The sequence below is a fragment of the Poeciliopsis prolifica genome, unplaced genomic scaffold, assembly GCF_027474105.1.
Source record: "Poeciliopsis prolifica strain line A6 unplaced genomic scaffold, Auburn_PproV2 SCAFFOLD113, whole genome shotgun sequence".
Classification (NCBI taxonomy): Eukaryota; Metazoa; Chordata; class Actinopteri; order Cyprinodontiformes; family Poeciliidae; genus Poeciliopsis; species Poeciliopsis prolifica.
Window position 1 is genome coordinate 709,751 of NW_026562488.1, and position 72,089 is coordinate 781,839.

General features: G+C 37.8%; 2 protein-coding genes, 1 long non-coding RNA gene and 1 pseudogene across 5 annotated transcripts; 2 read left to right on the plus strand and 2 right to left on the minus strand.

The window, feature by feature from the left end:
- The first annotated feature begins 4,266 nt into the window (after positions 1 to 4,266).
- On the plus strand, positions 4,267 to 11,248 carry LOC129354610 (ras guanyl-releasing protein 3-like). 3 transcript variants are annotated; one of them, XM_055024060.1, is made up of 5 exons: positions 4,267 to 4,296; positions 9,013 to 9,160; positions 9,911 to 9,947; positions 10,136 to 10,285; positions 11,057 to 11,248. In XM_055024060.1, the coding sequence occupies exons 2-5, from the start codon at positions 9,038 to 9,040 to the stop codon at positions 11,080 to 11,082; spliced, it is 336 nt and encodes a 111-aa protein (XP_054880035.1). In that variant the 5' UTR covers positions 4,267 to 4,296; positions 9,013 to 9,037; the 3' UTR covers positions 11,083 to 11,248. The 3 variants fall into 3 exon arrangements, with proteins under 3 accessions (XP_054880035.1, XP_054880033.1, XP_054880032.1); XM_055024058.1 differs by lacking the exon at positions 4,267 to 4,296 and adding an exon at positions 8,078 to 8,376; XM_055024057.1 differs by lacking the exon at positions 4,267 to 4,296 and having other exon boundaries at positions 8,848 to 9,160.
- Positions 11,249 to 13,441: 2,193 nt separating this feature from the next.
- LOC129354600 (B-cadherin-like) lies at positions 13,442 to 28,841 on the plus strand (annotated as a pseudogene).
- Positions 28,842 to 29,638: 797 nt separating this feature from the next.
- On the minus strand, positions 29,639 to 56,111 carry LOC129354612 (cadherin-1-like). Its single transcript, XM_055024062.1, is given in 31 exon segments — positions 29,639 to 30,010; positions 30,420 to 30,550; positions 30,907 to 31,128; positions 31,429 to 31,561; positions 31,707 to 31,798; positions 32,332 to 32,474; positions 32,756 to 32,808; positions 32,811 to 32,863; positions 32,866 to 32,998; positions 33,149 to 33,334; positions 34,163 to 34,291; positions 35,550 to 35,722; positions 37,366 to 37,513; positions 37,745 to 37,900; positions 38,031 to 38,165; positions 38,389 to 38,506; positions 45,632 to 45,843; positions 45,928 to 46,077; positions 46,288 to 46,418; positions 46,830 to 47,048; positions 47,348 to 47,480; positions 48,848 to 48,939; positions 49,189 to 49,331; positions 49,481 to 49,725; positions 49,910 to 50,095; positions 50,336 to 50,464; positions 51,652 to 51,824; positions 53,732 to 53,879; positions 54,135 to 54,290; positions 54,435 to 54,569; positions 55,920 to 56,111. Coding segments are annotated over 31 exon segments (4,440 nt in total). The 5' UTR covers positions 56,028 to 56,111; the 3' UTR covers positions 29,639 to 29,935.
- On the minus strand, positions 39,240 to 40,753 carry LOC129354603 (uncharacterized). The gene is made up of 3 exons (XR_008605170.1): positions 40,655 to 40,753; positions 39,743 to 39,851; positions 39,240 to 39,283 (listed from the first exon to the last, which is right to left on the minus strand). It is a non-coding gene; the product is annotated as an uncharacterized LOC129354603 (long non-coding RNA).
- Positions 56,112 to 72,089: the final 15,978 nt, after the last annotated feature.

The following is a 72,089-nucleotide window of genomic DNA, read 5'->3' on the forward strand; positions in this document are numbered from 1 at the left end:
GCTGGAGAGGATTGCTCAGAGGAAAATCTTTCCTCTGCACAATGGATGGACGATTATGATATGAAGATGCCTATCTTTTCAGGCCTTCTCCACCTGCGACGCAAACTTCTCCGGCTGGACAAGTTTGCGTCGCTTCAACCAAAGATGAAGCGAAAGAAATCAGTGTGGAAGAGACTCCTCAGTTAGGAGTCTCTGATCTAAACAAAGAAAAGCTGGAAGCAGACATCTTCAAGAAAAGAGGACGTAAAAGACATCGGCGTGGAAGAGACTCCTCAGCCAGGAGTCTCTGATCTAAACAAAGAAAAGCTGGAAGAGCCGACGTCTGCAACAAAAGAGGACGTAAAAGACATTGATGTGGAAGATGTAAACAAAGAGAAGCCTAAAGAGCAGAAAGCTTCTCCTCCATCAAAAAGAGCCGTAGAAGATTGGACTCCAAAAGATTCTTTTAGTTTTCTTCCAAAACAAACTTCCCCGCTGGGGAAGCTTTGAAGATTAGGAGGTTTTCACCTCTACCTCCCCCACCACCTGTGGAAATTTGGGATGATAAGAAGGCAGTGAAGAGAAGTAAGAAGGCATGTTGTCGATTATCTTGACTGCCTGATTTTAAGTATGTAGCATCTTGTTTTTTCACTTTTCATTTTGATGAAAAGTCAAAAAACTTGCGAAACAGAGGTCTTGGGTTTGAATCCTGGCCTGGGTTCAAACCCAAGACCTCTTGATCTCCATGAGCATGAGTGGGTTCTCTCCGGGTTCTCCGGCTTCCTCCCACAGTATAAAAAGATTTTTTAGATAAAAAGTGCGTACATTGGGTTGTGCCTTTGTGATTTCTGGGCTGTTCTCATTCTGTCTAGTTTCTAGTTGAAGTGTCACTTTGTGTCTGATGAATAAAACTTCAATCCAGCTGAGTTTACCAGTTAGTAAATGATTGCAAACACACTGTGAAAGAGACTCCTCAGCTAGGAGTCTCTGATGTAAACAAAGAGAAGACTGAAGAGCAGAAAGATTCTTCTCCATCAAAAAGAGCCCTAGAAGACTGGACTCTAAAGGATTCTTCTGATGTTGTTAAGGAACAAACTTCCCCGGCTGGGGAAACTTTGAAAATCAGGAGGTTTTCACCACTACCACCCCCACCATCTGTGGAAGTTTGGGGTGAGAAGAAGAAAGTGAAGTTTTTTTTATGAAAAAACGCTAAATAAACGTGCCTACAGCACAACATTTCGACGATTTTCCGTCTTCCTCAGGCGTTTTGGCACAAAATCCAGTTGCTGCTACTGGTTCTCACTGCTGAAAAGGAATGAGGGGGGAGAGGGCTCACTCCCATTTATAACCTCTCCCCTGCGAGGCTCCTCCCCCTACGTTGCTCTTCGTCTGTTTTTCTTTCTTTTCTTTTTCAGTATCACATCCACTCCTTCTTTCAATTATTTAATGTAATTGTTTTTAATTTTTCAAATAAAGAAATGAAAATAGAAAAAGATAAAAAATATTTTCTTTTCATAAAAAATACTGTTTTTAATGTTTTCGGTTTGTCGTTTAATTAACCGTTACCGTTTACGTATAATTTTTCGCTGTGTTTATATTGTTGTATATATGCATATACTGTGCTTTGTTTCAGAAAACGGAATGACTGAAACATCAGAGTAGCTTAAAGTAGAAGAAAGTATTTCCTGCATATTCGTTTTTAGAAAATCAGACGGCAGTTATTCTTTCCCCAACTGACCACGAAAACTTAACGTATTCCAGCTCCTTTAATTGAAACTTATTGTATTGTTTAAAATTGTATTATGACTGTAGAATAAAATCAAATGCACCATTTCAACCAAAGATTGGAATGCACTTCTCAACCAGATGTACTCTGTGCAATAATTTTATAATTATCTTTCATTAAAAAAAAAAAACGAAACTAGTCGGAGGAACACCACAGACATTGCGATGAATGAGCCAAGATGATTAAACACATTCAACATCCCTGATTTCAGATCAAAATGGTCCCGACGTTCCACCGACTGGACCCGATCAGTCGTAACACACCACACACTACAGGATGATCGGTTACGATTGTCGGAAGCAAAAAATCGTGTAGTGTGAACTGGGCATGAAGTGAAGCAGTTGCAAACGGTTAATAGTTTGAATGATGCACAACTGATCTGACTGTTTCTATAGCAACGATCAGAAGCAAGACATTGCCCAGAACAACAGTAGGTATGACCTCATCAATGACATAAGAACCTCTGAGGCTATAAAAACTTGCATCTCAAAACCTCAGCTTTCAGTTGCAGTTCTGTTTAGCCATGTCTTTGGATCTGAATGCGATTGGAGCCACATTTTTTCCCCCGTATCTTTCAGGCTTGGTTATTTGGCCACCACAGCCATCAGGAAAACAGTGAACCACTTCCTGCTGCACATCAAATTTGAAATATCATCTAAGGATGAGGACCTGGAAGAATTTCATTCTTTCCTTTTCAACCTTCTCTGGCTGGAGAGGATAGCTCAGAGGAAAGTATTTTCTCTGAACAATGGATTGGCGAATATGATGATATCGATGAATATCTTTTCAGCGCTTCCCCACCTGTGACTTAAACTTCTCCGGCTGGAGAAGCTTTGAAGATCAGGAGGATTTCACCACTACCTTACCCACCCGTAGAAGTTTGGGGTGAAAAGAAGTGGTGCTTTGAATACATATGTCCTCCTGAGTGACACCTGGATCACAAAAATGTGACATTAGTTCTTTCAGGATCTGGCCACGGTGAAGAACAAGGATTTTCTTAATCCCTTCTCTCTGAACAATTGGCTCGTTCAAAGAATCAACTTGTGAAGAAGAAAGCTGTGGAGACAGAGGAAGGGTGTGATCAAGACTGACACTATCTGTGTCAGAAATGTGTCCTGTGAAAAGTACCACTGTCTTCTAACATGTTCCCATTGATTCCTGCATCTAGCTCTTGGACATTGGACAAATCACCCACGTCACCAGTAGAGTAAACTAGGTGAACATTATCACTGCTGCTGTTTGTCAGGACACTGCTGGTTCCAACATGGATGGCATCAATGCTGTCTGGTGCTTTGGATTGAGTCAGTGGTGTGCAAACTTGAGAGTGAGTAGAAAACCTTAAAGTGTCTTGGTCATTTCCACTGGGGTTGTCTGGTTCTGAGTCGCTGCCAGTGTCCTTCTTTTTTGTAGGTAAAGGTAGTTTTGTCTGCTCATAAAGTTCTCCAACTATAACATGTTCATCAAGTAAATGTTCCTGGAAATCTGTCATGTCAACCTCAAAATCTGTAATTCTTCCATGTGAATTTCTTTGAGACGGGAAAACAAACCCACTGCCTTTTCAATGAAGTCATTTTTTCTACAGACCTTTGACACATCAATTTTTCTTGATCCACCACCTTTCTTTGTCCGAACTTGAAAAAGCTTCCCATCTCGAGAATTCATCCATCCTATCTCAACTTTTCGAACTGTTTTTTTTTTTAGCATTTCTGATGCTAACATTTTCTGAGATCTGCTTTTGATCGTTGCCTTTGTTCCTTGAAATCTTGGCTCTCAATCGGTCAAAAAGTTTTGATTTCCGGCCAGCAGGATCATTTTCCCTTCGTCTGCAACATCCGAGAAGTGCCAGTCGGTCACCATAAGATGGGAGATACTCCTTAAGCTGCTCATCTGTCATGAGCAGAAGGACACTGGAGTCAATCTAGAAAACAAAAGTTAAAACAGTTGTTTGACCTATAAAAATGGGGGGGAAACCCAGTAAAAACAGCCACATGATAAAACTGATCTGTCTTCACCATGTCTCTATAATAGTGTTGTATAATAACTTCTAAATGTACTGATTTCCTGAGCAATCTAGCTACCTTATCCTTTTGCAGTCGTTGTCTGACTTCCTCTGAAACATCCTGTGACTTTAAGAAGTCATATCTCATCCATCCTGTGACAATTACACACAATAACTAATGAATTATGTCTAATAAAACATAACATTGCAAAAAATGTATTATGAACATGAGAATAGGGTTGAATGATATTACTGAAAAACATTTCACAATACAAGCATATTTTTATTTTTATTTTATATCAATTATTTTTTATAGATATCTGATATCTGGTGATGTGACCTTTCCCATTTTATCCACCGCTTTTACAACATAATGTTTTTTTATAAACATCTACGAGGCACAGTGGTGAAACATTAAAGTTACTCAACAGCTTGTTGCTAGTTCACCAGTGAGTTAAATGATGCCATCAACCTAGATGAGCCAGCCTGAAGAGGTTGAGAAGCCTTGACTGTGCCTACATCCTCCAGAATGGTATGTGGTTCTGGATCAGAGTTCAGAGAATATTCTATTGAATATTCTGTCAGACTTACTATTTATTGATATCGATCACGTGTGTATCGTGATACATATAACTGATTTATTGTCCAACTCTACAAGACAGATAGAAACTGTATTTCAGACTCAAGCTCCTGCTAAAATAAATACAATAAACAACAAAACAGCTGTACAGATCTGCAAAAATAAACCAATACATAAAGAAACTACATAAAAGTAATAAAGAAAAATCTACCAGTGTCTCCACAACTAAATGGTAAAGTGTAGAGCTTAGGTCTGAAAGTTCTGATTACATTTTTCCCCTAAAATATTTCAGTGGTTGAACAATTCTTAAAATGAAATTTCCATCTTTATAAAAGAGTCAAGTGCATGAACATCATCAGAATGATTTTAGTTTTGATCTCAATTACTTTCATTTAAACAGATAATATAATAAATTGGATTTTCACAAGAGTTGCAACTTACCTCTGTTTAGGTTTAGGTTCAGGTGAAAGGAACCTCCTCTGTCTCTTGTAGGTATCCTGAAAGTTGAGTAAAGTTGAGGAGTTAAAATTTTCAACAAGGCCTTCCTGTTTTGGGGGATTTTTTAAGTTTCTTGTTTTTCAATTTTTCTCATTTTGAATTGCTTTTGTAAATATTGTCAATGTAAAGCTGTAGATCTCCAGCATTAGCATAAGTGTACATGAAAATGCTACGAAAACAGTTTGAAAACTGATGCATATTGTACTTTCATATTTTACTCTTGTCTGTGTATCGACAAAAACAATTTAACGGGAAAGATAGTGAATCACATTATGCATATGTAACGGGTAATAGATACAGATGAAATTCTTGTTAAAATATGTTTTGTAATTACTATGTGATGAATGGTTTTTGGCGCCCCCTACTGGTTGCCTATAAATAGAAAGCTAAACCGTAAATTAGACGCAGTCTGTTCAGCGCTCTACTGTGTATGCGGAGAGCTGGTGAACCAGTAGTGGAGCTCACTGTGCTAATTTGTGTTGACCATTTATTACAGAAAATTCAACCAACTGGCCTCCTTTGTGTGTATGACGGGACGGGCATAAGGGGAAGCTGTTACACATAACAAAACGTACATACAACAAGCTGTGGAGCTTGTTTTAACCTACTAGCTATTGCTTGTATTAATGCCACAAAATAATTATACATATTAACTTATTGAATTTTTGGAGTACAAACTTCTTATCGCATTCTGACATAAAAACAATCTAATTAACGGACTACTTTAAAAAAAACTCTGTTAAATATGCTATAACAAGGTTAGCACGCTTTGACGGTTAACCTGCAGCTAGCTCATGTTGCTAAAACAACGAACTATGTACATAACACCACACGATCAAAAAGCATTCAAAACGAAGGAATCTAAACAAAATCAAAAAAGGTGAGCCTACCTTTTACTGACTCTTAAACGCAGTAGCAAAGGTTGGACCTTGGATTTAAGGTCATATTTAACTGGGAGTTGGAGCACGCTGTTATTCTAAGTAGAATTGTATCCAACTGCTCCGGTATCTCATAATTATGACTTTGAATCTCATAATTATGAATTTGAATCTCATAATTATGACTCTGAATCTCATAATTATGACTTTGAATCTCATAATTATGGCTTTGAATTTATGACTTTGAATCTCATAATTCTGACTTTGAATCTCATAATTATGAATTTGATTCTCATAATTATGACTGAATTTCATAATTATGACTTTGAAACTCATAATTATGACTTTGAATGTCATAATTCCTGTTGGTCTTTTTTTTCATGGCGGACATGGGCTTCCACATAAATTACTTTTTTTTTTACCCATATCTTTTTTTTGCTTCCTCCATTTTCAGCTGAATCCTGTTTTTTTTTTTTTTTATCTTCCTGCATAAAATTTTACAGTAAGCAGCTGGTTGTGTATTTCATTTAACTGACTGTAACATTAAAATCCAAATAGAGCTAAACTACATTGCATAGCCTCTATGAAAATGATTCGTACAAATGAGTGTTGGCATTAATTCTCATTCGTCTGCAGTTCACCGACTATCAGAGCTACGTTTTCAGAAATTATGACTATGACCACGATGGCTATATATCACAAGAAGACTTTGAGAGTATTGCAGCTAATTTCCCATTTCTGGACTCATTTTGTGTTTTGGATAAAGATCAGTGAGTGTGAAAAATAACTGACACATCTGTCTGCTGTCATAGCAAATCAATTTAACTAATTTATGAACCATTTGGTAGATTGTGGAAAACGTGTGGCGATTGGTCTATGCTTTACTTACAGTCTGCAGTAATGCTCAAGGAAGATGGAAGGTTTGCTTTTTAAAAATGAATTGATGATTGGGATTTCATCCCCTCAGTTTGCATTTCCTCATCACCAAACTCAAAGTAATGTTGATTTTGGGGGATTAAACAATTTGTCTGAGACATTCTTCTTTCAGGAAATGGCAAATTTGATGTGTGTTTGCAATCATTTACTAACTGGTAAACTCAGCTGGATTGAAGTTTTATTCATCAGACACAAAGTGACACTTCAACTAGAAACTAGACAGAATGAGAACAGCCCAGAAATCACAAAGGCGCAACCCAATGTACGCACTTTTTAAAAAAATCTTTTTATACTGTGGGAGGAAGCCGGAGTACCCGGAGAGAACCCACTCATGCTCATGGAGATCAAGAGGTCTTGGGTTTGAACCCAGGCCAGGATTCAAACCCAAGACCTCTGTTTCGCAAGTTTTTTCACTTTTCATGAAAATGAAAAGTGAAAAAACAAGATGCTACATCCTTAAAATCAGGCAGTCAAGATAGTCGACAACATGCCTTCTTACTTCTCTTCACTGCCTTCTTATCATCCCAAATTTCCACAGGTGGTGGGGGAGGTAGAGGTGAAAACCTCCTAATCTTCAAAGCTTCCCCAGCCGGGGAAGTTTGTTTTGGAAGAAAACTAAAAGAATCTTTTGGAGTCCAATCTTCTACGGCTCTTTTTGATGGAGGAGAAGCTTTCTGCTCTTTAGGCTTCTCTTTGTTTACATCTTCCACATCGATGTCTTTTACGTCCTCTTTTCTTGAAGATGTCGGCTCTTCCGTCTTTTCCTTGTTTAGTTCAGAGACTCCTAGCTGAGGAGTCTCTTCCACGCCGATGTCTTTTACGTCCTCCTTTGTTGAAGATGTCGGCTCTTCTGGCTTTTCTTTGTTTAGATCAGAGACTCCTGGCTGAGGAGTCTCTTCCACGCCGATGTCTTTTACGTCCTCCTTTGTTGAAGATGTCGGCTCTTCTGGCTTTTCTTTGTTTAGATCAGAGACTCCTGGCTGAGGAGTCTCTTCCACATCGATGTCTTTTACGTCCTCTTCGCAAACTTCTCCAGCCGGAGAAGTTTGCGTCACAGGTGGGGAAGGGCTAAAAAGATATTTATCAAAATCATCATCATATTCCCCAATCCACAGTTCAGTCAAAGGACTTTCAACTGGGCGATCCTTTCCAGCCGGAGTAGGAGTGAAGAGATAGGCGTTGAACTCATCAGGCCACTCTTCCTGGAAGGGAAGTATGTTTGCTAAGCTCTCTTCTCCAGCCGGAGAAGGATTGAAGAGGAAAGAATCAAAATCGTCCAGGTCCTCATCCCTGGGCGAAATCTCAAATTTGATGTGCGGCAGGAAATGATTTACTGTTTTCCTGATGGCTGTGGTGGCCAAATAACCAAGCCCGAAAGATACGGGGAAAAAAAATGTGGCTCCAATCGCATTCAGATCCAAAGACATGGCTAAACAGAATTGCAACTGAAAGCTGAGGTTTTGAGATGCAAGTTTTTATAGCCTCAGAGGTTCTTAGATCTATGACATAGAACTATGTCATAGATCTAAGTCATTGATGAGGTCATAGCTACAATGAGCTCACTGTAGTTCTGGACAATGTCTTGCTTCTGATCGTTGCTATAGCAACAGTCAGATCAGTTCTGCATGATTGAAACTATTAACCCTTTGCAACTGCTTGACTTCATCATTGGAGGCGCCATGACGGACGTCGGCAGTGAAGGATGGGAGAACTGAACAGAGTGACTTCAGTTATTTATCCAAGTTGTTTTTACCAGTTTCTTGGTGGCTTCTTCTTGTTGGAGTGGAGATAACTTGTCTGTGAACCTAACAAACCTGATTGGGGATCATAGACGGTGATATTTACAAAAGTTGGAAATTGCTAGCTTCCAAACCGACCCATACTTCCTCCATCCTGATGTGTTCATCAAATTATTGATTTGGCCTGAATTCACACCAATTTATTTATATCACTATGTCATAAATAGAGTTTCCCCTTACACTGGAGCAACATTAAAAACAATCAAAAAATCACCAGAGAGGAGCATTTGAAAGGTCATAAGGTTATTTTATGCAATTGCTTGGCTGCTAGATTGTGGGATGTGTTGCCTCTATTTTTATGCTGCTTAGATTGTATTGATTCCTGCATTTTCTTTCAGTGTGAAACAAAAATCATACAACTCTGCATTGATCTAAAGAAGCAAAAAGAAGCAAGCGGAAAAAAAGACTCCCTGTCCCCAAAACAATGAATATTTCTCAATTTAAAAGCCAAACACATTTGCATCACTGCCATAAACTTTGTCCATGACTAAAAGATTTCCAGCTGAGCTGATGCTCCTGTTTCCTCCTCCTCATCTTCCTCTGCATGTCTTCCTCAGAGACGGATTGATCAGCAAGGATGAGATGGTGGCGTATTTCCTCCGGGCCAACCCTCTGCTCCAGTGTAAGATGGGACCAGGATTCATTCACAACTTTCAGGAGATGACCTATCTGAAGCCAACCTTCTGTGAACATTGTGCTGGATTTGTATGTATTTCAACACAAGTAAATTATGTTTATTGATTCCAAACATGCTGAATGTGTTCAAACATAATGTCATCTTTTACTTTGGAATGACTAAATTACAGAAAACCGGGTTAAAAATGAACAGCTTGTAAAAATGTAAAAAAGGTGGAGCAGGTGATGACAGGTAGGTTCTCTTCTAAGTTCAGATTCTAGCTGTGTTTGTTCACACATGTTGCTTGAAGGGAAGTGTGAACCACCAGAAGGCAGAAGCAGGACCTCTGGCGTCCAGCAGGTGGCAGAGTGAATTACATGCACACAATAATCACTGCAGTTCTGCTCATCAGTGATTCTGTAAAAAGGGCAAAAACTGTGGAGATGAAAGCTGATCATCTTATTAACCGGGTCTGAGGATGGATGGATGGAATCTGTCACATTATGACAAAAGTTTGACATATTTGTGAGTTCTCTGGATCCTACATTAGAGAGTTTTTCATTTTCTCCATAAATGACCAAGAGAAATGTTAAAGTCAAATAAGAAATGTAGCTGCAGATTGGAATTTGGGAGCACTACACTTTGTGTAAGAAATTAGATGTTCTTCTGGGCCCCCTGGTGGCCTGTTGGTCCTAAGCAGCTTGCCAGTCCACTTGTGTTTTCTGACACCTGTTCTGGACTCCCAGAGGTTGGCATGAAGCCCAGTAGACTGCTGTGATTGTGTCTGTTTTCTCTCCATTATGTAACATTTCCATCTTTTTCTCCTTCCGTGTGTGCAGCTCTGGGGAATCATCAAGCAGGGATACAAGTGCAAAGGTGCGTCTGCTGCTTTATTCTAAGAGTGACTGTCATGGATATGAATTCACTTTTTTACATTTCCTCTCTTTTTGACACCAAATTTATTAGCAGTAGCTATAATTATTATTCTCTATATATTATTTTTTATTGATGCTGCTTGAATACTGCAGGGATGATTTGAGCCAGGAAATGTGTTTGCCTTGCAGACTGTGGTGTTAACTGTCATAAACAATGTCGGGAACTGCTGGTTCTGGCCTGCAGGAAGCTGATTGGCTCAGGCTCTGTAAGCAGCGGCTCTCCAGCCAGGCTGACCCACAGCTCTCTGCCCAACAGCCCAACGCTGCCCACCTGTAAAGGTTGTTTTCAGATACTGTTACTCATAAGCAATATTCTGGTGTTATCAAGATTGGACTGAATGTTGTCATGAGTTCACCTTTTCATAAGAGTAAATAAATGTAAGTCTGTAGTGGTGTAGTCCATTGTCCTTCATTTTGCCAGATCGGCCGATATTTACATATGAAGCCAATATTATCTACCGATCTGATCAATGAAGGTCTAAAAATCAGCCACTGTCCTCTTTTGCTCTGCCATGAGAGGTTTGACTGTCAGCCCCGCCCACCAGGTCACGTCTGCATGTAATCTATCAGAAAGTAATCTTTATTTATGTATATATAAATATTAATGCACTATAACATGAGTTCTCCTGGAGGCTGAGATCTGGGCTATATTTTTTGTTTTTCTGTGGTGATGGCAGTTTTTAGGTTGTTTTCAGGAAAATGCATTTTGACTTTTCACACTCAAAATTGACAGAAATAGACATTTTAGATGTAACGTAATATGATGTGGTAATATCTGAATTACCCTTTTTGAACTGAATTACTGAAATAATTCAAATATTGAGCTACACTTAATATTTTCTTCTATTGCTATTTTATAGTATTGCTATTGAAGCGTCAAACGTCCTTATTAACAGTTAGATCATTCTGAAAGCATGGCAAAGTATGTCATTGAACCAATGAGCGCCTTTGACTGTCTTGTGGCAGATAAGGGTGCAGACGAACTGTTTAGTGGAAAATATGGATGGCAGTAAGAGAAATAACGTTTTGTTCACCTTTGGTTTTCTTAAGGACAGCTGACTTGGCCACAACAATGAAGGCCGGGAGCACAGGACCTCCAGGACCACCAGGACCACAGGGAGCAGGAGGTTCTTCTCACTGGGGAAGACCTTGGGATGCTTCAAGTCCCCATTCAGTGACTTGAAGTTATCTCACCCTTTCTAGACCCCGGGTAGGCATGTGGCTGCTACCAGGAGAAGCTCAGTGGATCGTGAACGCCTGACGTGAATCAAATCTTGAGACTACGGAAAGCTCTGAAGGCTCCAGAAAAGACGACACACCTGAGGATTTACAAGTGAAATGGAAGCTAGAGAAGCGTGCTTCGGACACAACTCAGTGGATCAGTCTTTAATTAAAACTCAAAAGGTTTGAACAGAGAACACCCTAAATGAAAGGTCAAAGTTTCCTCTTGAAGAGGTTGATATCTCTGAGCACATATGTACATAACGTCTTTATAACGTGGTGCAAATAAAGGGAAATTATTACTCTTATCAATAGCAATGTTGTTCTGCGGATGGTTTTGAAGCTTGGTTCATTCCAGGACGACTCAGTTCACTCAGATTCGGAGTTAAGGTAACAAACAGTCCAGTCCTACTTCCTCTGGATCAATAAAAATCCAACTAGTTGTAAAGGGTTCAACGAAACTTGTGTTTTATTCTATCCAGGTAAAAACCAGTTTCTTTCAGGGGGTCTGGGCTCCCAGCTGCTGAAAACCTTTGTTTCCTGGAGGCGTGGGCCGGGTTGGAGTTTTCAAATGTTCCCAATCACTAACGTTTGTCCCTGACGTTCACCATGCAACGGTTCAGTGTTATGAAGCTTACCTGCATTGTAAACAACCGGCCTGCGCAACTTCCCTGGTGTAAAGACAGCATACTTTAGTATACTTAAGTATATTTTAAATATGCCATATTTTTCCTGAACTACAATTTTAGTGTGTTATCAAAGGGTATGCTGATTAAGATCATACTAAAAATGTCAAATAAATACATTTTTATAAACATGCTTTGAGTACTCTTTTTAAAAATGTATTTTTAAAAATACACAATAATTTTCTCAAATAGGTTATATGGATATTTTTACAAATACATTTCAATATTATTTGTAAGTACTTTGTAAATAGTGTCTAGTAATTAGGCTCTATTATGTAATATTTCAAACTCTAGGTGTCTTAATAATATTTTACTATTTTGTTAAAAGACAAAAACAAATGAACCTATCCTTTTAGTGGAACTTACTGTAACGTTTAACAAAGTAATAAATATTCTGTTCATGCCTCAAAACATGAAAAGATGACAGTTTAGTGATGGTTCTGCACCAAAAACATTGTTTGTCTTTAACACTGAATCTGGAAGGTATGTTCAGAGTTACATCTCTGAATATGATCTTTTTTCTCAGTTCTTGAACAAAAACACGGAAGCTGCCTTTACACAATCCATTTTCAGAGGTAAATCCTCCTGTTATTCTACTGTGAGCCGGCAGCAGATTTACTGATGATACTTTGTAAAAGGTAAACCTCAGTGGTGCTTTTCTCTTAAAAATGAACTATTGTTGCTTTTCTATTATACAAAGCCAGAAAATTCTTGGATTGGAAGCATTTTCTTCACATAGAAATTTAATTACAAAGATTACATGTGTCCAATTGACTTTTCTGTGAATTGGACACATGAGGCACCATGACAGGAAATGGCCCGAAGACAGAAGTGAAAGACATGCAGCAAGTGGTCCAACACTGGGAATCAATCCCAGTACCACCAGGTTGAGGGTTGTACTCTTTCCACTGACTGAGCCACCCAGAGCCCCTGAACTTCCTGCTTTGCCAGGTTGCCACATGTGAGAGCTTTCAGGTTATTTGTTGGATTAGATTATCTGATGATATGAATCATCATTCTGAGAGTAGATTGCAAAGTGAAAATAAAACTGTGGCCGGAAAATATTCAAATAAGTGTTTCTGCATAGCTCTCTTTTGGTTTTGGTTGGTGTGTGTGTATGAAAATTATTTCCCATCACTTTGAAAACAGATTTGACAGACAAAATAAAACTGGCTCAAAAATCTATTTTAACGTTTGAAGCAGACATGGAAACCAGAGCTATAAGCAAAAGCTGAGCTACTTTAACTTAACAATTTTTACCACATGATGTTTTACCACTTCCTCTTTATTAGGTGCTTTAAAGGATGTGTGTGTGTGTGTGTGCGTGCGTGCGTGTGTGTGTGTGTGTGTGTAGGTAGGCGTGAACTTGCGGGAATGTGTGTACTTACCTGTGGGTAGGTGTATGATAGTTGTTTTCTTACTAACGCATTAAATACCTACAAATACCTGACACTTCAGGTTTGCTCTGTTTCCGTGGCCATAAAAAGAATCCGGAACAAGTTCACCTGTAATATGATAGACACTGAAACCACCCAGAGCAGCTCATCCATACACTGACACTTCTTCAGAAAACGTACCAGAGAGAGGCTCCACATATCACGTTTACAGATAAGATCTACACATTTATTTATTGATTTATTTTTGTTTTCTTCCCTCCTTTTTATTTCTGAAGTTTTGACCGACGGTTTTTCACACAAATGGGAACCAAGTGGCTCATTATATGGAGCGTTGCGATCACTTTATTTCAGGTAAGACTTCCTCTTCTCATCTCATCCTAAGTAATATCCGTTGTTTATTAAACAAATTTTTGTTTAATAAAATGTAAATCTTTTTCAGCCATTTTTTTTCTCTCTTTTACTCGTTAGAACGGTTGGATTTTTTTCAAGTATGCTTTAATATTTTCTTTCTTTATGTCCTTCTTGCAATAGTAAATTATGTTGTAAAAAACATCTATTTGTTGTAATTTCATTTAAAATAACGTATTACAAATTCATCACACATGGTTTGCTGTGAACTAGCAGCTTCAAAGGAAGTTCATGGTAAGATGATTTTCAATAGAAGTTCAGTAAACTCACTGCGTTGTTGGATAATATATCCGTTGATAAAATCTTTTCAACTGTATGATAGAAGGGTTATACAACGCTTCTAAAATGAAAGGAACTTGTTTATTTCAAATGAACTCAGTTATCAGATAAGGGAGTCATTTCCTTTTGACTCATTTAAAGGTCTGACATTAGTACTTGTCCTTTTACGTTTTAATAAATGTTCTGAACAAAACATTTCTTCCTGCCAAAACAGCAGTTTCTATATTTTCTTCTTTTACTGTTTAAATATTTTCTAAAGACAATTTCAAAACTGTTTTTGATTTAACATTATTCCATTCACTGCCAAATATGTTCAGGTTTCAATGAATGAGGTTCCACAGCAACAAACAGCTTGACAGTGTTTCCTTCTTCTCGTTCAGGTCTCAGCAGTCGGTTCTGCAGAGGAGTCATCATGTGTACCTGGTTTTGAGTCCAAGTTGTTGATCTTGAATGTGACCAAAAAGCACCTGAGACACGGCACAATACTGGGCAAAGGTGAGAACGTCTCATCAAGTCACTCTTTCACGCTCACATTCTCAAAATGGTGTCAAAGTTGATTTCCTATGAACTTTTCTCTGGATTAGCCTGAATTATAAGCAGGCAATCATTAGGAAATCCGTCAATCTCACGTTCTCAGGTGTTACTTTGCACTGCTGAGGCTTTAATGCTTCCTCCGTCAGGGTGAAGCATGTCCCCAAACCTGATTTTCAGGTTTTTCCTTTAAAGATGTCAGCTGCGGTAGCCCCAAGCAACAAGCATCTGAGAATGTGTCATGAAATGGTGGTGAGGCTGACGCCATGAGACCCAGGATAGGTGGAAATGGTGGTTTAATGGTGACAAGTCCAAAAACACAAACCGCAGTAGGTCCACAGCCAGGCAGCACGGTTGAGCGGAAGCCAGGGCTCAGTACCGGTAGCACTAGTGGACAGAACAACACATGCCAAAAGGAGACGAGGATCTGAAGAGAAACAAAGGACACAGGGGATTAAATACACAGAGAGTAATCAAGGGGAAGACAGGACAACGAGGAGACGAGGACGCAGAAATCTCTAAATATAAACACAGAGAAACACGGAACATGACAGAATCTCCATTTAAACTGTACATGTGTACTAACAACCACTAGACAACTATTTCTTGAATTATCACTTAGCCAATTATTTTTTTGCTTACACTTTTTCTCCAAAATGAACAGACATGCACTCTACTGTACTTGGTGTGGTAGAGTTTGTTTATGATGGAAAGCATTTCGCAATCTCTTTATTGAAATGGTCATGCGTTGAAATGATAAAGCAGACAGACTGCTGTTGTCTTTCTGGTTGGTGTAGAAGAAGTGAGAGCTTCTTCCAGAGCTCCTTTAGCTGGAAATCCTTTCATCATTCCTGTTCCGGCACATTGTTGTCTCAGACTCTTCTGTACGTTTCCACGCGCATGATCCTTATTTCAGATGTTGAGTTTCTGTGGTGTGTACTGGTTGAACAAGTTTTAAAAAGAGAGCATGAAGTGAATCATTGGAAGTCAAAATTGGAAATCAAAAGAAGAAGGAGCTCATTTTAATTTAGTGAATTGCTGGAAGGTTTTCAGAAACCTGATTATGTGACAAATACCAGCATTAACTCAACATCGATGTGTATTTGAATCCCTTTATCAATTAATACTATGATCATTTATTTTTATTTTAATTCTGATATAATCATTTCCAGTTCCCAGTAGCAGTTTCTAATGTACATACTTAACATTTTGTTATTTTGTTGATTTCCAGTTGGCTTCACTGACTGCACAGGTCGCACCAGATTCCCTTTCAGCTCTGATGACAACCGTTTCCTGGTCCGGCCAGATGGGATTTTAATGGTGAGTAGAAACGGGCCGAACCCAGACAATATATAATCATCTAGAAGCCTTCAAATAACTGGATTATAATCTGTGTTAATTGAGCACTCCTGGTGTATTTCAATTAAAAAAATAACTTGTACAATATAAAACTTACAATATGTTTAATTGCCAGGATAATTTTGTGTCCAGGCAACGTTAATTATTATTAGTGTGTCATTCTTAGCTTTCTACTATTTGAATATATTCAGCATTTTGTTATAAAATATAACTTTTACTCATTAGTTGTGGAAACCATGTCATTAGTTTGACCATTCTCAAAAATATTCAAACTCTAAGCATAACTTTGATTTCATAACATAGTTTCTCAAATGACACAGGGATGTCCCTAAAGAGAAAATATGTTCCAGATATGTTTTTGTTATTGCAACAATCAAATATTTTAGAAAAAGCATGTTAAAGCTGCAGTATGTAAGCCTGTATTTTGTGACAGCTTGGTATCACTTCTCTGTTTTTCTCCGCCTGCTCCCAGTGCTCCCAGTGCTATCCAGAAGCAACCAATCAGAGCCAGGAGGCAGAGTTTAGTGCTGTCAATCACAGTCACTCATAGTGCTGCTCTGACCTCCATTCGCATCCCTCGCTCTTCCCTTTGCCCTCTGCAACACTGCAGCTGTCAGAGACTGACTGTAGTGAATATTCATGCTAGTTGGACATTGATGATGGTGGATAAAAGGTTTTCCGCCGCTCATTTAAGCACATTTAGTAGCTTAGATGAGGTTTTTTTCTGACAGTGCAAAGGCCTGCCGCTCACTCTGATTGGTTGTTTTTGGATGGATGGATGGATGGATGGATGGATGGATGGATGGATGGATGGATGGATGGATGGATGGATGGATGGATGGATGGATGGATGGATGGATGGATGGATGGATGGATGGATGGATGGATGGATGGATGGATGGATGGATGGATGGATGGATGGATGGATGGATATTTCCATAAACATTACAGGATGCAGCTTTAATCAAGATTATACTCACATCTATCTCTGTGTTAAGTATGAAGAATTTTGATCCTACCTCCATCATTCCATCTCAAGAGTCCCAAGAGTCTTTAGTTGGTCTAATCAGTCCCATACCTTTGCCTCAGTAGACCGGCGGTGTGCCCTGGTTCCTTTAGTAACACTGAGGGGTTAATATAAGGTGTAAAAACAGTGTTTCATTTTGAAATATTTTGAATTGTTTCCATAGAGTTAGTTTGGGAACCCAGACTGGTAGAAAAGTTGTCCTAATCAAGAGTCCCATGAACTCGTCTCGGCTGGGTTCCTGGACACTGAGTTAATGACTGTGGTTCTTGGCCTGATCCAGGTGAAGAGACGGGTCGTTCTTCAGGAGGGGAACCAAAGCTTCTCTGTCCACTCCCTGAATGCACGAGGTCAGAATCTGAGTCTTCCTGTCATGGTTTTGTACCGACGGATTCACCACAGGAACGACGAGTCACTCGATCACAATGAAATGAGTTCCACCGGTCACATAAAGGTAGGCGTGGAGATTCCTAATGTGGTTCAGTTCCCTCAGGTTAAAGTGAAACAATTCATGTTCATAGTTCCCAGCTCAAAGCTTGAACATAACCTAGTGGTTCTTCATCCATCGCTTTATCTCAGTAAGTCTGAACGCATCAATTGTCATTACGGAGCGTTTTCACCTAAAAAATAATTGTTAGGACAATTTGTTTTAATAGAAGTTTCATATAACTTAGAAGTTGATGTAAAAATAATGTGTTTTTTAGCTACATAAATTATCTTGCTCAGCAGAAAATGAATATATCACCAACTGCACCTTTCGCTAGACAATGTCAAATATTTATACGTTTTAATTATTGTCATCAAATGTTATCCAACACATCGTTTTGAAGGAAAAAAACTGAAATATTTCGGGCCAACACTTAGAAGTTAAAGCTCAGTTTCACACAAATACAAAGATGCTAGAACTGGACTAGCCCTGTTGAACTGGACCGTTCATGTTGCTATCAAGCTGTTTCTATTAGCATTACATTACCAAGACACATGAAAACAAACCTTTATCTATTCTAATATTCTTCCTCTTTCTCTTCTCGCTCTCTGAAGGATAAATCCTTTTTTGACATTGTTTTGCTGACTTATCTCCCACGGGAGCTTTGGAGGTTTGGGTGCACATTGCACTGAGCTCATGTCACCGGTAAATCGTGACCTACCGCGACCTCCAGAAGGTTATATTGCAAGACAATTTATTTTTTTCATTTTTCTTGTTGTCCATATAAAAGTGACTTCTACATACATTATCAAATATATAGAGAGAATTTTTGGCTGTGCTTCAAAATGGCTGTTCACAGCCAATCCCCACCAACCTGACAGAGTGTGAACAGTTTCAAAGGAAGAATGGAGTAAATTTGCTGCCTCCAGATGTTAAAGTCTGATTGAAAGTGATCCACACAGGCCCCCCAAGACATATTCTGCTCAAGGCCTCATGCAGCCTTGGACCGGCCCTACATGAGTTAAATCCGCTGCACTGCAACGGGAGATTTCATTAAATACTGCTAATGTGACTTTAGTAGCTCTTCCATTTTGTGTCTGTTGAGTTTTTAACTACAGTCACAGAAAATGTTTTGGTTGGTCGAGTTTATGGGACGGATTTCTCTTTTTGTGACAATGTTAAAATATGGAAATTTCATGCAGGGATACTAAGTCCACTAAGTCTGCTGAGTTTTTGTTTAAACTGAACCATAATAAAAACAGAGATTACAATAGACTGACACAGCGCTTCACTGCTAAATAGAAGTGAATACTTTTTGTGGGACTGTACTTGTACAAACCTCACACTACCAAGGAGCTGTGTTGTGTTGAACAAATGCTTTTTAAAGCAGAGATGTTTTTTGTGAAACACTGCCACTTTGTGGCTATATTTAACATTTTCTCCTTCCATGCTTTTTTTTTTTTGTACTGTCTTCAAGTCCCACATTTCTTTTCATGACTGGTTCATTTGAACTTCTGGCCCAGAGAAGATTTATATTAAGAGCTTCATAAGAAACTTTATTGTGTTAAATTTGAAATCGGGATGCATTTGTATTTCTGGAAGCCATTTAGTTTTAGTAGTTTACTGATTAAATTGTATTTGTTTCCACAGGTTCCCATTCTGTATTTCCCAGAATCGAATCCAGGACTGAAGAGGATAAAGAGAGCCTGGTCTATCCCTCCCATTAGTTTTGCTGAGAATAGCAGAGGACCATATCCCTATTCTCTTGCTCAGGTGGGAGAAATTAAAATGCATAGAGGTGTAGTTTTATTTATTTTATTTTATTTATTTGTGTATGAGTGAATGATATGGAAAAATGGCATTCAGTGTAATTTTCTTTCCTCTTTCAGTTATACCTTGTATTTTAAGATATATTCCTCTATTTTTGTGTGTGTTTTGTTTAATGGTATTTGAATATAACCTTGGTCTCTGTTGTCCAGATTCGCTCTGATGAAGATAAAGTGAAGAAGATCATTTACAGCATCACTGGTCCTGGAGCTGATCAGCCTCCTGTTGGTCTTTTCACCATGGATAGAGACACTGGTCATCTGTATGTCACACAAGGACTGGACAGAGAGAAACAGGACAAGTACAGGGTCAGTGTTTTGTGTTAGATCTTTAATCCTGACACTTTTCTATTTGCTGTTTGTTAAAGAGGCTAGTTAAGGTAAGGTCATTTTATTTCTACAGCTCATTTTCAGCAATAAGACAGTTCAAAGTTCTTTACATGAGTTAGAAAGAAATACAAACAAAAGAATAGAAAGACCACAAAGAAAAACAAAATAGTATAAATTAGATGGTGGTTTTCCATGTTTGGTAAGATCAGTGAGGCATAAAACTAAATGTTGGTTCTCTGTGTTTTATTCTGTAAAGTACATGGTACTAAATGTTGATCTAAGGCAGTGGTTCCCAAAGAGTTTTTGTCCCCCCCTATGGATTACAGTGAATTCATAGGGATTTACTGGGCACACACATCCTTCAACCAGACATAAACCTTTACACATATTTTGTTTCAAACTCCTCTAAAGTTTATTTCACACTTCGAAGTAACAAAACAACAAACCATCTTTACGGTGAAACACTTTTATGTAAGTTTTTGGGGTTTTTTCCATTCAGCCATGCCCCTCCCTGCAATGGTACTGCATGGGAACCACTGATCTAAGGTAATGAGTTAGGGGTTTCTTTAAGTTTGTTCTAATTCCCAGTTTGCTCTGGTTTGATTTCTGTTCTGGGTTGAGTGAAATATATAAACTAATAAGAATAAATAATTCCTCATTTATAAACCAGTAGAGGGTTCTCTGGATTCTTGTTAAGACTGATTAAGACTCATTTTCTGAAATAATTCTCAAGTCTACAAAAATACTCAAATTGTTTGCCATCTGTGATTAAATATATTGGAAAAAAGTTTATAAAATGGAAAAATGAAATATACCTTATGCACCATAAAACTAAAGTGGTCATATTGTGTTCATATGTTGAAATGATCATTTTTTACAGCTTCAAGCTCTTGCCAAGACACAGGCTGGTACAAATGCAGAGGCTCCTACGGATATTGTAATCAATGTAATTGACCAGAATGACCAAAAACCTGTTTTCAATCAATCTACCTATAATGGAGAAGTTCCAGAGACCGCGAAAAAAGGTAAAGTTCCAGGATTCAGATAATGAGCATGCAAAAAGAAAATGTTCTACTTTATGGAAACAAAATTGTTAGTTTGCTTTGAACTTTTGGCAGAATCCTTTGAACAATTTTTAAACTATGTATAATTGGTGTATGTAAAGGGAGCTATTATGAAAAAAAAACTTTTGCACAATTTTGTACTTCTACTTCGGTCTTAACCAGAGATTGAGCTAGATTTTTTCACTGATCGTTGTTTCGAAGGACAGCAGAAAAAAGTCTAGCTGTCCGTTTAGCTGACAGACTGTCCATCTGTGAATGTCACAGCAGTGACAAATGCACCAACTTGACGCGCAGCTGTGGAGGCAACACACAGCTGCACACAGCAGCAATCCCACTGTGTGCACAGGACAGTGACGTTTCATTTTTTCTGTGACGCTTTCAGCAGTGCCAGATGAAATTACACAATTGCCAATGGACACAGTTTCAGACTCTTTTTCTGTTGAAGTGTCAAGTACATGATTAGCATCTTCTCCATTGCAGTATTGGTGGTTTCATCTGCTGCTTTTGTCGTTTTAATGGGGATAAGATTTCATATTCTTTGGTTTTCTTGGAAGCCTGTTCACAGTGGGTCATCACGATAACTCTCGAATCGGAAATCAAAGTGTCTGCTTTTAAAAGTCATTACGACGCTGGTTAAGCACAACACACATATGAAGACCTTCGTTCTCAACTCAGTTGTCGCAGGTTCAATTCCTGGCCTGTGACCTTTGTCGAATGTCTTCCCCACTATCAAGGCCACAAGAGCCTTTAAAAAAATAATTACAGTACTACATGTTTTAAAATCAAGTTGGTGTTTCTTAGTAGATCTTGCCGAAGTCTTAATAGCTGCTGCTCTCACTGTTGTTCATCGTTTTCTCTTGATTAGGTTTTGAGGTGATTAAGGTTTTGGCCACAGATGCTGATCAGCCAAATACTGACAACTCTGATATCAGGTACCGTATAATGAGTCAGACTCCAGAGGAGCCCAGTCCCAACATGTTTAACATCAACCCAATAACTGGACTCATCATCCTCAACCAAGCTGGACTGGACCGAGAGGTGATAACAGTTTTGGCCCATTTGACTAAAATCAGAATTAGGCTTCAGTTGGCGTGTATTTTTCTAATGAAACGCACGGATTTGGAAAAATGATGTAGAGTTTCAAAAGCAGAAGTTATTGTCAAATTGCTGTTTCAGTCAAATCTCTTTGATGTTTGAAACTTCAAATTAAGATTAATGTGGTGTATTTACCCCCATGATTTACCTGAGTTGGTACAGTCCTTGTATTCTGAGACATGCAACTTCTCTCTATGGTTATCACAGATATAACACAACAATAAAGATAAATGGATATAGACTGAGTCTCCTCTGTTTATTAAGACAATACTATTAATTTCTCATAGTTCTAATGATACCGTTTTGATTGATTTAAAGAAATAAAAGTGCAGTGAGAGCTGCTGTGCTCTCCTCCCACCTCAGAAACATTTTCAGGTTGTCGATCTAACAGCAGCAGAGCAGAGAGGAAACCCACTCTGTTCCATTTGCACCTTGCAATAAAATCACTCAAACACAAAGCTGCCAGTAATCCTGCTCTGAATTACAGTAACAAATAAATTTATACATATGCTATTGACATTTAATCATATGCATGCTTGAGTAATATAGAGAAAAAATAGTAAGTAAATGGGCAAAATGCTTGAGTAAAATGGTGATTTCTATTGGTTTAACTAAATCATGCTCTAACTGGATCATTTCACAATTCAGTCTTGTCAGGCATTTAAAAACAGATCATTCAATAATTCCCAAGAATAAAAAATCCCAAGAAACAAAAAGTTACAATATTATTCTTAAATATTGTGACTTATCATGATGATATTTATCTTATAATTAACTGAGGTTGACATGAAAAGACAAGTCTTTTTTTTTTAAGTATGTCAACAGCAGTCTTTATAAGTTAGTTCTTCATTTGAATTATTAATTATTAGTTGGGCAATAGTATTGTCCATCATTTCCACACCTCTCCTGCAGTGTCCTGTATCAGATTCTATGTTCTCTGCTTTAAGCAGAGACGTTTCTCAGAATGAGTTGTTTGTTGGAACCTAAATACTTTCTATGCTAAGTTTTTCTTAAAAGCTCTGCAAGTGATAAGAGGATTGAAATAGTGTTGAGTATTTTAGGAAGCTAATTTTCTACACTTCAGTGACAACTAAAAGTATCTTGTTTAATAAAGTCAACATTTCATTTCATTCAACAGAAAAATTCTCTGTACACACTGGATGTTCAGGTAGCTGACATGAAAGGAGAAGGTTTGACTGGATTTACCAAAGTGTTTATCAAAGTGATGGACAGCAACGATCACGCTCCAGTCTTTACGGAGGCCTCTGTGAGTAAAACTGCTTTTACTAAAACCTTTTGTTTATTTGTTAACGGATGGCTTTGAATGAAAGTCTCTGCTTATAAATTAGTGGCACTTAAAATGTTAACTTTTTGTAAATAAAGCAAACTACCTTACAGATTTAAATCTTTTCATATTTTTAAAATATTTTCTGTTTTGTCCAAAAAAACATCTTATTTTTGAAGTAGAACAGCCCAGCATGTTCAATATTTTTCAAAAATTAACAGCGAAGTTGAATCCTTTTCATGTGGATGTTCTAGCCTTGACCAGGTCAATAATTAATTGATGTTCATGCATTATTAAATTTTGGAGTAATAAGAATTCAAATGGACGCTCTTCACATTTGTGATGCAAAATGGTACATATTTGTCAAAAAAAAAAAAAAAACATACTTTTTCTCAAGGTAAAAAAACAAAATATGCAGTATTTTTAACATCACCAAATCATTCCATATATTTACTGATGGCCTCCCCTGTAGGCTAATCTTGCAGGATTAGCTGCAATACGTCTGTAAAGAGAGATGAATATTGTCAAAGGCCTGCAGATTCTGGCAAGAGAGAAATCCTGGAGTGAAAATATGAGGAGAAAAATGTTTTATCTCCATGGAGATTTCCCATCATCCATTGCTTCTTCCTCCTCTCAGCTGCAAAGTCCTCCATTGCCAGGCTGCAAATCCTGCCCTCAGATGAATTTTGACTTCTGCTCATATTTACTTCACACTTCATCCTCATTATCCTCAGACTTGTATTCTGGTAAAATCGTCTCCTTTGCATCATTTCCATCTCACCAGGACTATTTGTTTGGTGTTCAATATCTTTATTGCTGTGCATTTTGGAAAGTTATAGAACCATTTTCCCTTCTGAAAGTTGATCAAGTAAATGAGCGAGGTCAAGTTAATATTAGGGAGGTCATCACGCACAAAACAAGTTTTTCTTGTATTTTGAAGACCGAATCTTGGATTAGTTTGGTTTTCATTGAAAATGTCCACTGAAAATATGTGGTTATAATAGCAGTCAATGGGATCAAAATGGGACAGGAGGTTTTAAATGTACACAAAGTGCTTATCTTATGTTCTGCATACCTTATAATCAAAGGGACAATTATTTTTTAAAAGAAAATTTAAAAAGTCTTGACCAAGTTTCATAGAATTAACTTTTAATCTGACCGAGATGCTGAGAATTAAAAGAAAAAGCAGTATAGCAGAATGTCTCATTTTAGTCAAGAATCTGCAAGGGTTAAAGGGTTAAAGGGTTAAAGGATGTGTTGTGTAGATAACTATGTATATATGCAAATGTGTAAAACAATTTGGAATTCGTTGTGGTGAGCAACCTTAAAAATGTTTGTCTCCTCTCAGTACATGGCCACAGTTGAAGAGAATAAAGTAGACGCTCTAGTTGTTAAGATGTTGGTGACGGACGGTGATGAGCCTCAAAGCCCAGCCTGGAATGCAAAGTTCAAGATCATTGATGGAAATAAAGAAAATCTGTTTACTGTGGAAACAGGAACAAACAAACAAGAAGGAATCATCACTACTGCTAAGGTAAGAGGAACAGGAACATTGTTGGACCAAATGTAGTTTTTCAAAGTATTTTGTTTTTAAGCAAAATTCAGTGACCCTGAAGTTCAGCCTGAGCTGTTCATGCCTGAGTTAATACTGAACCTTTCTTCCTCTAAACCATGTGGTTTTAGGGTCTGGACTTTGAGAGAGTCAGTAAGCACACTCTGCTGGTCACCGTGGTGAATGAGGAACCTTTCGCTGTTTCATTGATCACTTCCACTGCTACAGTGGTGGTGACTGTGGAGGATGTCAATGAACCTCCCATCTTTGCTCCAAAAGAGGAACGGGTTTCTAAACCTGAGGATCTTGCTGTGAACAGCACTGTGGTGCGGTACACAGCTTCTGATCCAGACATTGGACGCAAACAGAAAGTCACGTAAGGAACCTGAAAATCCTCCACCATGAAGAGTCACAGCATGCATATTTTACATTTATGTTGTAGATAAGTAATTTCTTTTCTTGATCACACAGCTTGCAAAGTCCTGCTTTGTGTTATTTACATTCATTTTTGTGCTTGATGTTCAGGTATAAAATACTCAAAGACCCAGCTGGCTGGCTTCACGTTGAGAAGGAGACTGGTGTGATAAAAGTGAGAAAAGACATGGACAGAGAATCTCTATTTGTCAAAGAGGAGAAATACACAGTCCTGATTGGTGCATATGATGATGGTAGGTGTGAGGATTCATTGATTTGTACAGCAGCAGCTACATTTTGGAATCAAATGTGAAGTCAATCCTAATTGAATAGCTTCATTTAGATGGTCGTCTGTGAGCTGAAATCAAATGTACAACCTCAGAAGTTAAGGGTCCTCCACGTCTGTAGTCTTAGGAAGCCTTTTCCTTTGCTTTGTGGGACTTCTCTCTGGAAGAATCACAAGTATTGCAGTTTTAGATTTCCTAACCTTGTCACAAGAGTCTCAGTAGATTGTCGAAGCCATCTGTGTGATTGCTCACGATTTCCTGACCCACGTCCGTCATCTCACCAGATCAGAACCCAGCTACCGGAACCGGAACTTTGATTATCAAGCTTGAAGATGTGAACGATAACGCCCCCAGCATTGTTGAGCGTGAATTTGAGGTATGTCAGCAGGGTTAGGGGGTTTCGTTGGCTGCATATTTTCCAGGCAGATAAAATCAAGTGGAAATCTTTGTTTATTCTTAAAGTACTTAAAATGACTTTTATTTTATGTTTCTTCTAATCTCTACTGAATTTTCAAACTAAAACAATGATCAACACCAGCGTCATGTACTCATGTGATTGACAACAAGTAGTTACTCAGAACCAATGCCACTTTTGTTCTGGGTGTTTCCTCTTGAGTTGGGTTTGAACAAACCAGATACCAGGTGTTGGTAACAGACCAACAAGAAAAGAAATACAAAGAAGAAAAGAGAAATTAGGTGGCAGGACGAGGTCAAAATAAAGATATTTGAAGATAAACATGGCAGATACTAAAATAAATTTAATTTCGTTATTTATTTCCTCATTTTTTTACTTATTATTTTGTATGCCACGCAGTAGTTTTGTTTGTGTTTTTCAATGTTTGTTGTGATGTACAGTATAAGTACAAACTTATTAACTACTCTGCAGTGGTTCTTAGAATCTTTAAGTACCTGAACTGAAGCAGTAGTACTTTGTACTCGGCCTGGAAAAAAGCCTGCTGTCGGCTCATGCCTGCTTACATATGTGCTGTAGCACATTCATATTCACCAGGGTTTCAAATCCATTTCCCCCCCTCCCCAGATGTGTAACAAGAAACCAATTCCTCATGTACTGAATGTAATGGATAAAGATGGAACAAAGTTTACTTTTCCATATGCTGTCAGCCTGCGGGAGGCTTCAAAGGCTAACTGGACCGTTGAGATGAACGCGTCTGGTATGTTTACCCTTTTTATATTAATTACTAATTATACTGATTACAAAGTTGTTCCTGAGAACAGAAAATGATCTCAACAAATTGAAAAACGTACCTCTTTCATAAATCGTCTCTTCAGTGCTAAGATGTCGATCGATCTGCTCTGTGACCCACTGAAGGTTTGTGAGGGCAGAGTCTCCGGCTCTGGTCCTCCAGGCTCACCACCCTGCAGGTTTTAGGTGTTTCCTTGCTTCAGCCAGGGCGATCTCAATTCATAGGTCTTTGCTGAACTGCAATTGGCTGAATCGGGCGGAGGAAAGCGATGAGTCGTCTCCAACATTCGGGGCCTTGAGGGCCGGAGTTGGGAAACACTCAGGGGACGCAGAAGTTTTGAAGGACCTGCTTTAGTCCGTTCATAAATAACACAAAGTGTCAAATAAATGACAGCTGGATGAAAAATACGGTTGACTTGGAGCAGGATAATGAGTCACAGCAGATCAGGAGGATCCGGATCAATCCACTTAACATCCTGTTTTTAGATATGCTAAAACATGATCCATCAGTTTTTAATTGAAGTTTTTGTTTGGGTTTTTTTTTTTTTTCAGCTAAAACCGATGGGTCCCTTCTAACTCACTGTTTCTGCTTTTCCGCTGTTCTTTAGATTATATCTGTTTTCTGTTTGTTTGTTTTTTTTGCTTACAGGCACAGGCATTATCGTGAGATTAAAGCCTAAGATTGCAGAAGGAACCTACAAAGTGGCCATGAGTGTTTCAGACAACCAGGGTCTGTCACAGGTCAGCACGGTCACAGCTAAAGTGTGCGACTGCACTGGAACACCAATCTGCAAGAGAGGAGAAGCAAAAGTTGCCAGCTCCAGTTCTTGGGTCATTGCTGGAGTTCTTTTATTGGTGCTGCTGGGAACTGGTGAGTTTTAAATGTTTACTTGCAGACGGATAGAGAAATTTTAACCATGAAACACAAAATAACAACTCAGAAAAAACCGACCAGATTCAGTGATGCTGAACAAAAAGCAAGCAAGCAGGATCTGAAAATTATAATCACAAGTACTGGATAAAACAGATAGTATTTATATTTGATGTTAAATTACAGACCCGTTCAATAAATTTCAATATTGATGAAAAGTCAGTTCATTTCAGTAACACCATCACCAAGAGAGACACATTGAACAGAGGCTGATGTTTTCGCACATCGTCACAATATTTAAAATGAACATATTACAAGAAACCAATAACACATCGTTTACTGTTTGTGCTCCTGTTTTTAGTGATTGCCTTGATGATGTATTTAAAGATGAAAGGAAGAAATGAAGAGGAGTAAAAGATGAAAGAAGTGAAGATGATGACAGGGATGAGCTTATTTTTTCTAATGAAGAGGGAGGTGGAGAGAGCATTCAGCAGGTGAACAGTGACACGTCTATTCAACTGACACATGACATGTTACATTTGTTTAAAATCCACAATAAATTGTGCTTACAACATAGTAATAACTGAAAACCTTTCGTCTTGCCATATTTCTTAACAATTCAAGTGGATGATTGCGGATTGGAAAATAAGCCAATACGTGTCTAACAGTGATCCTCCCTCTCTCTGTCAGGATTATAATCAGAGCATTCTCCACTTTGCTCTGACCAACAAGTCTGACATGTCCAAGACCATCATGGCTCCTCCTCTTGAAAGCAGCCCCAGTACCGACCTCGGCCCACCAACCCAGATGAGATCAGGACTTTATCGACCATGTGAGTGAGAAATAAGAGCAAATGTTTCCCTTTGTGTTGCATCTAGTTTCAAACCCAGATTTCTTAACTTTTGCCTTTCATAATTCAGAACCTGAAGGTGGCGGATACAGACCTCACTGCTCCCCCCTACGACTGCCTGCTGGTGTTCGATCTGGAAGGAGACGGTTCTGAGGCAGAAAAACTCTCGTCTCTGTACTCCTCCAGCGACGGAGACCAGGACTACGATTCCCTCAGAGAGTACGGCCCTCGCTTCAAGAAACTGGCCGACATGTACGGAGGAGGAGATGATGATGACATGATGTAAATGAACCCACACTGTGAGAAAAATGCCTGCATGCATGCAGTCCAACTGTGACAATGTGTGAAATACATAATCTGTGTGACAATATGTGAAATCAGTCGTATTTTTCCTCTTTTAGCTGTTCTTCATTCGGATCTTCAGGTTAAACCCTCACATTAGTTTTAGTTCTTCATTTATGATTCTGTTCTTTGTTAGACATGCAAACTTGAAAGCTCAGTTTTGTGGAGAATGTAACCAATATAGTAAGTACTATGTATCTTTTTTTATCATTATTTATTTGTTATTAATCTTTCCATCAGTGTTTATTTTTTCAATACATTAGATCCATGCGACGTTCTTCAGCCATTGTGTCATTAGCAAGAGTTGATGAGATTGTTTTTGTTTGTTTTGCACAAAAAAAGATGTCTGCAATATTTGAAGATAAGACAAATGCTTTTTAATATTAAATCTTTATGTCTTTATTCACTGGCTCTGTGATGGTCTTTATGTTTATTAGAGTGATTTTGCTCTTTTTAATGCATAGTGACTATAATAAATGTAGTACATTTCTATAGTTATGCATGCAGTCATTTTCAATACGTTACACTTTTGAAAGTCCATTTATTTTAGTAACAAATAAGTGAGAGATTTATTCCAAAGTGACTGCTTTCAAACCCGCATTTCATTAATGATGATTTTCTGCTTACAACTGATGCAAAGACGACAATTTAGTTCAGAATATTGGAAATATCAATGAAAATGTCATTTAATGAAACACCTGCTTAAAGCTCCTGCTTAAAACTTAATACAGTGCCTTGGAAAATTAACACAAGGTGTTTCAACAAACAGAAAAAACAAATCAGGCAAAATTAAACAGAAAGCAAACTAAAAAATATATATATATGGTTTATACAGGAAGCCACTGGGTCAGCTGATCTCAAAGGAAGGAACCTTTTAAATAGAGAAGTGAAAAATCTTTACTGGCATTAAAGCAATAAACCTTTTGTTACAGAGGCTTAGCATGTTTTTGAATGTTTTACTGATTTATCTAAAGAGCTCCAGGTTTTCAGGGCTGAATTGTCTCCTTACCATCACCCTAATCTTATGCTCTCTCCACAGAAGCTCTTAGAGATTCCCTCATAGATTTACAGATGAGCCTCTCCAAAAATGTTAATATTACGTCCGGGCAGTATAGAAACATGATGGCAAATTTTGAGGTGTACCTTAAAGCTTGTGCACATGTTGCTGTCCAGTGTTTGCTCAGTGGCACCAGCAACGCAGAAAACAAAACATAAACAAACATAACAAAGGTTAAAAGTTTTCAGAAAAGCTTTAAAAAGCTTGCAGAAAGCCAAGTCCCCAAATAGTGAGGGCAGAGGAATCAAAAACATCTTTGACCTCTCAACAATAGGTCATTACAAAGATCGAAATCAAACTAAAACAAAATATCCCAACAACCACAAAATGTCACTACAGACACGTTTAAAACGCACGGAGCAATTGTATTCAAATGTACCAAACGTGTACAATTTGTTTTCATCCTGTTCTCCATTATTGTCAGGCAGTTCCTGAAAGTGGTTCCCCTTCAGTCAGATATTCGTATTCCGGGTCTTGCGAGTCGGAATCGCCTCCCTTACAGTCCAACACCAGCAGGATGTTTCAAATGGGAAGCAAAGAAGGACAAAGTTAGTTTAACATGGAACAGGTTATCTATAATAGAACTGATGCACATTATTTTTGTTTAGTTTTCACAACGATTAATGCTGGTTGTCTTCAAAAAAGTTTGTGAAAGGAGAGCAATAGCATTGCTGGGTTTTACTTCACATACAGGATGATTGCAGCTGAAGAACTAAACAAGATCAAGAAAAAATATTTACATTATTTTGTTTTTTTCCATCCATTGGCTTATGTCGTTTATGTCGTTTAGAAGAGTCTCCTGGGCACATGGACCTTTTCCCACTAACAGTTCAGACTTACACTTTGTTCACGACTCATATTGTCTAAAAGATGTTTTTGCTGAAAGCCTGCATCAGATGTTCACCTGCATGTCCTCTCTGTCGTTCCTCTCCTCATCCTCACACATGTTGTCTGCCATGCTGAGATCTCTGAGTTCAACAGGTTCCTCCTCTGTTCTCCTTCGTCTCACAAACAGGAACGATGGCAGCCCCACCACTAAACGAAGAGCAGACCGTTTTAACCACCAAATTATTAAATCCCAACAAAATTCCACGAAGTTGGAAGTATCTTGGGTTATCGTTCACGAATGAGGGAAGAAGAGAGCGGGAGGTCGACAGGCAGATTGGGTTGTGACCAAAAGGACAAAGTTGCGGATACAAGCGGCCGAAATGGGTTTTCTCCGCAAGGTGTCTGGACTCAGCTCGGTCACCAGGAGGGACTCAGAGAAGAGCTGCTCCTTTAAATCAAGAGGAGCCAGTTGAGGCTCGGGCATCTGGTCAGGACGCCTCCCTGGACATTTACAGCAACCACAGTCACAATGGTATAGCAACACAATCAAATTTCAAACTCACTGATCAGCAGCACCATGATGGCCTTCAGTATTCCCAGGATGACTGGAGCGTCGGAGCCACCAACACCTTTCTCCCGACAGCTCACGTCTTTTCCAGCACAGTCACACACTCTGGCTGTGACTGTGCTGACCTGAGACAGACCCTGGTTGTCTGCAATGCTCATGGCTACAGTGTAAACTCCAATCTCCAGCTCACGGTTTGAAGTCAGGATAATTCCTGTTCCTGCAAAATAAGAGAATGGCAGACATCAATTTATGAGGAATTCCACCAGTTTTAAATATTGGGGGGTTTATTCACATCAGGAAAATGCTTAGATCATTCCTAACAGTTGAGTCTATGCTCATGGTCAGTTTCTATTTGTCAATTCCTTCCTCTTAGTTTTGATTTGTCATTGGCAACAGTTTCATTCATTGGCAACTTGATGTGCTCAAAGAATGAGCATGTTCATTGACGTGTTCATTCAAGAATGTGAATGAATTAGGGTTAGAGTCAGTGCTCAAAGAAAGAGTAGATTATACATACTGGTGCTGATCATTCTGGCCGTCCAGTTAGCCTTCGCAGAGCCAACTAGGCTGACGTTGAATGGAGAAGTAAAGTATGGTCCATCTCTGTCTGTCACAGTCAGCAGCTGAGGAACTGGTGTCTTGCTACACACCTGTGGAAATCGACTAGATTTGAAACGTCCCCTTCAATACTGATTTATTTTTTATTTCCAAAGTTAACAATTTTGCATCAAGTATATTAAATTCTATTCTAAAGTTTAATATGTAGGACTATTAAAAAAAAAAAAAAAGACGCACTGTGAATTTGCGTTCCTCAGTGGTTGGTGGGTTGTCATTGACATCCTCAAGATGAATAACCAGAGTTCCAGTTGCTGTCGGCTTGATCTGATCTGGTGAGATGACAGACATACAGCAGTAGCAGGAGCCGCTCTGGGTTCGGCCAAACTGACTAAACGTCTTAACTTTTCAAGAGCAGAGCAAATCAGCTGTCAGAATAAGTTTAAAGACCTCCAGGAAGTACAACTAAAAGGCAAGTATAATGTAAAGATAAACTTTTTTGAGCTTCAGCTCATGTTATAATGTGATTCCCTTCTCCAAACATACATGCAGGGTTGCTTTGATACTTTCATGTATGTTTGAGGAATCATTTAATCTCCCATGGCAACTACTTATGGGTGCCTAAACACTGGCTCATGCAAAACACAGACTTCTTCCACTGAGCCCCTCCAGACTAGCAGTAGCAGCAATTAGCAGACAACTGGTGCTGCGGTTCATCAACTGAGCTCATCACACAAACTACTTCCCAGTCCAATGCTCTGAAGAACAGTTGTAAATGGCATAATGGAAATGGAAACCTACATTTTTGTTTTATATCCACGTCTAAGTTTCTCTCCTACATTTACAGAACAAGACTCACACCTACCATCATCATATGCACCAATCAGGGCTGTGTATTTGTCCTCCTTGACAAGTGGAGATTCTCTGTCCATTTGGTTTCTCACTTTTATCACACCAGTCTCCTTCGCAACGTCAAGCCAGCCAGCTGGGTCATAGAGTATTTTATACCTGTAACAATAAAGACAACCATAAAAACACGTTCAAACATCAATTCCAGCTTTTTGATGTGGGACAGTGTGATGTATGTTGGGACAGGAGACAAATATCCTCATATTTTAGATTTACAAACTTCTAATTTGCAGTTTTGTGTGTTAAACAACTTCCATGAAGTAATAAATCTGCCCATCTAGTTTCTTAAACAGACAGATTTGGAATATAACTTCTACAATATAACTTGGTTAAAATAGCTGTGTAAAAATGTGAAATTTCATTTTGTTTAAGTTCCTTACGTGACTTTCTGTTTGCGTCCAATGTCTGGATCAGAAGCTGTGTACCGCACCACACAGTGCTGTTCACAGCAAGATCCTCAGGTTTAGAAACCTGTTTCTCTTTTGGACAAAGATGGGATCATTGACATCCTCCACAGTCACCACCACTGTAGCAGTGGAAGTGATCAATGAAACAGCGAAAGGTTCCTCATTCACCACGGTGACCAGTAGAGTGTGCTTACTGACTCTCTCAAAGTCCAGACCCTAAAACCACATGGTTTAGAGGAAGAAAGGTTCAGTATTAACTCAGGCATGAACAGCTCAGGCTGAACTTCAGGGTCACTGAATTTTGCTTAAAAACAAAATACTTTGAAAAAACTACATTTGGTCCAACAATGTTCCTGTTCCTCTTACCTTAGCAGTAGTGATGATTCCTTCTTGTTTGTTTGTTCCTGTTTCCACAGTAAACAGATTTTCTTTATTTCCATCAATGATCTTGAACTTTGCATTCCAGGCTGGGCTTTGAGGCTCATCAGCGTCCGTCACCAACATCTTAACAACTAGAGCGTCTACTTTATTCTCTTCAACTGTGGCCGTGTACTGAGAGGAGACAGAAGATGTGTAAGACAAGTTGTCAGACAGATAGCTCATTTTACCATCATTATCATTTTATGTCATATGTACTTTAAGGACTCACTAATAGCAGTGAGAGTGATCTACTGTTTACTGATGTTGGAGAAATTGTGATATTATTAATCAAATATTTGTTATTCTCATGGATCTTTATAATGTATCTTTTCTTTTATGCTTTCCTTTGTTTAATCTCATGATAGAATTAAGAATGTTTCTGTATTGTTGATTTACTCTGATTCCTTTCTCAGAAGGCCTCACTGGCGAAAAGCAGAGACAATAGTCTTCCTGCAGGGTTATCTCTTGATGAAGAGTTCTACTTCGTTTGAGTTGCTGGATTGCTATAAAACTGTCACTGTGAAGATTGACTGCATATTCTGTTTAACTTTGTGCCTGGAAGGAGATTATCTAGTGCAGAATAATCTGTGTGTTAGTTAGTGAATGACATTTGGCGCTGTAGCTGTGTGATGAGATGCTTCCCCTCCCTTTAGAGCTACAGCGTCCTTGTGATTAGGGATCCTGAAAACAATAAAAAAGAGAGGAGCAGACAAATGTGCTTCAGAGCCGTCGAAGATTGTAACTGAAAGCAAATCTCTGTCTGTTCTCCTCGCGAGTAAGAAAGAATCTAACTCTCTTGTCTTTCCTGTGTTTGTTTAATCTGTGTTTAACAGGTGTTAACCCTAACAACTGACCATGTGCTGCACAAATCAATGTGATAAATAGATTTGAATATAATATTTGCAAGTAATTACTGGGTGACAAAATCAGCAATAAATCAAAAAAAGCAGTTTTACTCACAGAGGCCTCCGTAAAGACTGGAGCGTGATCGTTGCTGTCCATCACTTTGATAAACACTTTGGTAAATCCAGTCAAACCTTCTCCTTTCAAGTCAGCTACCTGAACATCCAGTGTGTACAGAGAATTTTTCTGTTGAATGAAATGAAATGTTGACTTTAATTAAACAAGATACTTTTAGTTCATTGTCACTGAAGTGTAGAAAATCAGCTTCCTAAAATATTCAACACTATTTCAATCCTCTTATCACTTGCAGAGCTTTTAAGAAAAACTTAGCATAGAAAGTATTTAGGTTCCAACAAACAGCTCATTCTGACAAACATGTCATAAAAAAAGATTTCATGAAATGACGCTAATTCATAAATTAGATCTGCAACAGATATGTGTTTTGTAGCTTAAAGCAGAGAACATAGAATCTGATACAGGACACTGCAGGAGAGGTGTGGAAATGATGGACAATACTATTGCCCAACTAATAATTAATAATTCAAATGAAGAACTAACTTATAAACTAAAGACTGCTGTTGACATACTTTAAAAAAATGACTTGTCTTTTCATGTCAACCTCAGTTAATTATAAGATAAATATCAGCATGATATTTAAGAATAATATTGTAACTTTTTGTTTCTTGGGATTTTTTATTCTTGGGAATTATTGAATGATCTGTTTTTAAATGCCTGACAAGACTGAATTGTGAAATGATCCAGTAGAGCATGATTTAGTTAAACCAATAGAAATCACCATTTTACTCAAGCATTTTGCCCATTTACTTACTATTTTTTCTCTATATTACTCAAGCATGCATATGATTAAATGTCAATAGCATATGTATAAATGTATTTGTTACTGTAATTCAGAGCAGATTACTGGCAGCTTTGTGTTTGAGTGATTTTATTGCAAGGTGCAAATGGAACAGAGTGGGTTTCCTCTCTGCTCTGCTGCTGTTAGATCGACAACCTGAAAATGTTTCTGAGGTGGGAGGAGAGCACAGCAGCTCTCACTGCACTTTTATTTCTTTAAATCAATCAAAACAGTAACATTAGAACTATGAGAAATTAATAGTATTGTCTTAATAAACAGAGGAGACTCAGTCTATATCCATTTATCTTTATTGTTGTGTTATATCTGTGATAACCATAGAGAGAAGTTGCATGTCTCAGAATACAAGGACTGTACCAACTCAGGTAAATCATGGGGGTAAATACACCACATTAATCTTAATTTGAAGTTTCAAACATCAAAGAGATTTGACTGAAACAGCAATTTGACAATAACTTCTGCTTTTGAAACTCTACATCATTTTTCCAAATCCGTGCGTTTCATTAGAAAAATACACGCCAACTGAAGCCTAATTCTGATTTTAGTCAAATGGGCCAAAACTGTTATCACCTCTCGGTCCAGTCCAGCTTGGTTGAGGATGATGAGTCCAGTTATTGGGTTGATGTTAAACATGTTGGGACTGGGCTCCTCTGGAGTCTGACTCATTATACGGTACCTGATATCAGAGTTGTCAGTATTTGGCTGATCAGCATCTGTGGCCAAAACCTTAATCACCTCAAAACCTAATCAAGAGAAAACGATGAACAACAGTGAGAGCAGCAGCTATTAAGACTTAGGCAAGATCTACTAAGAAACTCACTGCCTACAAATAATTTATTCTTGATGTTGAATTTTTCATATGTTATATGTTTACAAGGGTGAGCGGGAAACCCACTAAACTCTGCTATCAGTAAGAAATACAACAAATTTGTTTATGTTTTTACTGGACTATGGTTTACATAGTCTTGTAAAAAGGTGGAAAGTCTTCTCTAAATTTCAAAGAGACAAAGCTCAAATTGCTTTATTGCAGGAAACACAACCAGCTGATATTGAGCATGTGAGATTGAAGGCACAGGGAGAACATGCAAACTCCATGCAGGATCCAACGCAGAACGTTCTTGCTGCAATGTAGCGCTACCAACTATGGCACCGTGCAGCCCATTGTATTGTATTAATATGCCTTTCAATTAATTGGCACCTATATAATCTAATAAATTCTAGATTGTATGATGTGTAAGAGAAGCTGTCAGACAGCGAGCTCATTTTACGATCATCTATCATTTTATGTCATATGACGTATGACATACGACATACATACAGATCTATGTATTGGAGATCTATGCATTTTCTGTCCAACTGCAGAAGGACATTTTCTACAAGATATGGTCAAAGTGGATGGAGTATGTCAAGCCATTCATGTCAATTTCTTTTAAAAAAAAAATTGACATAATCTGAATGACAGCATCAATCTGCTGTCATTCAGATTGATGCTTTGATTTGAAATGTGATGTCAAGGATTGGATTATATTCTGTTACCAATCTGTCAAATTCGATCAATAAATGTGTAAAAATAAAAGAAAGCAAAAGGTATTTAATTTTTTTATTATTATTATAATTAATTTCTCAGTAAGAAGGTTAAAGTAAAAAAAAAATCAAAGCAGATACTTTATCTTTCCCAGAGAGTGGAATGTGCATGTCAAGCAGTCCAACAGTTATGTAATAAATAATTAAAACATACACATATACATTCATGAGTTATTTTGAAAACTAACTTATGTAATTGAATAAATAATAAACCAAGAGCCAGATCTGTCCACTGACAAGTCGTACTTTAACCAGTTAATGTGCGGTTGGGATCTACCCAGTTACTGAGCTTTTCCACTATATGATCTGTTCCTCACTATCGTGGGCGGGACGTGAGCGCACAGGAGTTGTGGTCAACTCTCCTCTGATGTTTGCAGCAACACTCAGCAATGAAGAACCTCGAGGTTCTGATGGTCTCAAATCAACCCAGATATTCAATTTTGTCTTATAGGAATTCATTGCTGGTCCAAACACAACAATAAAGACACAGATCAGCTGAGTATTACCTTATGCATATAAATATAATTACAATCTGGTAGTTTTTTTTATGTGCAACCTTTGCACATAAAATGTAATGCAGTCAAAAGATTTAAGTGTTCCTCCTTACTGAGCAGCTATATGATGGTCTGGCCTGTTTTTAGAAACAAAAGTACAAAACCAAATTTTTGCTTAATATGCCCCTTTTTATTTTTTGTTAAAATTGTTCAAAGAATCTTACCAAAAGTTCCTAGCAGACTTGCAACTTGTAAAAAGTGAATCATTTTCTTTTTGCATGTTTGTTATCTGAATCCTGGGACTTTACCTTTTTTCGAGGCCTCTGGAACTTCTCCATTATAGGTAGATTGATTGAAAACAGGTTTGTTGTCATTCTGGTCAATTACAATGATTATAATTTCCATAGGGTCCTCTACATTTGCACCACCTTCAACTGCCTCAGCATGGGCTTTAAGCTGTAAAAATGACAATTTCTGTTTTTATGTTCCAAGAAAAGCTATATTTCATTTTCCCCATATTATAACTATACTCAGAATATTTAATCAGAGATTACCAGTTTTATTTGAGTTTTTTTCGTACATTTGATACTTGTTTCAGAATGTTTTTTATCTTGAATTTCTTCTATATTTCATCTTTAACAGTGAATAGAAAAGCATCAGGCTAAAGGTACGAGAAAAAATACTGACCGTGTACTTGCCCTCTTTCTCTCTGTCCAGTTCCTGTGTGACATACAGATTACCATTGTCTCTATCCATGGTGAAAAGATTAACAGGAGGCTGATCAGCTCCAGGACCAGTGATTCTGTAAATGATCTTCTTCACTTTATTGCCATCAGAGCGAATCTGGACAACAGAGACCAAGGTTATATTCAAATACCATTAAACAAAACACACACAAAAATAGAGGAATACACTTAAAATACAAGGAAAAGAAAATGACACTGAAATATCCATTCATTTGAATTTCTCTTACCTGAGCAAGCCACAGGGGATAAGGTCCTCTGCTATTCTCAGCAACACTAAGAGGAGGGGTAACCCAGTCTCTCTTCCTCCTCTTCAGTCCTGGATTAGGTCTTGGGAAATTCAGAATGGGAACCTGAGGAGCATCCTAAGGAAACAAATATTTTCTAATCAGTAAACAAATAATCAGAAATACAAATGCATCCCGACAGCATCTCACAGAGAAACATCTCTACATATCAAACCTTCTTAAAGAAGAAAAGCTGCTCAGTGGAGATTAGATGAGTTTGTGACGGGGATGATGCATTTTTTCTACTTTCTAGAAGAACAACTTTCCTCTCTGGCCGACTTTACAGCCACTCTGAACTCACCTGCTGATTTCTATCAGAATCCAGGTGATCATGAAGCTGCTTGTTGAGTTTCTGAGCCTCTTGATGAAATTCAGCATCCAGACGGTTGTTCGTATAGTGATGCTCTGGATACAGCAGCCTGACAGGAAGAGTCATTTTCTGACCCTGTGAATCCCAGGCATGGAGCAAGAAGTTATGGATCCCCTCATGAAGGACGACCCGTCTCTTTACCTGGACGGAGACAAGGGCAAAGGTCATTGGCCTGGTGTCTCTTTAACTCTCAGAACTGATGAGATCATGTGACTCTGTCTAAAGCCAACTAGGGTTTATAAACCTTCTCTTCAGGAACAATGACAAACATAACCACCTTTGTTGATCATATATTATTGATAAGAAAAGAAAAAAAAGAACTGTAAGGATACTTAAGTATTTTCACTGGCCACTATCATTTCCTCTTTTCACATTCATAAAAGTACAATAAATGTTTTCCGCCGGGAGACAATTCAGTAATTAACAGCTCCTGTAGAGTTTCCCGTTAAATATAGGATAATCATAGATGTCATTATTTGATTTCTACATTCTGCCCAGCTGCAGATGATAAATAACATTTTTGTCAACCAGACTCCCTAAAGGCAGATTGTCAAATAATAGCAGGTTTGAGGTAAGACACACGTGACATAATAATAATAAAAATAATAATAATAATAATAATAATAATAATAATAATGCATTTTATTTGACATTACCTTAGAAACACCCAAGAACAACATTATGTGAGAGTCATGTGACATGTCGTCCAATAACAATATGGGTTTCCAGTTACTCACAGTTATTATTCCCTCAGTCTCTACAACTAAATGCTTGTCATCTGTGCTGAAGAGAAATCTTGTGCGGCTCGTGCAGTCAGTGAAGCCAACTGGAAATAAATACATTGAAATAAATCAATATATTTAAGAAATACAATGATTCCAATAAAAACAAAGATCTCTCGGTTTTTCCACAGACACAAAGTAATACAATACTTACTAGAAGTAATAAAAATAAGACATATTTAGAAAACAGAAACTACAAAGGAATTATGAAAATGTGAGCACCATGAAAAAATAATAGTAATAATAATATATATATATATATTAAATCAAGACATTTTAAAACACATTGGAAAGTAATTTTTGTACACTTCAGATTTTCAGGCAGATCGTTTTTGAACATTTAATCTTAGAGTCCTGCATGTGTCCCTTGTCCCACATGCTAGGACTAAATGCTTGACTAGCATGCAGTCAAGCTCTGCTAATGAGCTAATACTGGAGCCAGGCGTGCTGAAGCAGAGGCATGAGTGGTGGAGTGATGGAGCAGATGGAGGGAGTCCTGATACCTTTGCCCAGTCTTGTGCCGGGCTTCAGGTTCTTTCTGCTCACTTTTAATATAAACAGCTCTGACTCAAATCCAGGTTCACACGATGCCCCGTCTGCAGCAGATGAGGTCTGGAAGAGGAGACACCATGAATTTATTTATGAGATCGATTCTAATCTGTGGTGTCATAAACAGTTTGGCTTCAGATTGGAAACATTTCATTTCCTTTTTGCAGGTGATAGATTGAAGTTTCATAAATTTACTCGCCTGTAAAAGTCTTCATTGGTGACGGCAGAATATCAATACAATGATCAAATTAGATGTCAAATATTTCAGGGTTGCCCCCTGTGTGTCATAAGCCTGGCGGGCCTCCAGGCTTCACTTGTGCCCCCACCAGGCTAAGCTTATTTAATTAAGTCTTTTTAAAATGTTTGCATTTTTAAAACTTTATAGTTAGTGTTCGGGTATCAATCTTCCATTCTTTCAATAACACATAATTACCAAGAGATATTTTCAAATTTTTTAGCTCAAAAACACAACAGGCTGCTGAATGAATGACTGGCCTGCCACCCATCTACCAGTTTAGCAAGATTTCTAGGGAAACCTTGCATTTCATCCCACTTTGAATTGATTACAGGACAACTGAAGAAGGAACTAAAAAACAACCTTTCCTCATTAGCATTATTGTAAACTTGATCAAGTTAACCCCAAACAGTGCAATCAAACCGTTGGTATAGTAAGTCTGAGCTAAATGTCAGAACCATGTAGTAGCTTGGCCTTAAACCTTTAAACCTAACTTCTTTTTATCAGTAACAATTACAACAAAATGTAGATAAACAATCGTAGTTTAAAAAGTCTTAACATATATTAAAAAATGAGAATTATTTAATTTTAATGAGATTGTTAAGACTGTAATGAAAGGAAGATTTCTTACCTGACACAAGATCCAAATACTCCAAACTACAAACCAAGTGATCTCCATTTGTGAAAGTTCACGTGATTTACCTTTGTGACCAAAATCTCTTGGAAAAAACAAAACCTTCGCATCTGCATCTGTTCAGAGGAACAATTTCTGAAGATTACTTTACATGTCTGCAGTCTGCGCACAAACCACCAGATGTACAGACATAAAAAGCCACAAAAAAAAAGCACACACAAATGAGAAGTACATGCACTAAAAGTCAAAAGTTCCTTTTTCTTTTCTTTTTTTCTTTTGTCAGATTCATCATTTTAACTGGGTTTCATTTGGTTTCTTTTGTGTCCATTTTCAGACTTTCCCAGCTGCAGCAAATGAGTTCTGGTAAACTTCACGTGAAAAGCCGAGTAAAACTGCAGAATATGGATGATTCAAAATGTAAGGATCGGCGTCCATAGACACAGAATCTGACAGAGCTGCAGATCTTCCTTTTTTCACATCCTCTTTCAAAACCACGACTGACTGAAGTAGATAAAAATTCTCAAGAAAAAGCAGCGGAAACATTTTCACTTTGAGACGATGTGACATAAACTTCAAAGAGAGGCATGAACCTAACTGATGATAGGCAGGACTCTCCTCCGCCGCAACATTCATGCATCCCACAGCAACACAATATGAACATGAAAAACACTGAAAAGTTCAAGAGCAGCAGGATGAAATGTATTGCATTTTTATTTTGCCAGCCCTAAATAACAGCTTTGTTTTCAGATACCATGTTGACTGATTGCCTGGTTAACCTGCTAGAAGCTACAGAGCTCACAGCATTGACAGCAGCAACCATCCTGTTGCTGCTGTCAAAGCTGCTGAACTCAAACCAGAAGAAAAAAAAACTAGAAAGACGTAGATTGTCACCATCCTGAAACAATGGCCTTGAGTAATTTCTTTTCTTTGTTTTTTTTTGCAGATCTTTCAGGGGGTGAAAAAGGTGGTGATATTATACCACACAGACGTCAAAAACAACTTATCTTACCTCTAAGCAACAGCTCATTGCAACTAAGGTAATTAAAGTAAAAAAGAATCATTTTTACATTCAGACACCAGCAGGATGTTTCAGGCAGAAGCAGCCAGGAAGAAAATAAGGAAAGAATTTGTAAAAGACAAATAAATGTGGACAAGAGATATTTATGAAAGCATTTATACACCTCATTTAGTTGGATTTATTAAACAAACAAATAAACAAACTAAAAACTGCATGGAGAGGGTCTTGAAGTCTAGTGCCCTGATGTTGGAGAGTAATATTATTATAAATATTTTATAAGCAGGTATATTTGGTGCAAAAGTATTGTGGATTTAACTGTGAAATTGAATTTATAGGATAAATTCTGCAGGACTTGTACAATTCTGCTTTCACAAGTCCAGAACAACTCTTCCAACTCTTCAAATTCCTAAGTACAAGTACACAAATTGTATTCCTCAAGCCATGCATTCAAACGAAAATCTTAATTTCACCGCAAATCATTCCATAGTTTAGGAGTGCAATTGATTTACACACCTGTATTGGATTTTCCCACAAATAAAATAGAAACACAGACACAAGTCAGTGAGTCCTGCATAATCTGATGTGAATCAAAATGCTGCTGTACAAGCCACGCCTACTTTTATTGCGGCTCTCCTATTTGAACCATTGGTCCAGTTTGGATTTATTTCTTTAGTTTGGTGTTTCTCTGATTTTATCGTTTGTTAGTTTGAGGGGATTTTTTTCCTCTCTGCGTTGTTTCGTTTCCCTCAGCTTGCCAGCTTGCTGCTCCTCTCAGCTGTTTCCAATCTCTTGATTTCCCTCTGTCTGCACTTCTGCTCAACCGCTTTCCATCCTCGTCTGATTAACTAAATTGGTTTCTTTGCCACTGGTGTCATTCTGAGAATGGTGGAGGCTTTAATTCACTTCCTAGTTAGGCTACAGGCAGAGCAACACATGCTATTGGTCATGCTGTGTCGCAGTTTCAACACATCTAACCACCCACCTACCCACTGAGGGAACACACAAGTCACATGTCCAACAAGTCAATGTGACTTGTTGGACAGAACAAGTCACATGGACAGAACAAGTGTTACAAGAAAAAATAAAACACACGCACATGTTTGCATGGCTGTCTTTGTGTGGACTTTCCATTGACTTTCATTCATTTCTACAGCCTAAACTTTATCCTTATCCTAACCCTAACCAAAACTTAGTACTAAATCTGACCCCTGACCCACAAACAACGTTTCCCCTTATGGGGACCAGGCTTCGGTTCCCCACAGGAATCTGTGGGTCCCCACAATATAGTATGTCAGGAAAATGGCCCCCACAAGTTATTACAAACAAACGTGCCCACACACACACACACACACACACACACACACACACACACACGCGCACACACACACACACACACACACACACACACACACACACAGAGGCCTGCAAAGTGACAGAGTTGGTAGCACTGTTGCAAAACTATAGACAATGAATGAAAGAATGGTTAGATGGATGGAATCCAAAATGAAATATTAGAACGTCTTAATATAATTTATGCTTTTCCTTCCTTTAACAGTTTTCTTATTTCCAACCAAAACATGGATTATGGGCTGTCAGAGTAGCTTTTATTGAAACTCCAAATAAAAAATTATTTGGAGTTTCAAATATCTGTCTGATTTTTAAAATATATCAGACTGATATATTTCAAATGTTAATTTCTTTTAATGTTGAGCTAAATTTAATAAAAAACCCAAATTCAGCATCTCAGAAAATTAGAATATTACTTAAGACCAATACAAAAAAAAAAAGGATTTTTAGAAAAGTTGGCCAACTGAAAAGTATGAACCTGTCGTCTCCTGATCTGGTGAAGCTACAGATGAAGATTCACCAAATGTAAAGCTTCAACTTATAGTCTCTGTTTGTGGCTGTAATGTCATTAAAAGAAGTACAGCAAAGTTCATCATGTATAAATCAAACTATTCTCAGGTTAATCAGGTCATTATGTTCTGCTATGCACCATGACATTTGAACGGGAATTGTAATGCTAATTTTAATAAATCTTTGACCGAGTCCAACTTCACCATCACTGACTTGTTATTGTCAATCACATTAAGATTTGTACTGACACAATGGTCTTTTTTTTAAACACAGGCAGGACATAATATGCAAGAACAGGGGGGAAAAAAAGCCTAGAAAAGGAAAATCAAGTTTAAAGAAAAGTTTCATTCTGTACAGAAATCTGGGGAAGCAGCTTGGAGTGTTAAGTCACAAGGGCCAGAGGATGTTTTACCTGATGCATGATGATCAAAACACTCAAAAGTTTGAGTGTTGTCCATTTGTTTAAAAACCAGTCAATTAAAAATTTTTATATTCTTCTGAGAATCCTCGATGGAGCCTCTTTTAATACTCAGGAAGCACGCAAAAACATTTGGATAATGCATTCCTTAAATGTATGCAGGATTCAGGCACATCATCAAACACTCAGACACAAACTGACTCAAGGAAACAAGAGGCATCAAACAGCAACTGTTATTTGAAGCTCTGTATTTCTTTCATTTCTGACTAGTTTCCTGATATGCCAGAAGAATCATTATAAATCGGATAGTTGTTTTTTCAGATGCACATGCTCCTAAGTTTGCTCTCGTTTTCACATGAGGTGTGCAGGAAGAGCTGCACATCAAACAGGATTTGATGGGGCATCTGTTGAGCTAAACAAAGCCAAAGGCACAAAACTGTCCCTGCTACTGAAATCTCAGGCAGTTAAAGACACAAATCCATCCGAGCTCATCAGAATACCATTAGTAACTTTCCCCAAGACAAGTTTATCCCATTTCAGAAACATGATTCACAGTGCTATGATGAAAAATTGAAGGGAGTTTACACTGCAGTGGTACAATAAGGGAAAGTTGGTCTGTTTCAGTTCCACACCTGACTGATAGAACAGTGAAAGGCGACACTAAGCAAGTGGGTTTTTAGCCTCAATTTAAAGAAACTCAACTTTTCAGCAGCTTTGCTGTTTTCTGCAGATTAGAGAGAGCAGAAAAACTGAATGCTTCTCCATGTTTAGTTCTGGAAGGACCAGGGGCCTTGTGCATAAAATGTGCATGCGTACAAAAATTGTGTGCCGCCATATTTTACACACAAGCCTGCACAAGCTTACACAAAGCACTTTGCATACAGTATTGATGCATAGACTCACATCCTGATGTCGAAGCCACAGCTGTAATGCAGTTTTCCGGTAATTTCTTTGGGAACTTTCCACAGTTCTCAACTTGCTGTCATTAAAGTCATGCGGCTTTGACTTCAGAAAAAGTCGTTCTACACGGATTTTTAATGAACATTGTTAAAATAAAAGCTGTGTTCCCAAACGTTCCACTGTTAATAAAGTAATTACTATTCTGGAAAAAAACAAACGCCATACAAATCTAAAATGTATAACTTTATATATATATAAAAAGTGAAACATGACATTTAACCTTTTACCATACATCAGAAATTATTGCATCAAGATTTAGTAAAGCAGTACAAGAAGCATATATTATCAACTCAGATGTAGTCCACAGGTTGACTCGCCTTTGGCTGGCTACCAGGATTTCATATTTCTGAAATGTTTCTAATCCATCATTTATACAAAACTATAAACACAGAATGCAAAAGAGATTAAAAAAAAGTACTTTATTTTACCAGCTCCACACTAGTTTTTTTTTTTTAAACCAGTGATACTGCAAATCTTTCAGTGTATGAGACCACTATTTCAGTAAGCTACAAATAAAACATTTTTGGCCAGCCTAAAACAAAACAAAATAAAAGGCTCAGAAAGACTTCTCTAATGGGGAAAACTCATAAAGCCAAACTCTGCAGTTGCTCAAATGCCAAATTGGCTGAACTAAAATTCACAAAACAACATCTCACTGATGTCTTCACTTCAGCACACTTAAACTCATGAGGCTACTTTTCCTCAGTACTGCTCCATTTACATCATGTCATCATCATCTCCTCCTCCATACATGTCTGCCAGTTTCTTGAAGCGAGGGCCCCAGTCGCTGAGGCAGTCATAGTCCTGGTCTCCATCGCTTGACGAGTTCAGAGATGAAATGCTTCCAGCTTCAGAACCGCCTCCTTCATAATCAAACACCAGCAGGGAGTCGTAGGGGGGAGCAGTCGGGTCGTTATCTGCCGCCTTCAGGTTCTGTGTCGTAGAGTAGAATATGTTATAATGCTTTCAGGTTATTTTTCAACAGAAGTAAGTTCTTTAGTGGTGTTTTGAACTCACATCATCAATGAAGCCACCAATATCTTCTGGGTTAGCGGGCCGAGGTTTGTACACAAAAGGCCGTGACTGAAAAACTGGAACCACTTCATCCCTGACCACGTGGGGACGGTTGTCCAAACCACGGTGGAGAACACCCAGATCAAAGTAGTCCTAATGGAGAAAAACGCAAAATAAAGCTTCCTTTTAGATTACAAGACATAAAAATAGTCACTGGATTAAACCACTAGAAGAGCTTGTTGAGAGTAAATTAAGATTTAAATACATTCTCATGAATAGTTATAGCCATCAGCTCCATGTAAAAAATATTACATGTAAACAATGTTCCAGACTATAAATATCAATTATATAAGCAGCATTTACCTGGTCCTCCTCTCCGCCTCCCTCCTCATCATAGAAAAAGATGTCATCTCTGATGTCGTTGTCTAGGAGCAAAGGTTGTTCCTTCTTTGGCTTGTTTTTATTTGCCAACAGTAGCAGCAGCAGGACCAGCACTGAAAGAGCATAAAACTGACATGATTTCTCATTTCAAGAGCAAAATAATCCCATGAAGCTGGAAGGTGACAACCACTATGGAGTGCTGCCAAAATATGTCCTGGGTGATCTCATCAAGTCTGCACATGTGACATAATACAATCTACACCAGTCAAGACTGCTGGGTGGCCAGCATTCAGACAGAGAAACTATTCCAGACAAAAGCAGCTCAGGTCACCTTCAGAGTGAAAATATCTGACACGACTCTCTTCAAGTAGCAAATTCAGGAAATTATTATTTTAGTTAATCCATAGTTGAACTTTTTCATTAAGAGATCAGATAGATCAAAACCATTAACAATTTTTCTTCAGACCAACTTTCACTGACAGAACTCATATTCATCAAGAAACGTGGTAAATTCCTAAACTCACTGAGTAGCAGGAGGACGCCACCGAGTATTCCCAGGATGACCGGCATGCTGGAGCCAGCAATAACTTTGTCTTTGCAGCTCACTTCTTCTCCACTGCAGTCACACAGTTCAACTTTGATTGTGTTGAGTAGACTCTTGAGCTGGTTGTCTGAAACCACCATGCCCACCGTGTAAGTTCCACTCTCCAGCTCACGTGTCAAAGTCAAAATAATAGCAGTTTCTGAAAAAGAAAAATATACAATAAACACACTTAAAATTACTTTGTCAATACAAGTTTTTTTCTTCAAGCCCTATTCCATTCCCACCACAAACATTTAGATTTGTTTTATTCAGCTGATTTTTAAGCAATAAATCTATGTTACTATAGGCAGGTTTTATTTGCAGTAGTAACTTTGGGTGGGTCAGCTGTCTCCCAGACAAACAGAAAATTCAACAGGCCTTTGCAATCATTTACATCACCGTCATTACAGAAACAGCAACAAAATATGATACAATTGTTACGTCATTAAGTTTACATACTGTTGTCGTTCATCCTCGCGGTCCAGTTGGCCTTAGCAGTGTCCTGTAAGACAACGCTGTATGGAAAAGTAAAGCCTGGTCCATCTTCATCTGTTACAGTCAGCAGCTGAGGAACTGTCTTCTTGTTACACATCTATGGAAACAAAATGAATTTAAAACACTGATGGGATTATGCTGCAGTATATTTGTAATTTTCTATTTAACAATTTACAAATAAGTCAAACTACAACTCTAAAGTTCCTGAAAAGATAGGTACAACTAGGCCTGTCACGATAACAGATTTTGCTGGGCGATATATTGTCTCAAAAATTATTGCGATAAACGATAATATTGTTTGAAGACCTTTTTACATTGATTTAATGGAAATTACGTAATAATACATGCGATTTCCTGCCAAAGATAGAAACACTTTACTTTCAAAAGACACTTAACACTGGGACTGATACACAAAATAAATAAAACAACCAAAACCAAAAATAAAATTGATTCTTAGTCTCCATTAACAATAAATGTACTTGAATAACAACATAAAGCCAAAGTGGAAATAAATACTGCATTCAACCAAAAGAGTGCAGATTATGAAGTCTGTATAGTTTATTGGCCTTCAGTAATCATTAGATTTAAATAGAGAAGAATCCGACTTCCTGATGCAATAGTTCAAACTACTGGATTTTTTACCCCGAACGACAATCTTAGAACGTCATTCGTTCTAAGATTGTCCCTTGTGTGTTACGGTAAATCGTCGTAGCCGCCCCTATCTAAATCAAGGATTCATCCAGACTGGGAGAGTGACGCAACTTGTTGAATGTGACCGGTAGCCAATCAGAAAGCGCGGATTCTGTCATGGAGGGAATCCCGAACAGCTGACACGGTGCAACCCGAAGTCCAGTAGGCATCGGAAACAACATGAATGTTTATTCAACAGCTCGTGCAAAGAAAATATAAATAACTAGGGGAGGAGTTGGCGCGAAATTTCTACCAGATACCCGGTAACTTTTCAGCTGTTCTTCGTTAACGTGACATAAATAGGTTCTAATGATTTTCATTCAGTCAGACTGACACTCGCCACATGCATTGCAGGTAGATTGTAGTAAAGAATTGATTAATGCTGTTTCAAAATTAGTGAATTGGACTTGTTATTTTGTGTCCATTGTTGGACACAACACGGTTTCAACCGAACCGTTATAGCGAGGATTTCTGTCGCTAATGTGTCTCAGGTTTTGATAATGGGCCGACAATCGGCGACATAAGATTGTGCAGCACGCGCTGGGCATTACACTAAGGAAATAAGGGTCAGTGGAGAGCACCGGAGTGGAGCCTTTTTTCATTCAGTGTCATCAACAGTAAGAGAAAAAGGCAGGAAGAAACGATATAGACGATAATTGAAATGAGGTCGATAGTTTTAACTTATCGTTCGATTTATTGACTTATCGTTTATCGCGACAGGCCTAGGTGCAACATGTAAATTATCTGGACCTGGTTTGGTTGGAGGGTACGTACATTAATTAAACGATCCTCAATGACGGGGCCGTTGTCGTTGACGTCCTCAAGTGTAATGATCAGAGTTCCAGTTCCTGTAGCTGGGATCTGATCTGGAGACATGATAAAAAGTTATTATAGGTAGTTATTGACACTTTCAATGATCGCTGAAGGAAAGTGTAAAAAATCTCAAAAGAAAAGTTTGAGAAATTCAGAACTGCTACAGATAATACTCTAAAGAGCTCTTTTCAAGGAAAGCTTGACAGTTTGGGCTCAAACCATTAAATTAAATTCCTTTTAACTTGCAGTTATTTATGAAGAATTCCTCCAAAACCATTAAGACAGTTAATTCTCACACCTACCATCATCATATGCACCAATCAGGACTGTGTATTTCTCCTCTTTGACAAATGGAGATTCTCTGTCCATGTCTTTTCTCACTTTTATCACACCAGTGTCCCTCTCAACGTGAAGCCAGCCAGCTGGGTCTTTGAGCATTTTATACCTGAACATCAAGCACAAAAATGAATGTAAATAACACAAAGCAGGACTTTGCAAGCTGTGTGATCAAGAAAAGAAATTACTTATCTACAACATAAATGTAAAATATGCATGCTGTGACTCTTCATGTTGGAGGATTTTCAGGTTCCTTACGTGACTTTCTGTTTGCGTCCAATGTCTGGATCAGAAGCTGTGTACCGCACCACAGTGCTGTTCACAGCAAGATCCTCAGGTTTAGAAACCTGTTTCTCTTTTGGATCAAAGATGGGAGGTTCATTGACATCCTCCACAGTCACCACCACTGTAGCAGTGGAAGTGATCAATGAAACAGCGAAAGGTTCCTCATTCACCACGGTGACCAGCAGAGTGTGCTTACTGACTCTCTCAAAGTCCAGACCCTAAAACCACATGGTTTAGAGGAAGAAAGGTTCAGTATTAACTCAGGCATGAACAGCTCAGGCTGAACTTCAGGGTCACTGAATTTTGCTTAAAAACAAAATACTTTGAAAAAACTACATTTGGTCCAACAGTCAGAACCTGTTGGACCAAATGTCCAACAGGTTCTGTTCCTGTTCCTCTTACCTTAGCAGTAGTGATGATTCCTTCTTGTTTGTTTGTTCCTGTTTCCACAGTAAACAGATTTTCTTTATTTCCATCAATGATCTTGAACTTTGCATTCCAGGCTGGGCTTTGAGGCTCATCACCGTCCGTCACCAACATCTTAACAACTAGAGCGTCTACTTTATTCTCTTCAACTGTGGCCGTGTACTGAGAGGAGACAGAAGATGTGTAAGACAAGTTGTCAGACAGCGAGCTCATTTTACCATCATTTATCATTTTATGTCATATGTACTTTAAGGACTCACTAATAGCAGTGAGAGTGATCTACTGTTTACTGACCATGTGCTGCACAAATCAATGTGATCAATAGATTTGAATATAATATTTGCGAGTAATTACTAGGCGACAAAATCAGCAATAAATTTTAAAAAAAGCAGTTTTACTCACAGAGGCCTCCGTAAAGACTGGAGCGTGATCGTTGCTGTCCATCACTTTGATAAACACTTTGGTAAATCCAGTCAAACCTTCTCCTTTCAAGTCAGCTACCTGAACATCCAGTGTGTACAGAGAATTTTTCTGTTGAATGAAATGAAATGTTAAACAAGATACTTTTAGTTCATTGTCACTGAAGTGTAGAAAATCAGCTTCCTAAAATACTCAACACTATTTCAATCCTCTTATCACTTGCAGAGCTTTTAAGAAAAACTTAGCATAGAAAGTATTTAGGTTCCAACAAACAGCTCATTCTGAGAAACGTCTCTGCTTAAAGCAGAGAACATAGAATCTGATACAGGACACTGCAGGAGAGGTGTGGAAATGATGGACAATACTATTGCCCAACTAATAATTAATAATTCAAATGAAGAACTAACTTATAAAGACTGCTGTTGACATACTTAAAAAAAATGACTTGTCTTTTCATGTCAACCTCAGTTAATTATAAGATAAATATCATCATGATAAGTCACAATATTTAAGAATAATATTGTAACTTTTTGTTTCTTGGGATTTTTTATTCTTGGGAATTATTGAATGATCTGTTTTTAAATGCCTGACAAGACTGAATTGTGAAATGATCCAGTTAGAGCATGATTTAGTTAAACCAATAGAAATCACCATTTTACTCAAGCATTTTGCCCATTTACTTACTATTTTTTCTCTATATTACTCAAGCATGCATATGATTAAATGTCAATAGCATATGTATAAATGTATTTGTTACTGTAATTCGGAGCAGGATTACTGGCAGCTTTGTGTTTGAGTGATTTTTGCAAGGTGCAAATGGAACAGAGTGGGTTTCCTCTCTGCTCTGCTGCTGTTAGATCGACAACCTGAAAATGTTTCTGAGGTGGGAGGAGAGCACAGCAGCTCTCACTGCACTTTTATTTCTTTAAATCAATCAAAACGGTATCATTAGAACTATGAGAAATTAATAGTATTGTCTTAATAAACAGAGGAGACTCAGTCTATATCCATTTATCTTTATTGTTGTGTTATATCTGTGATAACCATAGAGAGAAGTTGCATGTCTCAGAATACAAGGACTGTACCAACTCAGGTAAATCATGGGGGTAAATACACCACATTAATCTTAATTTGAAGTTTCAAACATCAAAGAGATTTGACTGAAACAGCAATTTGACAATAACTTCTGCTTTTGAAACTCTACATCATTTTTCCAAATCCGTGCGTTTCATTAGAAAAATACACGCCAACTGAAGCCTAATTCTGATTTTAGTCAAATGGGCCAAAACTGTTATCACCTCTCGGTCCAGTCCAGCTTGGTTGAGGATGATGAGTCCAGTTATTGGGTTGATGTTAAACATGTTGGGACTGGGCTCCTCTGGAGTCTGACTCATTATACGGTACCTGATATCAGAGTTGTCAGTATTTGGCTGATCAGCATCTGTGGCCAAAACCTTAATCACCTCAAAACCTAATCAAGAGAAAACGATGAACAACAGTGAGAGCAGCAGCTATTAAGACTTCGGCAAGATCTACTAAGAAACTCACTGCCTACAAATAATTTATTCTTGATGTTGAATTTTTCATATGTTATATGTTTACAAGGGTGAGCGGGAAACCCACTAAACTCTGCTATCAGTAAGAAATACAACAAATTTGTTTATGTTTTTACTGGACTATGGTTTACATAGTCTTGTAAAAAGGTGGAAAGTCTTCTCTAAATTTCAAAGAGACAAAGCTCAAATTGCTTTATTGCAGGAAACACAACCAGCTGATATTGAGCATGTGAGATTGAAGGCACAGGGAGAACATGCAAACTCCATGCAGGATCCAACGCAGAACGTTCTTGCTGCAATGTAGCGCTACCAACTATGGCACCGTGCAGCCCATTGTATTGTATTAATATGCCTTTCAATTAATTGGCACCTATATAATCTAATAAATTCTAGATTGTATGATGTGTAAGAGAAGCTGTCAGACAGCGAGCTCATTTTACGATCATCTATCATTTTATGTCATATGACGTATGACATACGACATACATACAGATCTATGTATTGGAGATTATGTATTTTCTGTCAAATATGTATTGATATGTATTTTCTTTTTAAAAAAGAAATTGACAGTTGCTGACAAATGCTGACAAAAACATGATTTTTTTTTCCTCACTTCTTTTCAGAAGCAGCTGTAATATTTCGGGGCAGAATGTTCCATTTGTCCATTGATGCAGCGTGATTCTCTCAGTCCGGATTAATGGGAGGATTATTCAGAGCCATCAGGCATCCAAGCCAGTAGCATTCGGAGCTCAAATACTCCATCTTATCTTGAGGGTTTGTGACTTCGTGTGCAGATAAGGGTTTCTGTGAGCCGTTGCCAATTTCTTTTAAAAAAAGAAATTGACATAATCTGAATGACAGCATCAACCTGCTGTCATTCAGATTGATGCTTTGATTTGAAATGTGATGTCAAGGATTGGATTATATTCTGTTACCAATCTGTCAAATTCGATCAATAAATGTGTAAAAATAAAAGAAAGCAAAAGGTATTTAATTTTTTTATTATTATATAATTAAATTTCTCAGTAAGAAGGTTAAAGTAAAAAAAAAAAATCAAAGCAGATACTTTATCTTTCCCAGAGAGTGGAATGTGCATGTCAAGCAGTCCAACAGTTATGTAATAAATAATTAAAACATACACATATACATTCATGAGTTATTTTGAAAACTAACTTATGTAATTGAATAAATAATTAACCAAGAGCCAGATCTGTCCACTGACAAGTCATACTTTAACCAGTTAATGTGCGGTTGGGATCTACCCCAGTTAATGAGCTTTTCCACTATATGATCTGTTCCTCACTATCGTGGGCGGGACGTGAGCGCACAGGAGTTGTGGTCAACTCTCCTCTGATGTTTGCAGCAACACTCAGCAATGAAGAACCTCGAGGTTCTGATGGTCTCAAATCAACCCAGATATTCAATTTTGTCTTATAGGAATTCATTGCTGGTCCAAACACAACAATAAAGACACAGATCAGCTGAGTATTACCTTATGCATATAAATATAATTACAATCTGGTAGTTTTTTTTTATGTGCAACCTTTGCACATAAAATGTAATGCAGTCAAAAGATTTGACTGCATTACATTTAGTAAGGAGCAGCCATCGTATAGCTGCTCCTTACTGAGCAGCTATATGATGGTCTGGCCTGTTTTTAGAAACAAAAGTACAAAACCAAATTTTTGCTTAATATGCCCCTTTTTATTTTTTGTTAAAATTGTTCAAAGAATCTTACCAAAAGTTCCTAGCAGACTTGCTACTTGTAAAATGTAAAACATTTTCTTTTTGCATGTTTGTTATCTGAATCCTGGGACTTTACCTTTTTTCGAGGCCTCTGGAACTTCTCCATTATAGGTAGATTGATTGAAAACAGGTTTGTTGTCATTCTGGTCAATTACATTGATTATAATTTCCATAGGGTCCTCTGCATTTGCACCACCTCCAACTGACTCAGCATGGGCTTTAAGCTGTAAAAATGACAATTTCAATATATTAGAATAACACTGTCTCTGTTTTTATGTTCCAAGAAAAGCTATATTTCATTTTCCCCATATTATAAACTATACTCAGAATATTTAATCAGAGATTACCAGTTTTATTTGAGTATTTTTTGTATATTTGATACTTGTTTCAGAATGTTTTTATCTTGAATTTCTTCTATATTTCATCTTTAACAGTGAATAGAAAAGCATCAGGCTAAAGGTACGAGAAAAAATACTGACCGTGTACTTGTCCTGTTTCTCTCTGTCCAGTTCCTGTGTGACATACAGATTACCATTGTCTCTATCCATGGTGAAAAGATTAACAGGAGGCTGATCAGCTCCAGGACCAGTGATTCTGTAAATGATCTTCTTCACTTTATCTTCATCAGAGCGAATCTGGACAACAGAGACCAAGGTTATATTCAAATACCATTAAACAAAACACACACAAAATAGAGGAATATATCTTAAAATACAAGGTATAACTGAAAGAGGAAAGAAAATTACACAGAAATATCCATTCATTTGAATTTCTCTTACCTGAGCAAGCCACAGGGGATAAGGTCCTCTGCTATTCTCAGTAGCACTAAGAGGAGGGATAACCCAGTCTCTCTTCCTCCTCTTCAGTCCTGGATTAGGTCTTGGGAAATTCAGAATGGGAACCTGAGGAGCATCCTAAGGAAACAAATATTTTCTAATCAGTAAACAAATAATTAGAAATACAAATGCATCCCGACTTCAAATTTAACACAATAAAGTTTCTTATGAAGCTCTTAATATAAATCTTCTCTGGGCCAGAAGTTCAAATGAACCAGTCATGAAAAGAAATGTGGGACTGGAAGACAGTACAAAAAAAAAAAAAGCATGGAAGGAGAAAATGTTAAATATAGCCACAAAGTGGCAGTGTTTCACAAAAAACATCTCTGCTTTAAAAAGCATTTGTTCAACACAACACAGCTCCTTGGTAGTGTGAGGTTTGTACAAGTACAGTCCCACAAAAAGTATTCACTTCTATTTAGCAGTGAAGCGCTGTGTCAGTCTATTGTAATCTCTGTTTTTATTATGGTTCAGTTTAAACAAAAACTCAGCAGACTTAGTGGACTTAGTATCCCTGCATGAAATTTATGCATTTTAACATTGTCACGAAAACATTGTAACAAACGGATCAACACCATCACTCTGCAACTTTCTAAAACACCCTGCTCATTAATCTTTATTATGGAGATATAAAATTTGATCCACTTGGATTGTGACTTTGATGCCATTTTTGTTGTTAACAGACTCCGCATTTGATCAAACTTCTCCTAGGAATTTCAATCAATCAGATTCAAACTTGACCAGTTTGTTCATAGTGCATGTTCAAATAAACGTTAAGGGGCAAAAAACATCTCTTAGAACCGTGGTCCAAACCCAACAGGAAGGCTTCCATTTCGATCAAAGCCACCATTTTATTTTTTATAGATATGTACCTGAGCAAACTCCTCTTGAAATATAGACTCCAGTCACTCAACAGAGTCTTGAGGCATTGAAGATCAGAAGTTATCAAAAAAAAAAAACATTTTTTTAAACGTCAATGATGTGTGCAACCCTCAAAACCTGACTATTCGCCAAGAAACATCAAGGTGCTGTTATGGATTCAGCGTTTTCCTCTCCTTTGTCCTCTATCTGCTTACATGACTGAAAGACTGAAACTGATTAGACTACCCTTTAGGGAGGAAACAGGTTGGAGAAAAGAATAAAAAGATAAATTCACGCTACAATCTTCACCTCACTTGGAACGGCACAAAAACGTTGATTATAACGGGATGACAGTGCCAAAGCTCCTGCGGTCGCCACTGAGATGTATGTGGCTTTAAATTTTATTGCCTCTATAAATCAATCAAACAACAAGATTTTTTCTTAGATAAAATCCAAAAAACATTTTGATGACAATCTGAAAAAGCATGTCAATCTGCAGGCTTAACAAAAATGAATAAATAAATTATTTTCATACCATATCATATACCACATCCATGTCTTCCCTACCTGTTTAGTGGCAGAGTCCATCTCAACCTGATCATGAAGCTGGATGTTGTGGTGCTGCTCACTATTTGGATGGTTATTCCCATGATGATGTCCAACATACAGCACCATGGCGGGTACAGTCAACTTCTGACCCTGTGAGTCCCAGGAGTGGATGAAGAAGTCCCGGTGACCCTCATGAAGGACAACTTGTCTCTTTACCTGGAGTAGAAAGATCAAAGTAACTTTATCACAGCTTAATGTCAGAAGAGGGTTTGAAAAATAGGACTTCAGGAAGATGGTCTTAAATCTATTGTTTCATTGAATTTGTGACAAACAGCCTCACAAGAAGGATTGTGGGTTTTTTTTTCCCCTTTCTTTTAAAATGTACTTAACATTGTAATTTCAGCAACACCTACCCATGCGTGCATCCCATCACCTTATTTTCAGAAAAGTTCAAAATGACTTGAGTAAAGGCTGAGTTGCATTTTCACACAAAATGTTTTCAACAGGTAGTTTATATATCCTGGAAAAGTGTCCAAATATTGCTAAACTAAATCGATAAATATTTCAGATGGCTGTCAACATGTTGTAGCTGTCCAATATTATTTATTTAAAGGTTTTTCTGGCCTTTTGGAGAGTGTTCACCCAGATGTCTTATTGGCAAGGCCAACTTAGGGTTAGGTTTAGAGAACTATATTTTAATAATGATTGTTAGATGTTGTAGTCCCCAGGGGGCAGCACTGAGCATCTGAATTCAGAGGAAATACTGGCACAGCAAAGTTGGCAATGGAAAAAATCTTAATGTCTATAAAAGTGCTCAAGATGGAGGTAGTCTGTGCCATCACTGAATGCACTGTGTAAGAGGCAGGATTATTCTAACACTAGAGCGTGTGGGCGGTGTTGAAAGCATGTCTACAAATGTCATTTTGAAATCCATGAGCAAAATACTTAATTCTTCAGTTTTATTGTATTTTCCAGTCCACACATTCAACACTCACTGTGCATTTACATAGAAGTAAGAATGAAACATTTGGGTGAAGCAAAAATGTTCAATATTTTGTCTTACAAACTTAATAGCTACGTGCCATTTACACTTAAAGCATTTTCAACTGCAAAAATACAAATATAAAAAAATTAGTTGGAGAAAGTTGATTGGATTTGGTTTAATTTAGGGGTATTAATACAAGAGCATACCACACAGTTCAGAGCTGGAAACCATGCAGCCTTTCTATTCACTTCCTAATTAATGCTCTTCTTTGCTCCCTAAAATACTTTGTTTTGAGGTTCCAACCAACCAAAATGAGAAAATGTTCAAGAGGTATGCATACTTCAGCAAGCAAATGAAACAAAATGGCTTAAGAACGTTTTGATGGGAAAAAATGCAATATTAGTGTTTTGATTTTTTTGTTTCTTTTCCAAACTACCCTGAAGCTGTACATCTGACCATACTTTTGCATCAGTACAGTTCAAATGTATAACATTTGCATGTATAACATTTTGTAAGTTGTGCACCTGTAAGGATCTTTATGTAAACATGGACTAAATATCTCTGTCACTCACCGTTACTACTCCATCTGTTTGGCACACAGCGGCTGTCATCTGTGAAAAGAAATCTTGGTACTAAAGCCAACTGGGAAATCAAAAAAATCACAAAGGTTCTCAGAAATAACTGAGTTATCTACCAATACCCAAGTGCTACTTCACAAGCAAATATGAATACTTGAGTAAAATGCAAGGTCTTGTGGTAAGTAATAATTTAAATATTGCATCAAAACTGAGTTTTTTTTCTTCAAAAACGCAACATTACATTTCCTGTAAATTTCAGACTTCATCCAGTCTACACTCAGTCAATTCAATTCCCTTTATTTTTATACACCAATTCACTACAAATGTCTCAAGGCACTTTACTGCATTCAATTTAATTTTATCACACATACATAGTTATCAAACAGACATGAAGCTTGGTTCATTATTCAAACTAGTTTATAAGTCATCTATTCAAGGAAACCCAGCAGATTGCATCAAGTCATGACTTGTAGCAAGGATTGCAAGTCAACATACATATAGTTATACAAGTATCCCTATATAACTCATTTAAAATTTGTTACCCACTTTCTATCAGTCTTTTTGGGAATAAAAAAGTCATGGAAAAGTCTGTGAAACAAGTTCCCATTGGTAAGTGGAGCTGAAATGTAGAAGAAGTGCATGGGATATTCACAATTAGGGCCCAACATGAAATGATTCTGCTGTAACAGCAGTTTAAACGGGTCAAACAAAGTGATTGCTAAACTAAATGTTGCAACAAATAAGCAATAGAATATACACAAGACAAACATAGAACCTAACCCTTACTTTGAGCTTTGTCAGTGTGTGCAACGCCATTTGAAAAGTAAGCAGAACAAGTTCAGGGACAAGTTGAGACCTGACTGAATATTATCTGAGCTGCAGAAATGAGTACAACACAAGAACTGAACAACTACTTCAAAAATCACCCTTCTAAGCTAAAACACAAGTAGTATTTGAAACCAACAGCAGCAATAAAAACGAGACATTGACATATTCTGATCAGGGAAGGCTCGCCGTACCTTTGCCCAATCGTGTGCCTTGCTTCAGGTGTTTTCTGGTCGTTTCGAATATTAACAGCTCTGACTCAAATCCAGGTACACATGATGACTCCTCTGCAGCTGCGGCCTGGAAGATAACAATGAGCATGTCATTCAGGCCTGCAATCATGGGTGTGTAACAGGAGAATACACACACACACACACACACACACACACACACACACACACACACACACACACACACACACACACACACACACACACACACACACACACACGGAGGATTAAACAGATTTTATTTTAGAACAGTTTGAGAAAGCAGAGAAACATCCAAAATGTTGCTCAAACAGAAAGTGCTTAACAGTGACAATGTGTCAACATCTTCATTTTAATAATGCAAGAGCTTTAGGACAAGAGAGTGAAAACATATTTCAAGATATTAATAGTAAAAAGCCAGTAAGTTCACACAATCAGCAAATGATACAGTTGTGTTTTTAAGCCCATGTTTCAGAGGCTGTCAGAATGATCTCTAAAGCCTCAGGAATATCAAGAGGAATGGTCATAACTTTTAAAAGTCAGAGATGGAAGTTGTCAGTAGCTTTTTTACCTTTTGGAAGGTAAATACAGTTAGCATAGAAGTTACAGAAAGGTGACAAACTAGCCACAGCGATGAAAAGCTGCCAACCCAGTTCCTGATGATTTCAGCCATTTAAAAAAAAAAAACAACAGCTCATATCCATGGCACACAGTAGATTAATCCATTTTAACCCTTTACATTTTCACAAGAGGCCATCGATAGGTTTGTCTTTTTTCTTCTTCTTTCCTTTCAGCTATAACACTTTATTATATTACTATGTGGCTTGAAGTGACTTAGGTATCATGCATCAAACACTGCATCAACATGTGCAAAAGTCTGTTATACAAAGAGCAAAAAAAAAAACAAAACAAAAAAACAATTGCTAGTTGACCAAAAGCATAGATGACGCTATGCATTACAGGAATGTTACAGCTACTATACAACTGTATAATAAATATTCTACAGAAGAAACAGTAACAACCTTAATAGACTTGCTAGGCTGTAGATGTATGATATCTGCTAATGTCACAGCGCATTACATAGGTTCAAAATATTCCTTCATTCTCAGCATGCAAGAGCTTCTGTTTTGTCTTCAGCAATCATTGCCTCAAAAAAATAAAATACTGATACTTAATTTGGGAATCTATATTACAAGCAAATAACATGCATAAAAATCCAACCTTGCTTTGAATCGCAACCCACTTATTAGGAAAATCGCTTATTAGGAGTCTAAACTGCTTACGGAGATCTATGAAAGGTTTTTTTTTTTTTTTTTTTTTAAACATAACCTAAAATGTCAATAGATTAAATGATTGATTTTTGTTCCAGTCAGTTTCCTAGGTTGGGCAATATGGACTTAAAATTTTAAATGACATTTCTAATCATATTTATTGCAATAATAAATTTGCTGATAGAATTTTTAATTCACCATTTTTTGACTAGATCTTTGTATATATTCTTGCTTAAGGTGCAAAGCATCAAAAACTGCTTCAAAATCAAAAACCGAGCTGGTATCAACAATGTTACGTCATTTCAATTTCATCCAGTTGTGAGACTAAACAGAACGAAAGTCTTACATTCAATCTTACTCTAAACTGTAAATGCTACATTTACAAGTTATATTTCTAACCATACCACTGGTTTTGGGTTAGTAAACAGACTCAGGTAAACTTCACTATCAACACCTGGTGACTGACTTACCATAATTATTTTATTTTTCACAACAGTGATAGAAACACCTAATGTGTTTTAGGTCTATAAAACGAAACAGTACATTTATATCCAGCCAGCCTCTCAGGATGACTTGCACTATAAAGCTGTTTACAATAAAAGCTTCTTATCTCGATAATAAAAGAACTTCAACTTGTACCAAATTATTTTCGTCACACAAAGCAGATTATATTTTTAAACCAATGATAATTAAATTAACATCGGTTAATTTAATTACCAATGTTCGTGTTTTAAGTTAGCTATCGTTTTTCCAGTCTCGTGTTTGAAATGTTTTTACGGTTTACGAAGGTCTCGAGTTTTTGTGTAATTATTTCTATACAAAATAGTCCAAGCAACAAATTTCTACTGTTTGAAAGTCTACAGTGACGTCACCTGCCGTGTGGAAGAAGACCCTGATTGGACCTCACTTTTAATTTCTAAAACAATCCAACATGGCGGTCAGCCCGCAGTCAACGTCACCGACGGAAACAGGGCGAGGCACTGCTTCACCGTTGTACACCGCAACGACAATTATTCATTAAGCAATTGGTTTTAGAGCAGCCGCGTGCTTGGGAAGTCAGGAGTTTTCATACACTTTCACCTTTAACTTCGCAGTCACCCCAAGAACCTCCTCACAGCTGCACACAACACCGACAAGAAGCCGTAACTAAAACCAAATTAAGCTTTGACCTAAAAGCCTTTTTAAGCACTCTTTGAAGAACTGGATAGTAAACACAAGTAAATGAACAGCAAACACTCTAAAGCTACAGATATAACCAACAGCAAAGCATGTCGAATTTAAAATAAAAGTCAAAACAGCGGGGAAAAACTCCTACCTGGAAAATGACGAATAAAACGCCCAAAACCGCAAACCAGGCGGTCCCCATTTGTGTTGTAAGCCTCTTATAAAATCCTTCTCGTAGGAAAAAAAAACAACTTTCTTTGTATTCCGGTGCGCAGCGTCTCCTCTGTACTCTGTAAGGAGTTTGAGCTTCTGAATGCGAGCAGTTCCGAGAGCTGACTCAGGTACTCTCAGTGTGACGTCAGCTCACAGGTGCGCCCGGATCCGGGCTTCCTCATACGGTCAAGAAACGCCACACCTGAGGAAGCAGAAACCAGAAGTTTCGCTTACTTTTGTCTTCAGAGAAGCTCGCGGATTTACAGAAGATAGAGGTCTGTGGCATCCATGTGACTCACTGTAGACAGTGAGCCATGTCTAACTTCAGTGAGCTGCTCTCCATTTAGTCTCATTTCCTTTTACTGACAATTTGTCCAATGAAGATCCCCTCCCCCACCTCCCTCTCTCTCTCTCTCTCTGTCTCTCTCTTTCTCTCTCCCTCTCTTTGTCTCCCATCCACATATTCAATCACAACCATATTTCTAACTAACCATATATCAAACCAGTCCTTTAAATCTGCATTTAGCATATGAATATAATGCCAAAATAAACAGAACAATAACTGGGTCACTAGACTCAAACTTGAAACTGTAAACATGTTGACGTTTTCAAGATGTCAAAGTAGCTTAAGTTTCAAGTTCCCCATTTTCATTGAACAAAGAAAAGGAGCATATTTTTTGACATCCAGAAATCGTCTGGAAAACACAGAGCCTTCATGAAGTTTCAGTTGACTAAACGTATGTTTACATAGAAAACACTCAGCCATAAGTAAAAAAATAAAAGGATGAATATTGGTTTGTGGAACAATGTTGTCCACTGCTCTGGGTGTCAGTCATCTGTAAAGAATGACAGGGGCAGAGGAGTTGTTGTTTGTTATTGTGGGGTACTATTGGTGATCTGAATGGCATGGCTGGTGCGTTGGGGTTGCCAGTCCAGTGACCGTTGCCACACTTGTTTGTTGTCGTCCCTGGTTTGAGTTGTCATTCTTGTCCTCTCAGAGATTTGCAGGTGTTGACTCTCAGGTCAACCGTGCCTCCTTCAGTTGCTACAGGAAGTTCATGCTTAGTTCAGCCAGCAACATTTCCATGCTGATTTTTGGCCTAAGTGAAACCTTCCGACAATCTTAAGGACACAGAGATCATCAGGATGGTTCTTCTTAATTTTCAGAAATATTCCGGCCATGTAACAAATGTTAAGCGATCTAGTTCACTTGGAAGGACACTGGGATCTAAAATCTGGAATATTCAGCATGTTGGATTGTCCTGACCTCATGTCACATCAGACGTCCCCTGAAGAGAAACAAAAACTCAACTTGTCAACTGTGATCAGTCAGAAACTGAGGCGACTGAATGGCATCCCAGAAAGTTCTGTTCAGTTTTTTCTCCATTAAACAAAATCCATAGAACAACAAATGTGATTATGTTTGTCTATTAATATCTAGAAATAGAAAATATGAAATAATTAATATTACTGAAGATTTCTGAGTTTCACCACTTCAAAATTGTCATTTTGGAGAGTCAATTTGTAAAACACCGATGGGAATGTTGCGACCATTATTAACCTGTTGTATACTGAAAACCTTTGAGTGAAACACGGGGAGTGGTTGGAGAGCAGTCAAGTTACACAATCTTTCACCAGTCATTCCTCTTACCCACACATACAAAAGAGTGAGGGGGAGGAAAGAAGCAAACAGTCAATCTAAAGTCATCACCACTTGGACAGATTAAGGAAGATGTGATGGGAGAGGGACAAGACAGGAGGAGGAATGAGTGGGAAGAGTGGGAGGAAGACAGCAGTGTCAAATTACGGTTTACGGCTTCTTGGGTTTAAAGGTTGAGTGATTCACTTCCTGGTAATCTAAGCATGTAAAAACACATCCAAAAATGTCTGTGCAGCAATTTCTTTCACCCTCCTATAAATATTCTGTTCTTAAAACAAAGTCCCGAAATCTAAAGAAATAAACAATTAACTATTTGCACCAATTTCAGACTCAGGCTAACTGCAACAACTTTAAAATCAGATTTTAGATTAGATATTACTAAAAACCAACAGCATTAATATGCAGTAAAAAAATTCAATTTGATTCCAATTCAATTAAAAATCCTTACATGTAAAGGGAGTTCACTCTTTTGAGTGTAAATGTAAGTGGCTGTATAAATATCAGTAAGTATAATTGGCAAGGCAACGCTGTAAAAGTGAGTACTTTACTGCTGCTGCTGCCTTAAGTTCCACATACAATCTATTTCCAAGCTGCAGTAGAGCAATGAGGACATTCTGATTATGTAAAAAAATTAATTAATTAAGAAGAGGGAGACAAATGTTGGCTCAATGGGATCAACATTTTCATCACGACAGCCAAAAACAATTTGCAATTGAATGTTTATACCTAAATCCATGCAGGCCTATTCTAAGGGGATCAATAATATTTACTGTGATCCACAGAAAGATAAAAGATTTGTTCAAAATAGTTGAATATTCAACAGCAAAATTGAAAAATGTTTTCGTTCTTGTCAAGAACATTCGCAGAGAGATGGTAAAATCAGATATGATGCAAAAATAATTTCACTTGACTAAATGCTTTAGGTTTTCAGATTTCACTCTGTTTCCTCCAAATGTAACATTTATTGTTGAAGTCAAACAGTTCCATGTTTGTTTCATGGACATATTACCAAAAATGAAAGGAGTTATGTCTCGGGGACTATAATCTGTCTGGGAGGAGGTGGAGGAATTCAATCTTCACACAGATTATCTGTCTCATGCTTTTCTGTGATAGTTTCAGCAAATATGAAACAAAAAAAAGATTTTAATCAAAGTTACAAACTGGCTTTTGAAGAATTGTTTTCTTCCTCTGCGATGAAACCTTTCAGACCACGTCACTCTCTGGAACACACACCCTGTCTCCTTCCTGAGAAGGAGAAATTACAACATTAGGCTCTAAGATTGAGAAAAAGCTGACAAAGTGCCAAAGCAGAGAGACTGTGAAAATGTTTATTAGCACATTCTATGCTTTGTAGTTCTACGTTCTTGGATACAAAATTTCATTTTCTTCTTTTTTTTTCCATTTATAAAAACAGCCCATGTAGCTGTGATGACATGATTCCTGATTTCTAGGATTACCACGGTATCAGTGCAGCAGCAGTCATGCTAACTGAAAAAAAATAATTACAATGGAAACTATATGCAGTGAAATAAAAAGTTTTTGGATCGTCTAATTATGCATCATCTCAGACGTGTTGCAGCAGTGAAGTAAGGTGTGGGTGTCAAAAGGAAACATGGCAGCACGATGTAGGTTAGCAAAAAAATACAAAATGAATCTGATGATGATAATAGCAGAGTTAGACACTGGTATGTTAGCAGGACAGTGGCGAACAGCAGCTATTCTTCAACAAATTGACTTAAAACAAAGAGATTTAAGGTGTTGCAATGGCATAGTTAAAGTCCAGACCTCAACCTGATGTGAGGTCTGGACTTTACATCAGGTGAAGTGCAGACATCACTGAACTCTGTGTGAAGTGAAGTATTGAAGCAGAAAGAGCAAAACTGCCTCCGATGTGAAGGATTCATAGTGTAGCAGGGAAAACATCCAGTTCAAGGTCTTACCAGATTGTTACTTTTTTCCATGACGAATTCTTTAAGATTTTTTTTTCTCTTTGCAACATTAAATAGATGTCAATAAAATTGCTATGTCTTAAGAAACTAAGCAGAAAAATGCAACATTTTTATCATTAGAAGATTTTACTCCTTTGCTACTGTAGCACATTTGGTCCATGACATCATTTGATAATGCTCAAATATTATGAAATAAAGGCCATCAAATTGATAAAAAATGTTTTAAAATAGTGAAGTTTTACAGGCTGGTGTAAAGCTGCACTATGTAACTTTTGTAAAAAAGATGTTTTATTTACATATTTGTAAAAACTATCACCATGTCGTGACAGCATGGTACGAGGCTGATAATGCACAGACTATTTGTCATTACTTCAGACGACGACAGCGGCTCTGGGAGGAGGTGGAGGAATTCAATCCTCACACAGATTATCTGTCTCATGCTTTTCTGTGACAGTTTCAGCAAATATGAATAAAAAGAAAAGATTTGAATCAAAGTTACAAGCCGCAGCTTTAAGTAAGTCTGCTAAGAAAAAATTGGCATTTTATTTACAGTTCACCTCATACATTTAGCTGAATAAGATTTTTCAGACAGGCTTAGGTTTTTTTTTTATTTTGTGCAAACTTAATCTTGTCATCACAGAGGATTCATAATCATTTATTTTTTAATAGCAACCACATCAACGTTCAAGGAAAAACTAAAATCTACGCAAACCAATGATGTCAAAAGAATCTGCAGCATGTAAAAAAAAGTGAAGTTTCATTGTGCGATTGAAGTAGTGCAAACCTAAAATATCTTGATACATTTTAATCGTACACAACATAGAAATCGAAGACATGTTGATATTTTAAGTAAACAGTGTTTGGTAGTTCTGGTAACATTTACTTCAGTAACTTTTTTGGGGAAAAGGTACTAATATGAGTAATTTTACTGCACTGTACTTTTTCTTTTACTTGAGTAGCATTATTATTAATGAATGGATTGATTTAGCATTTAAGAGATTGGAAACATTAGATTCTTAGATTTTTGCAACCTATGAGCTAAAGTTTATGCAAATTTGAGTGTAATTGTCAACATTTTGTATGCCACTGTCCTTATTGTTTATTTTGTGTTAATAAATGTGGTTATTTTATTTGAAAGCTTACATAAATATTTTTTGTGCAGAGTAGACAAGCTTTTTTAAACTAAAATCTTGTCTACTCTGCTTTTAGTAGAGCAGACTAAAAGCTACTAAATTTGTCCAGCATTAGATTCATCTAATGCTGGATAACAAATCCAGCATTAAATTTGTTATCCTACATACATTAAAGAAGCATGGTGTCATCAAAACATATTTTATTTTCAAAACTGAAATAGTCACTTGAGCAAATGTTCAAACCGTTCTGCAGGTTTTGCTTGAGCAGAAATGGTCCTAAAGGTTCAGAGTTAAACCTGCAGAGGTTTTTCTGATTACAGTTGTATGAGTTTATTGAGAGTGAGGTTTCGCTAATTGTTGAAAGTGTTTTATTTTTGACAGTCAAAGTTTCAGCTTTGGTCGAAACTTGCAGAGCCACAACTTTCACACTCAACAGGAAAGAATCTCAGTAGATCGCACACACAACGCTGACCTTGCATCCGCCTGAGATTGTCGGTCCCAGTTCTGATAATGACACATTCCACCTATCATCATTATATTCTACTCCCTTTAAACCTCCTTTTACTCCTCTTTCTATTTTCCCTTCAATAAGCCACCTTGTCCGTTCACTATCACGCTGGAATGTGCAAAACATCCAGGCTCCACTTGGATTTCTTTATAGTTTATTAACACAAGGCAGCTGGGTTGTAGTAGGGCAGAGTGTGTGAGACATGTTCTTCCTGCTTTAAGATATAAATCCTTTATTAGGGGGAACCAATACACTGATGGCGATAAAGTTATGTTCAATGTGGAAGGAAAAAAGTGAACAAAAACAGAAAGGACACAAACCTTGTGTTGTATTGTACCAATAAAACATGGATCCGTGTCCATTGAACACTGAACGCTCGTCTCTCCCCCACCACCGCATATCGTCTTGATTTGTGTTTCATGTTCACAATCCTTCAAACAGTGTTTTTAGTTCACAGGCACCATTTCCTGAAACGTGTCTCTCTGGGCAGTTGGAGATTATTTTTGCTACAAGCTTTCACCAAAACTCCCAGTCAATGAGTAACCGCACAAAGGTCGCCTCGGGAGAAACAGGAAGGGACTGTTTTCACTTTTTGTTTTGCGCAACAGAACACAGTACATCTAAAAAAATGAGGAATAATGTACATATTTCTGGTAGACTGATGATGCACGGTGTGATTCCACAGCTCTCCCTGAACCCTTCAGCCTCAGTTCATTCACTTTCTGTTAGAGAGTTTATCATTTTTAATTTGGTTTCAATTTGTGCCATGTCAAACATTATGACTGATCATTTTCAGCTTCTGCTCTGCAGCAACGTCCTGAATACTCATGTATAACTGGAGCGTTGGATCAGGATTTGAAACCCTCCAGTTTACTCCCATGTCTTCCACGGTATGTGGGATTCTTTCTCTCTGTCAAGGCCAGTGGGGAGGGCTACCACTCAGATATCATGTCAATTATTAGCCAGTTGGTCAATGATTAGAAGCCTGCAGTTTCTGCTTTAAACAGAGAACAATCCCATGAACTCAGAAGAAGGAAACACCACTGAGAGCTTCTCTTTTTACATACAGAATATATTTCAAAAGATATGTTGGTCTGTGAATGTGCTAGACTGTAAAACAGAGTCTTTTCTAAACCCAGTGAATGTTATTTCCCTTTTTAACACCCAAGTTCAACTCGGATTGAATTATTTTTATCTGTTTTTTTTTTTCCGTCTAGTGTAATCTTTTACACCTGATTTCACACCTGTGCATGTAAAGATATATCTGGCGCACATTCACATTCATGAAGATTACTTTCTCTTCCTGTTTTTTTGTCTCCACAAATAAGATATTGCACAACATGAGGTGAGACGTGTGAGGTGGCGCAGGACGCCAAGCCAACCTGCGCTGCTGCTTCATGTGCAGAAGTTTGTTTTTCACTTTGTCGGCTCCTCCTGCAGTCGTAGTGATGTTTGTTCTTGTAATATTCCTCCCATGTTTTTCTTGTTTGTGAAGATTTTATAAAATCAAGTGTTTCTAAGAGTATATTATACATGGATTTAAACACACTCTTCACAGATTAAATCTTAATTTAATCAGATTTTATCCCCTGAGAACAAGAGTCTTAATCTTGTTCACATTTGTTGGTTGAAATGTCTTACTTATCATCATTCTGTGCTACTGTTTTGGTTTTACTAATTTATGCTGCATATTTTTTATAGTTGTAGCTGACAAAATAGTCATGCAAAAAATAGAAAAAATAAATGAAAACATGCAGGTCTCACTGAAATCCCCTAAAAACCATGCAGAAAAACATGTTATGGTCTGATGAAACTAAACTGGTATTTCTGGCTACAGTTCCAAACGATGCATTGCTTTTGTTTCAGAGGATGACAAAAAAAAAAAAAGAAAAGAAGGAAAACAGCATTCAGAGTGAAACATGGGTCTGGTAGCATCATGGGGTTACTTTAGTAAAGAATGACTACCGGTATACCTTTGGGAAGTGGAGGAAACAATAAATAACTCTTAACTGGTCAGTTTTGGGCCCAGAACCTTCAGGCGGCTGCTAGAAAGCTGAGACTGAAGATATGAGTCCAAACGTGACAAAGCCAAAAAGAAAATGGCTTCTTCATTGGAATGGCCTTGCCAGCAACTAAATCTGACAGGAAATCTGTGTGGTCACATGAAGAAGAAACTGGAGAAGAGGAGTCATCACAGTCTGAGAGGCAAAGTGGGCAAATGTAACCAAATCAAGACGGAGCGCTCTGACAGATTTGTACAACAGACTGAAAGCTGAAATTAAATCAGATTTTGGTTTAACAAACTATTGGCTAAGAGTGAGTTAATGATGTTGTACAGTTGCAGTTATATTAATGTTTTTGTTTAGATTTTGCCTTTTTACAAATTTTTCTGTATTTCAATTGAATTTTACTGTATATATGTCACATTATTAGTGGCAAACATGTTGAAATGGTTCATGGTTCGTTTGCCTTCCACCCCTTCTTGTTCTTGCAGGATGATGAGGAAGCTGTCAGGCACCCTGGACTGGTGGCCAGTCTGTTCACAGGACAACACAGAGACCCATAGGGTACATGTGAATCCTTTTGACATGTGTCTTGACGTGATGATTTCAGATTGATGCTTTTTTTCTGTCTCAACCTTGTTGAATACTGAGCCTTTTCATGGAAAAATGGATCATTATGTTGCCACATTTATCTCTCAGGTCTTGGGATCAGCTGACCCACTTTTAGTGAATCTTCACTTCGAGTTGTTTCACTACAGTGTGTATTTTATTTAACTAATTCAGAGAAACGCTGGAAAACTGGTAAATAAAAGTGAAACCAAAAAGCCAAACATTACGCATGAATACTTTTGTAAAAAGAAGTGACATATTTGCACTATTGTGAGAAGTGAAGCAAAATATCCTCTTGGTGCCCAGGGATGTTTGAGCGAGGGGACGAGCGAGGGGAAAGCTCAGTGGGGAAGTCCGTTCGTCCACATAGAGGGACTTATCTATACATCTCCAGCTGACATGAGGATAAAAGCACTTTGATCATCCAGTAACACAGCACTTCCTGTTAAAAGCTCATCATTAGGCTCCTCGCAAGCTTTTAGTTTCCATCAAAGATTGAAGGCAGTGAAGCAGTTTGCATTATCAGTGGTTTCACCTAAACACGGTCACATGACCTGAGGTCATGAGCGCACAGAGACGAACAGCGCTCTGAAGAAGAGCTGCGAGTTGAGACAGTTTAAATAGCGATATGTCTGACGTGAGCCGATGTCAGGCTGGGTCGTGTCTCTGCATCAGACAGGCCCAGTCAAAGTCCGAGTTGAACGTGTGTGTTTCGCTCTGTGCTGCCGGCTGCATTAAACTTGTGGTGAACATAGTACAGAGGAAGAAGAAATAAGAGCTGCTTCTAGTAACCGTTTCAGCCACTCCTTCTTTATATGGCTTATCGACATGTGATAAAGTGTTTCTGTTATCCTAAAAGCCTCTGGCATAGTTTCTTTTTATCTTTTACTCATTGTTTAATCCGAGGTTACTGGAATCCAGTCATATAAATAACATCTGATCAGAGTTAAGGCGATTAGTGGGAGTTTCACTCTTAGGGAATAAAGGAATAGATTAGTCACAATTGTCACACAGAACATAAGAATTTTAATTCAAGTACGTTTAGTCAATTAATTAAGGAAAGTAATCTCAAAGAACCCTGTTGTCCAATTCATATCCAGTAAAATGAGAATGTTCAGTTCATACACATACAATCTAATCAGACAGATTTATTTCTAATTAAATACAATCCAAATTGACATAATGCAGTCAAACTGCAAAATAAACAGCTATGTAGGAAAACTGCTCTTAATTCCAAGAATATTACAAAAAAAAAATAATAATAATGATAATAATAAAGAGCCAATGTTTGAAGGGAATGAAAAATGGACAATGATGTTATTCTGGACAGCTTTATCAACACAATATAACACAGATAACGTTACAAGCCAGTAGATATCTTTGAGTCTGACTCTTTGTGGTAACATTTGTCTTTCAGATGATGATTCATTAAAATGTTTTTTTTTTCTTCTTGTGTCCAGTTTCAGCATTTCGGTTTATGGAGAACCTTGTCGTGTGCATGTTCCAGAGCAGCTCCACTTTGCAGAAAGGAGAAGGGTGACAACGCACTTTTCAGCAACAAGGCATTTTAAAGAGCTTTACATGATGAAAACATCCAGCAGTCAGAAACATTACACCGTGAAGAAAGTACAGAAAAGAACCCAGTTTAAAACAAACTATGTTGAACAAATAAATGGGATTTTAGCCTTGATTTAAAGCAGGTCCAGTTCTCAGGATCTACTATCCTGCAGCTTTCAGAAGTTCTCTGTTCTCCAACAAGCCTGAATCTAATGGCTCATCAGCATCATTTAGCTCTAAGAGGCCTGGAGACGAGCCGTTCCTTTGATTCAAGGGTATCGGAGGAGGGGCGCATCTTAACTTTGCATTAGATCTCAAGAACTGGACTTGAGCACCTCTGATTCAAAGGAACTAAGATGTTTTGCAGTTTTCTGGAAGTTTGCTCCAAATTAGAGTGACACAAGAAAAACTGAATGCCGCATACATGTTTGGTTCTCGTTCTGAGGATGCAGAGTAAACTTGAACCATTACGGCCTAATTTACTTCATGAAATGAAGACTGGCCACATTTCTGTGTTTGTACAAACTTGAGTTGTTTTAACTATTTAAACAGTTGAATGTTTATTTTGTGCAGAGGAGATGTGCACATGGACCTGCAGATGTACCTGAAGGATGCGTGTGCAATTACTTGTCTCTTGGAGATGCAAAGTTCCTACAACTGTGAGACGAGACGGGTAGAAACCAGGAAGGATCAGGGAGCAGTTAACTTTGGCTCCTGGAGGCTCCTGGAGGCAACAGGAGCAGACAGACACCATGGACCCCCACAGAGCAGCCATGCCCCAGACAAAGAGGCGCCGTGAGGCAGAAGAGTCACAGGCACCAAACGTCCCTGTGAAGCTCCAAGTACCATCCAGAGAGGAGGGAACTACGAATAGAAATCTTGTTTTTGTGAATATAAAAGCAAAATGTCTCTGGATCTTTTTTGTAGACATTTGAGAGCTGACCTGACTGGACTTTTATTGCAATAGATTGAATCAGAATGAAATCTGGGATCACCGACTATATTATGTATCTTATGACTTCATGTAGTATTATAAATGAAAGTAACTGTAGTATTAATAGGGTATCTTGTGAACATTTTGTTTTGATGTTTCAGTTGTTTGCTGTTGTAAAGAAAGTATGAATTTCACATGATATTGCTTTTTCTCCAGTGCTGATGATTTATTTAGTGTTTATTTAACCAACATACTTCACAATGATCTTTAGTTATCGTCATTGTTGCTCCGTATTATGAACAGAAAAGCCTGAGCAGGAACAAGGATTTCAAATTGGTTTAAATTGTGTGTGCAGTTCCAATTCTATTCCCTCTGACAAATACATCCCAAAAAATATACATCCATTTTGTGCTAATCTTGAAAGCAGCTGCTTTTATTTTTGTCTGACTATGTGAAGCATGCTGGTCAAATGAGATTCTTTGAAATGTGCTTTCACAACAAACTCGATCTCGAATTTTGTGAACAGGAAGTCCGTCAGAACAAAAGAAGAAGCTGGTTGCTGCCGAGCTCCAACAAGTTGTTCCTGTTAT

Bases quoted from the DNA above. Each gene is read 5' to 3' on its own strand.
- LOC129354610 (XM_055024057.1), top strand. From the start codon at position 8,939: ATGACTAAAAGATTTCCAGCTGAGCTGATGCTCCTGTTTCCTCCTCCT. The intron at 9,161-9,910 runs GTATGTATTTCA...CCGTGTGTGCAG, and splicing joins GTGAACATTGTGCTGGATTT to CTCTGGGGAATCATCAAGCA. The intron at 9,948-10,135 runs GTGCGTCTGCTG...TTTGCCTTGCAG, and splicing joins GCAGGGATACAAGTGCAAAG to ACTGTGGTGTTAACTGTCAT.